This window comes from Salvia splendens, chromosome 3, assembly GCF_004379255.2.
Source record: "Salvia splendens isolate huo1 chromosome 3, SspV2, whole genome shotgun sequence".
NCBI classification, from domain to species: Eukaryota; Viridiplantae; Streptophyta; class Magnoliopsida; order Lamiales; family Lamiaceae; genus Salvia; species Salvia splendens.
The window spans coordinates 36628750-36698275 of NC_056034.1; the positions used below are offsets into that span (position 1 = coordinate 36628750).

Below are 69526 nucleotides of genomic sequence, written 5' to 3' on the forward strand. Positions count from 1 at the left end.
TTTAACATAGGAGCCTTTGTTTTAGTACAGGTTATGTACTTATCAGCTTATCATCTGAAGTTTTAGGACTCTTCACAAATCTCAACCATTTAAAGATTGATTTTGAGTTCCTGAGGTCAAGCATAGCATTTCCTATTGAAAAAAGAGTGTGAAGTCATGTTTGGAAGAATAAAATACACATATGTTTTACTTCTAAATCCCAGTATTATCCCATTTTTAACTAATGAATATAGTAAAATCTCCCAACATTGTTATATTAACTTTCTTTTACATAAAATCTTATTTATATCTACTTTAAAGATATGTTTAGGTCTTTTATTACAATCCCTACAGTAATATCTTATTTCCATGTTAATTCTCCATTTTTCAAGAATTAGGGTACTCAAATGGGATACAAACTGAAACGTCATATTAGTTTATGTGTAGTTAAACCTTTAAAATGCTAGCTTTATGTTTATCATTTATCCTTCTCTTTTTTCATCAGTTTTATTTCTGTTAGCCTTCATATTATCATACAATCTGTTACTGCATTCAATTGTCAGGCCTGAGTCAATGAAGAAATTGAAAAATCTGTAATACTTAAGAGTATGCCATATCAGCAATTAACACATTCAAGTTTCAGTACTCATTTGCTTATTTTCTGAATATCTTTGGATGCTTCTGTCTCTCATTCTCTTTTATTTTGATCTGTTACTCCTTGAATTTCCTGTTGAAAAAAGATTTAAATTCAGTATTTGAAATAATGATATAGCTATTGTTTAAGTGTAAAATAATGACTAGAAATTTGACACAGATATGATTTGTTTCCATTTTTGAAGTTATGTCTAAATTTTTAACATGCACTCAAAAAACAATTCAGTTATGTGTTTTTTTGAAGTTGTCATACATTTTTCTAATAGGTGTTTAAACCTAATTTTGAATCCTTTCGATTTTGTGCTTAGATTTGTTATATTTTCACCAATATTTGAAAATTATATACAAATAGGCAGATGATTTGTGTCTGGGAAAGGATTTTAAATACCTTCTACCGATTTCGACCGTATTTGATTTTCTCTCCCGTCGGTGTTCCACCGTCTGTTGCATGCATTACTATAAATACTATAAGTAGCTCATGCATGCAACGTGAGCACGAGACACACATGCAATATTGTGTAGTTAGTGACGTGGCATTAGTAATGAACTGGCATGGACCAATAGGAAGGAGGCAGTGACGTGTTGCTGACCAATGAGAAGGAGGCACGGGGATGACAGCTCATGCGGAGGAGAAGTGAAGTGAAGATGAGCTAAGAGGCAGAGTATAAATATAGCCGTAGCCGCTCTCTTTTGGTTTGTCGTGAATATTGTGAGTTGTATGTTTGTTAAGCTCCGATCGTGGATCGCGAGCTCCTCTTTGCTTCTATTTCGATTGTAGAACATTATCATTGTTAATGCAATCCATTCTATTGATCATTCAAGTGTTGAGATCTGCGTTTTATCGCTGAGTTCGGCAACGCCGAACTAAGAGAGGAAGACCGAGAAGAGGTCACTGAGCTCGGCAGTGACGAGCTAAGATAGGCCGACCACGAAGAAGTCACTGAGTTCGGCAGTGACGAGCTAAGATAGGTCGATCGCGGCGTAACGGTGACTCGAGGAGCAGAAATGGAGAAGAAGATGATGGAGATGATGGAGCAGAGAATGCATGAGATGCGAGAAGAGCATGAACGCAAAATTCTGGAATTGACGCAATCAATTGCGGCGATTAACTTGCAAAATCAGAAATATAAGGAAATGGAAACTGGCGAGGGTAGTAGGGGAGGAAATCGGTATGAAAATGGAACCGATTGGGGAAGATCAACGCGGTATGAATTTCCTAAGTTTGATGGTGACGGTTTTGAAGGGTGGATGATGCGAGCTGAATACTTCTTCCAAGTAGCCAAAGTGCCAGAGGAAGAGAAGGTTAGAGTAGCTGCGATCCATTTGGAAGGGAAGGCATTGCTGTGGCATCGAGGTTTTGAGAGCTTACATGGAAATATGGCATACGCTGACTGGCCGTGTTATAGCTCCTCCCTAGCTGCTCGCTTTGGTGCTCACGCATATGAGGATCCATTGGCTGATCTCAGGAACCTCAAACAAAAAGGTACGCTACAAGATTACATGGATAAGTTTGATGAATTATATCCTAGAGCTGGAATTAGAGAGGATCAAGCATTGAGCTTCTTTTTATCTGGTCTAATTGATGAATTGCAAATGCCTGTGCGTATGTTTAGACCTAAGGCATTGTCTGAAGCTTACTCTCTAGCTAAATTGCAAGAGCTTACTGTTAGAGCTTTAGGTGTTAAGGCTAAGGTTAATCAAAACCATGTGCAAGCTAACAGTAACTACTACTCCAGTAGCAAGCCTATGTCTGTAACTGCTACTAATAAGGTTGGAACCGTGAGTAATTGGAGTGGAGGTAACAAAGAGAGTAACAAGTTTGGAGGAGTGAGAGCTAGCACAAACTTAACTCCTAAGGAAATGGATGAGAAGAGAGCAAGAAAAGAATGCTTTTGGTGCACTGAGAAGTTTACCCCAAACCACCAGTGCAGCAAAAGGAGATCTTATGTGGTTCAGTTACTGGAAGTAGGAGAAGTAGAGAATGGTGAGGTAGAAGAGAAAACTGATGAAGAAGAAGTAGAGGAGATATCTGAGTTACAGCTCTCATTACATGCGGTCTGGGGAAAGGAAGGGCCTCAAGTAATGAGGATTAAGGGCAGATGTCAGAAGAAGATCATAAGAATCTTGATAGACACTGGCAGCACTCATAATTTTTTAAGTGCTAAAGTAGCACAGAAACTTAATTGCAAGCTGCTTCCTGTTACTTCAAAAGCTGTGGAAGTGGCAAATGGGCAAATCCTACAGTGTAATCAGAAGTGTAGCAGATTGGAGTGGGAGATGCACGGATCTCAGTTTCAAGCAGAAGTTTATCTCATAACCTTAGAAACTTATGATCTCATTTTGGGGGGAGAATGGTTGTCTACCTTGGGTGAGATTCAGTGGAATTTCAATAATCTCAGTATGGTTTTCAAAATTAATGGTGAAGAAGTGAAGCTGCAAGGGGAGAGATGGTCACCAAAAGCTGAACAATTAAATTTCCTACATATACTGAATCCAGGAGAGGAAGATGTGAATGGAAGGAAACTGAATCAGTGGATACCAGAGGTTGAGATTGATGTAAGCTGTTGCTACGAGCTCAGTGTGGAAGAGATTTGGCCAAGCCTACAATTGATTCTTGAAGAGTATACTGAAATATTTGAGGAGCCTAGAACATTGCCTCCTCAGAGAGAGCATGATCACAAAATAATATTGAAAGATGGTGCTGATGCAGTAAACATGAGGCCTTATAAATATGCTGCACATCAAAAGGATGTAATTGAGACTATGATTGATGAAATGTTGAAGGCTGGAGTTATAAGGCATAGTGAGAGCCCTTTTGCAAGCTCTATTGTGTTAGTTAAGAAGAAAGATTCCACATGGAGGATGTGTGTGGATTATAGAGCTCTAAATGCTATAACTGTTAAAGATAAATATCCCATACCAGTGATAGAAGAGCTGTTGGATGAGTTGGGAAGAGCAGCCTGGTTTTCTAAAATAGATCTCAGATCCGGCTATTGGCAAGTGAGAATGAAGCCTGAGGATATCTATAAGACTGCTTTCAGGACTCAATCAGGGCATTATGAGTTTCTAGTCATGCCATTTGGCTTGACAAATGCTCCAGCTACCTTCCAAAACTTGATGAATACCATCTTTAGAGGTTACTTGAGAAGATTCATATTGGTTTTCTTTGATGATATCCTCATTTACAGTAACAGCCAAGAAGATCATGAACATCATCTAAGGTTGGTTATGGAACTGATGAGAAAGAACAGCTTGCTAGCTAAAAGAAGTAAATGCACTTTTGGGTGTAGAAAAGTAGAATATCTGGGCCATGTTATATCTGATAAGGGGGTCTCCACTGATGAAGGAAAGATAGAGGCAGTTAAGCAGTGGCCTCAACCTAAAAATGTCAAGCAGGTGAGAAGCTTCTTGGGGTTAACTGGATATTACAGAAGGTTTGTGCATAATTATGGAGTGATATCTAGGCCACTGATTGATGTGATCAAGGGAAACTTATTCAGATGGACCCCGGAGGCACAAGAAGCCTTTGAGAAACTTAAATCAGCCATGATTACTGCTCCTGTGCTAGCCTTGCCTGATTTTTCTAAAGAGTTTATAGTGGAGACTGATGCATCTGGGATTGGGATTGGAGCTGTGTTGATGCAAGATAAGCATCCTATAGCCTTCATCAGCAAGTCTCTATCTCCTAAATATCAGAATTTATCAGTGTATGAAAAGGAATTGTTAGCCATTTTGATGGCCATCAAGAAATGGTGTCACTACTTACAGAGCAAGAAGTTTGTTATCTTAACTGATCATCAAAGTCTTAAGTACTTGATAGAGCAAAAACTGACTACTCCTACTCAACAAGCTTGGATGACTAAGCTAATGCAATTTGAGTATGAGATCAGATATAGAAAGGGCAGTGAGAATTCAGCAGCTGATGCATTATCCAGGGTACCTGAGGTGATGACCTATGCACTGACTTCCCTTGTAATTCCTCTGGAGTTAATTGCAAAGATTAAGGATTCATGGAAAAAGGATCCTCTGATACAGAAGTTGATAAAAGAGAAACAGCAGAATACAGATCTCCATCCCAAATTCACTTGGATCAATGAAGAGCTAAGAAGAAAAGGGAAGCTGATGGTGGGAAATGACTTGAATTTAAAGGCTCAGATTTTGTCCATCTTCCATGGATCTGCTTTGGCTGGCCATTCTGGAGTATTGGGAACTTTCAAGAGAATATCTGCTATAGTGTATTGGCCAAAATTGAGGAAGGATGTTAAGGAATTTGTCAGAATGTGTATCACTTGCCAGAGATATAAACCAAGTAACACTTCCCCAGCTGGTTTACTACAACCGCTTCCCATACCTGCTGCAATCTTTACAGATATTTCAATGGATTTTATTGAAGCTTTACCAAGTTCTCAAGGCTATGATACTATATTTGTGGTGGTTGATAGGTTGAGTAAATATGCACATTTTATGGCCCTATCTCATCCCTTCACAGCAAAGAAAGTGGCTGAGATATTCATGGATTCAGTTTTTAAGCTCCATGGAATGCCTATGAAGATTGTGAGTGATAGGGGGGCTATTTTTGTGGGGAGTTTCTGGAAGGAATTTATGAGTTTATTGGGTGTTGAGCTGCTCTACTCCACGGCCTATCATCCAGAAACTGATGGACAAACCGAGATAGTAAATAAAAGCTTGCAATGCTATCTGCGGTGTGCCATGGGTGAAAAGCCACATACTTGGTCACAATGGTTGGGGTTAGCCGAATATTGGTACAACACTACCTATCATTCTAGTATTCAAATGACTCCTTTTGAAGCACTGTATGGGTTTGAACCCCCCCTGCATGTACCCTATCTGCCAGGTGACTCAAATGTTGAGGCAGTGGATTTAGCTTTGAGAGACAGAGAAGATATGCTTGCTATACTCAAGAGAAATATTCAGAAAACGGCTGACCGAATGAAGAGGCAAGTGGATCAACATCGAACTGATAAAGAGTTTGAAATAGGAGAATGGGTTTGGTTGAAGCTGAGGGAGTATAAGCAGAAATCTGTCAGAGGAAAGCATCACAAATTCGAGCCTAAGTACTTTGGGCCTTATCAGGTTCTAGATAGAATTGGTGCAGTGGCATACAAGCTCAATTTACCATCTTCGGCCACAATCCACAACGTGTTCCATGTTTCGCTATTAAAGCCGGCTTCTCCACCATCCGGCCCTATCATTGAATTACCGGATGTGTCATATATAAATGATGCCATTCCTCAAGCCATTTTGGATAGGAAAATGGTAAAAAGACAGAATCGTGCAGTAACCAAGTGGCTCATCCATTGGGAAGGGAAGTCACCGGCCGATGCTTCCTGGGAGTTCGCTGATGTAATTCAGGCTCGATTTCCCTGGTTCCTTGAGGACAAGGAACCCTAAGAAGGGGGTATTGTTGCATGCATTACTATAAATACTATAAGTAGCTCATGCATGCAACGTGAGCACGAGACACACATGCAATATTGTGTAGTTAGTGACGTGGCATTAGTAATGAACTGGCATGGACCAATAGGAAGGAGGCAGTGACGTGTTGCTGACCAATGAGAAGGAGGCACGGGGATGACAGCTCATGCGGAGGAGAAGTGAAGTGAAGATGAGCTAAGAGGCAGAGTATAAATATAGCCGTAGCCGCTCTCTTTTGGTTTGTCGTGAATATTGTGAGTTGTATGTTTGTTAAGCTCCGATCGTGGATCGCGAGCTCCTCTTTGCTTCTATTTCGATTGTAGAACATTATCATTGTTAATGCAATCCATTCTATTGATCATTCAAGTGTTGAGATCTGCGTTTTATCGCTGAGTTCGGCAACGCCGAACTAAGAGAGGAAGACCGAGAAGAGGTCACTGAGCTCGGCAGTGACGAGCTAAGATAGGCCGACCACGAAGAAGTCACTGAGTTCGGCAGTGACGAGCTAAGATAGGTCGATCGCGGCGTAAGATCGTAACACCGTCTTCATCGGCATCTGGTCTCTTAGCTTTTTTGCCTCATTCCTGCTAGCAGTTTTACCAATTTGTGAGAATCGTTTAATGTGTTTGATGTGTTTGTTTATGCGTATTGTTTCTCTAATCAAAATACGTTAGAGCATCCACAATGGTTTTATGCTAGTCACAACTCCTCCTGTCACATCATCAGCACTAAAAATTTCTACTGCCACGTCATCAGGACAACCAACTGGACAAGCAATAGGCTAGCAATAAGCTAGCCACAATAAACAAAATTATAAAAAAACAAATAATTAACAATCACACAAAATACGGAATTAAATTTACAACACAGATACGGAAAAATTCAATAATAATAGTAAAATTAAAAAAAGTACATTAATTAAAAAAATTACATTAATATAAAAAAAATTACATTAATATAAAAAAAATTACATTAGTTAAAAAAAATCCCTCTTCCACACACGAGCCCCCGCCTCCGCCTCACTCCTCGTGGTCGTCGCCGTCGTCGCCGCCGTTATCGCCACTATCCGGGACCCCAACCTCTGCGGCATCTGAGCCCGCGTCTGAGCCCCCCAACCGTGCCGCGGCGGCATCCAAATCGACCTGCATACTCTCGAGCATTGAGTGAAGAAACCTCTTCTCCACGGGTCAGTTGCCGCCCTCCATTAAGCTAAGATCTTGTGCATCTGAGTCCGCGTTTGTTGACGCGCGAAGAAGGCGAGCTCGGTTGGCGACGAGCCAACAGGGGGGATGCCGACTGGACCTCCTGGGACCCCTGGGCGACCCCCCCCCCCGCTACCCGTTGCGCCCGCCTTTGCCCAACCGGGCGAGTGCAGCGAGTAAACGATAGAGGGGACGGGAACTCCTGAACATCCTCGGGGAGGTCGTGGGAACCGCCGCTGCTGCCGCTGTAATCACCGGCATAGTTCAGTCGCTGCTTCTTCGGCCGTCCAGCATCGACACCTGCCCGAAACTTCTCGGAGTCCATCAGGACCTCATAGCAGTTCCAGTAGGTGAACTCCTTATAAAGCCCGGGCACGGGGAAGACTTTCTCCGCTATCCTCCTGCAGTCCTCGCCAGTTTGGCCACTGGTCTGCATGCGGAGGGCGTTGGTGTACAAGCCCAAAAATCGGGAGATCGCAGCCCTGATTCGGTCCCACCCCTTCCGGCACTCCTCCCCGCTGTGTGGCCTCCCCTTCAGGCAAAATGCCTTGTAAGGTGCTGATATTTTAGCCCACAAGTTGACGATCCTCTGATTGTTCGAAAGGAGGGGATCATCGCAAACACTCACCCAAGCCTTGGACAGCGCGACGTTCTCCGCATCCGTCCACTTCCTCCGTGTCGGGCTGTCGTCATCATCCGGCTGCGACGACTCGCCGACCACCCTTTTGCCCTTCCCCTTGCCCTTCTTCTTCTTTGGTGCGCCCCGACCCCGCCCTACTCCCCCCGTTTGAATGGGAGTGTTCGCATCCTCGAGATCTATCCCCAACTCCTCTAAGGAGAAAGTCTCACACCCAGCGAACTGCGTCTCCGAAGCAGTCAAAAAATCAAAACTGGGGCGATAGACATTGTCCCCCCCCCCCTCCGGCGTCCCCTGCATCCTGGGCTGCATCCCTAGGGGTGGGTCGATACGGTATATCGTACCGACCGTGCCATACCGCATACCGTACCGGAAAGTACGGTATGACAAAATTCAATACAGATACCGTACCGAATTTTCGGTATACCAAAATTCTGGTATACCGGAAATTCGGTATGATATTTTTTGATACCGTTACCATACCGTTATTACGGTATACCGAAAAATAATCGGTTTCTTGATTTGTTCATTTACTAATTGGTTTCTCGATTGTTCATTATTTTTTGCTATTGGTAATTCGTCCATCACTCTATTCAATTTTATATTTTGGTTAGCATGTTATCAAGTATCATATTATATTTGTTGTTGCCGATGATGTTGATCTTTAAGTATCTTTTAATATATATTTATGGATTATTTTGATTACATATATTCAGAATTTTATCTCATAATCGTGGTTAATGATAAAATGAAGGTACTTATTGATTATTTTTGGCTATTTAGACCAATAGTAGTAATAATTGGTCTTATAAATAAAATCTCCAAATAGATTTACAAGTGTAATGAAATAAAGATTCATTTTTCCCCATAGACTTTAATTTCAATCTATCATTATAAACATGCATACAAATTCTCAAAAATATTAACAAGGCACGGTCTTCCTTTGATTTGAATAAATTTTTAAAATACTACCAAATAATATTTTTTTAATGTGAAAATACTAAAATTCAACATATATCAAAATTTGGCTCATTTGTTGGTTATGATGAGTATATTTTAAAGTTAAGGGTTTAGGATTTAGGTTTCAAGGTTTGGGTTTTTAGTGTATAGGGTCGCTATATTGCAATGAAATGAATCTCGACTAGAAAGTGTCTCACCAGTGCAATATTAAATTATTGCAACGTAAACTTGCTCCTACAGTTATAACTCAACGGTTAATTCATATTTTCACATATTTAAAATGCTTTTTAATTTTAAGTCTGATATTTAAATGTCAAGACAGTTTATTAAAATGTCAACACAAATATGTGTTGAAATTTTAATGTGATCGTATTGACATTTTTTAGAAAAGGTAGCTTTTAAACACACTCTTGTGTCTATTTGGGGTTAATGTGATTGAAAAAGTATAATCCAAAGTAAGAGGATGTCGAATATTCTTGTGTTTATCATTTCACAACTTTTATTTCGCAAAATGAAATAAATATGAAGAAATTAAAATGACCCGTGCATCGCACGGGCGTGACACTAGTTAGTAATTTAAATTGGACATTTATTTCTCTTTAAGAATTAAGAATGACTGATCAGTATCTTATTTATTCATCCTTCAATTTAAGTAGTATATAAAATAAGATAACATACAATGAATTAAACACTAATTAAACGATTTGATTCATTTTCAGCTGCACATATTTTTAATTGACATTTTATGAAGTGGGACGAAGAATAAAACAAAATTTTTAATTACTTTGTATATTTGGAATATGACATTACACAAAGAATCATATACTAAATGGTGTGAGTTAATACAAATTCTTTCAAATGTGCTCTGTTGAAACATATTCCCGATATCGTATTTCCAATCTTCTTTCGGTGTTATGTGCTATTGTGTTTATTATATTTAATAGGATGAGTTGATAAAAAAATAATTCAGGTTAATTTTGAATTTGTTTGAATAAATTTGAATGTTTAATTTTATTGTATTAATTGATGTATTAATTTTTTTAATATAATATATATAAATGTAATATATATATTACAACATATTTAATATTAATATATATATAGGGGAGCGTTATTCTCCTTTTCACATCTTAGATCCTTTTTCCTTCTTAATATTACGCGTTAGATCTAAGGCATCAACGGATCAGATTGATTCTATAAAACTGGTTCCGTGTTGCATTATAGAAGGTGGTTGTATGCATTACAGGGTTATTATTGTCATTTGACAGAAAAGTAACTGCCACATTTTGGTATCTGCGAATAATGCACCACATGGTCACGAGTAATGCATATAATTGACTATATAATGCACAATATGTGAACTGCAATGCATACGAATAAGATGTACCATGTTATGATGTTTGGACACACGTTTCTTGTTTCCCCTAAGGGTTTAATAAGCTTAGGGGCTAGGGTATAGTACGTAGACACGTATGTAATCTTCACATGGTAACGAGTAATGGATATAATTGACTATATAATGCACAATTTGTGAACTGCAATGCATACGAACAAGATGTGTTGTGTTATGATGTTTGACACACGTTTCTTGTTTCCCTTAAGGGTTTAATAAGCTTAGCGGCTAGGGTATAGTACGTACGCATTAATAACAAATTATAAAACGATACGAATAATTCACCAAATTGTCACGAGTAATGGATGTTATTAACTATATAATGCACAATATGTGAACTGCAATGCATACGAATAAGATGTACCATGTTATGATGTTTGACACACGTTTCCTGTTCCCCCTAAGGGTTTAATAAACTTAGGGGCTAGGGTATAGTACGTAGACATTACTAACAAATTGTTGTTATTGGAATATACGTATGTGCATTATTTGGTTTAGGTAGTGCATTATGTAGCTGTTAATTGTCATTATCTCAGTATATTATGCATTATTAGAGGTATTGTGTATATGGGTTAATCAACGGATTGAAGATTACATACGTGCATTTAGTAATGTCTACGTACTATACCCTAGCCCCTAAGCTTATTAAACCCTTAGGGGAAACAAGAAACGTGTGTCAAACATCATAACATGGTACATCTTATTCGTATGCATTGCAGTTCACATATTGTGCATTATATAGTTAATAACATCCATTACTCGTGAAAATTTGGTGAATTATTCGTATCGTTTTATAATTTGTTATTAATGCGTACGTACTATACCCTAGCCCCTAAGCTTATTAAACCCTTAGGGGAAACAAGAAACGTGTGTCAAACATTATAACATGGTACATCTTATTCGTATGCATTACAGTTCACATATTGTGCATTATATAGTTAATAACATCCATTACTCGTGACAATTTGGTGAATTATTCGTATCGTTTTATAATTTGTTATTAATGCGTACGTACTATACCCTAGCCCCTAAGCTTATTAAAGCCTTAGGGGAAACAAGAAACGTGTGTCAAACATCATAACACAGCACATCTTGTTCGTATGCATTGCAGTTCACAAATTGTGCATTATATAGTCAATTATATCCATTACTCGTTACCATGTGAAGATTACATACATGTCTACGTACTATACCCTAGCCCCTAAGCTTATTAAACCCTTAGGGGAAACAAGAAACGTGTGTCAAACATCATAACACAGCACATCTTGTTCGTATGCATTGCAGTTCACATATTGTGCATTATATAGGCAATTATATGCATTACTCGTGACCATGTGGTGCATTATTCGTAGCGGTTTCCAGCCATTATTAGATTACTATTGTACCCTCATAATGCACAAAATAGGACAAATAATACAACACGGGATTAATTACCCAATGTTGATCTTGACCGTCCATTTCTCTAATCTAATGGCTGATATTAAGAAGGAAAAAGGAGGAAATATAGGAAAAGGAAATGAATACATCCCTATATATATATATATATATATATATATATAATAATCTATCGGTATATATATACCACGGTATACCGAATCTTCGGTATATATATAATAATCTATCGGTATACCGGTATACCACGGTATACCGAATCTTCGGTATATACCGAATATTCGGTATACCATGGTATACCGGTATATACCGAAGTTTCGGTATACCGTGGATTCGGTATACCGCGGTATACCGCGATATAGAAAAATTGATACCGTTACCGTACCGAAACACTGCGGTACGGTATCATACTGTACCGGAAACTGCTGTATACCGAAAAATCGGTATTTTCGGTATTTTTCATGTACGGTAAGTCCGGTATTACTGTATTTCGGTATAATTTCCCACCCTTATGCATCCCCGGCTGCCACCCCCGCATCATCTGCATCCCGGCTGCCCACCCTGGCATCATCTGCATCCCGGGTTGCATCCCTGGTACCCCCTGCCCGCCCTGCATCCCCTGCCATCCCGGCATACTACCCCCGGTTGCCATCCCGGGCATCATCTGCTGCCAAGGGTACATGTTGTAGTACCCGGCCATCGGACCCCATCCACCTCCCACGGGTACCATGAGAGTTTGAGACCCGCTCGTCACTGGAAACCCCTCGTTGTTGTTCTCCATTTTGCTTTATTGCTCTTGTACAGAAATTAAGAGAGAGAGAAAATTCGTTAAAACAAGCGGTGTGAATGAAAATGACGTGCAAATCGCGTATATATAGTGTTTCGAACATTTTTTTTAAAAAAGAAAGTGCTGGCCGATGCGCTCGCCGATCGCCCGCCTACAATGGCGGCCAGTCGATCGGCGAGTGCATCGGCCAGTGCCCGAGAATCGGAGTCCGCTCGCCGATTTTTTCGCCGATTTGGCGCTAGCCGACTCCAATGGTTCGGCGAGCGAACCGGCTAGCCGGTCCGCTAGCCGCCATTGGAGATGCTCTTAGGGTCATCAGTATTAGTTAATTTAATTCTTTTATAATTTAATATCCTAATGTAGTGGAAGTAATTATAGCTAAAACGTTTTGGGCTAGTTTTTTTCATTTTGGGCTCTTTTTAATTTAACAATTGGTCCATCTTTTATTCTATTTGGGCTATTTTGTTTGTCATTTTAATATATTCTTATTTGGGCCACTTGGAACACATTGTTTGGGCTATAGTCTTATATCTATTAGTTGCCTTATTTTTTTGCATGGAATGTTTTTATTTAAAATGTGTATATTAAATAAAAATAAATTGAGAAATAAATATTTTAATTTTTTTTATTAGTGTGTGATTTAGTTGAATTATACCCATTTTTAAGTTATTTTTTGTGTAGCTAATGTAGGTGCATCGGTTCAAAGTTCAATATCTACGAATGATATTGTTTCCGATCAAACTAATTTATGCACGGGATCTGATAGTATCATTTCTTCATCTATTGAAAATCAAAATGGAGGTATTTTTTTTTATCAAAATGTGCCTACTACTTTTTGATATTTTGGGAGTAGTATACTTTGTTGTAAAATCTTTTGTATAGTTTTAGTTGCAATTTTTTTGTCCAAATTAGTTCATTATTTTATTTTTGTCAATTATATGTCAATTTATATATCATTTTTCATATTAAAAATAATGTAGAATTAATATTTATGTTTTACATTTTCTACATTATTTTTAATGAAGATAATGTGTTATAAACTAACTTGGTGTTACATTTACTAATTTTAAGTTATATTTCTCTATCTAATGTAGTTCTATCGGTTCAAAGCTCAATAGCTACGAGTGGTATTGTTCTTGGTCGAACTAATACATGCACGGGATCTGATCGTACCAATTTTTCTTCTATTGTAAATCAAAATGGAGGTATGATTTTTTAAACTTTGAATTATTAGGCATGAATGCTTATTATATTTCTATTTTCTTAATATTTTCTTTTCTTTTTTGTTTTGCAGAATATTAGAATATTGGCGATGCTTTATTAAATTGTTCACATATGAACTAATGGTTTGTTGTTGCTCTCCTGAGCCTTCTTTCTTATTTTCACTCTTTGATATTTACTTACACATATTTTCTGTCTATTCATTTTAAAGTAGCATTATAAAATTTTAGTATAATTTTATTTAGAGTAAATCAAAAATAAATTCCCTAAACTTGCATAGCACAACGATATTATATATTCAAGCAATGTTAAAAAATTAACTACACAAACGAGGAGATGGTACTCATCTTGTAATATTGTGACAAAATAATTTTTGTTGTAATTATGTTGTTTGTATAAAATAACAAATAAAATTAAATAGATATGACAAGATTAACAAAAATATAATGCTTTAAACATAGATACTATATCACACATTAAGTATTAAAAATGCTACTCTTAATGCGATACGTGGAAGTTATGACAATATAAGCTTAATATAATATTTGCAATATTAAAAAATAAATATATTGAGGTAGACAAATGATAATATGGTGCCGTGTTAGACTAATTATAAAAATAAACATAATATATTTAGAAGAAATATGTTATATGAAACACCTGATTAATTACGATATAAATATTTTGTAAGTATATTATGATTTGATATTCACTATGTGTTATTTATTATTATTTAAAATTATTTAATATTTTTTATTTGAATTACAAATTATTAATTTAATTATATTTTGTTGTCTTTGATCCTATCAATATTTTTTTTTGTGTAGCCAATGTTGATAGTTATGTTCAAAGTCTCATAATTATAAGTGATGTTGCTCTTGATCAACATAATTCACGTATTGTGAATAACATTAATTTACATTCGTCGACTTTAAATCAAGATGGAGGTATTTTTTATTTATGTATCCAGATTCCTAATATGACATCTCCTCCTGGAAGTCCTACATTAGTTGATGTTCTCTAAAAACTAGAAAGGTGCTCATTATTTGAAAAATATAATGTCATATAATTAATTTGGATTTTTCCTCTTTGATCTTTAGTCGTACTTTTTCCTTTATTTGTATTATATATCTTATTTTAACTAACTCATTCTCTTTTATTCTTATTCACATATCTCCCTTTTGTCATTTGTTTTATTTTATTTTATTTTACTCCACTCATATTATAAATCAAAATTGTATAAAATCATTTGTCGAATGTGAAAATATTTCATTTAGAGTGAGTTTGTGGTGTGTTCTTTTGGTTTAGCTGAGATACATTCTGTTGAGTTTTTGATTAACTTGAAGTGTTCAGGTACACCTAATCATGAATTGTTGTTGAAAGTTGGTACTCATGTAATGCTGCTAAGGAATATAGATCACTAGAATGGATTATGTAATGGCACAAGATTGCTAATTACACGATTAGGTGATTATGTTTTGGAGGCACAAGTGTTGAGTGGCTATAATGTTGGGCATAAAGTTGATCCCTCGAATGTCTTTAATTCCTTCTGATCCAAGATTGCCATTCAAATTTCAACGACGACAATTTCCTTTGCCTGTGTCGTATGCAATGACAATTAACAAAAGTCAAGGTCAATCTTTGGCTCATATTGAGTCATTTTTATGAAAATCAGTCTTCAGTCATGGACAATTGTATGTTGCTATATCTAGAGTTACGAGTCGTGCAGGTCTGAAGATTTTGGTTTGTAAACATGCGGATGATGATAGTAGGGGTGATTCGACTGTTAATGTTGTTTACAAAGAGGTTTTCCAAAACTTATGAACTATTGGTGTTTTGTAGATCATATTTTGGTGAGATGTTTATTTTGTTCCCTTTATTCGGTTGTTAATTTTTTGTCTTTATTTGCACATGTTTATGTTCTTTCTCTTTCTATTATGTATTTATTTTTACTACTATTTTATTCTAACTAACTTATACTCTTTTATCTTTATTTACACATAATTTAAAAATCTTATGTCCCGTGCATAGCACGGGTATTGACACTAGTATAACAAAATGTACTAAATTAAAACACGAATGAAACTTTTTGTATGATTTATATAAACTTCAAACATTTTATACTAATATGAAATAAATGTGAAACATTTTGCATGAACTAGTGTTATCACCCGTGCTATGCACGGGATATAAGATTTTCAAATAATAAAGAAAAATAATAAGGTAAGTAGTTTAAGAAAAAAGATAATAAGAATATAATGATGTTTGGTTAAGAATATGTGTTAATTACAGTAAGTATTCATAACATTATAAAACGCTTAAAAAATTATAAATAATAACAAACAAAGGAATATACTCTTCCCAACCCACTATAAATGAAGCATTTCACGTTCGGCAAATGATATTTTACAACTTTAATTTATGATCTGAGTGGAGTAGAATAAAATAAAATAAATGACAAAGAGGAGACGTGACTAAGGACCAAAAAGTATGAGTTTGTTAGAATAAAATATACACAAATAAAGAAAATGTGCAATTAAAGATCAAAGAGGACAAAACTCATATAATTTGAATAAATAAATAGCTCTAACAGTTTTGATCAACAAAACATATATATACATAAATAGGAACAAAAACTTAGAAAAATAACAATAAATCAGTAGTTCATAATTTTTCAGTTATTGAATACAATTCTAAAAATATATACTTCCTCTGTCTCACTCTTAGTGAAACATTCACCACAAGATTTTATAAACATTTTTATTTTGTGCGTCTCACTCCTAGTGAAGCATTCACCACAAGATTTTATACATTTTTATTTTGTGCGTTGAGTGGAGAAAAAATAAAGTAGAGATATACTAATAAACTGGATATAATAATGTTTCCATTTTAGAAAATGTGCTAAATATGAATGAAAATTTATATTTAATATAAAATTCAGATAATTTTAATACACTATAAAAATATTAAATTTGCATACTCCTTCCGTCCCATAAAAATATATATACTTTTTATTTATTTTTGGCTTATAAAACTATGGATATTTCCATTTACGGAAAGTTATCTCAATTTATTACCCATAAACATCAAGTAATTTACTATACAATTTATACCCCGTTAAAACACTACTAATAATAATGGGATCTCAATCATCTCATAAGACAATAAGAGCACCTGCAACGCGTCGCGCGGGTGTCTCGTATCTCGTCTCTCCGAGACTAGACGGCAGCGCGCTGCGTTGCAGCGTCCCTGTCTCGCCGAGACGCCCGTCCCACCGAGATGGCTGGCGCGCCAGATCGCCACGCGCCCGCGCGACGTGGCGTGCGCTGGCGCTAGGCGTGACGCCCACTCGCCGGCCCGCGAGTGGGCTTCGTCACGCTGACGCAATAAATTATTTTTTTAAATAAAAATTTAATAATAAAAAAATTTAAAAAGGTAATGTTACCGTTTTTGACCGTTTTTTTATTTTTTTACTCTATAAATACTCCTATTCATCCTCATTATACACACAAACACATATTTATTCTTCTCAAATCATCTATATTTCCTCTCCAATTTTCATCACAAAATGTTCGGCGACGGAAACTCCAGCGGGTTTGACATCAACGCGTTTGGCGACTCAGAAGGGGGGGACATGTACAATGTCTTGAGTGGTTCCGGTTCCAGTTTGTCGACGCCGGGCACCCAGGGCTCGTCGATGCCGACGGGGTACTAACCACCCCATTTTGATGTGGATGCATACGCTCGTCCCTCCGTCCCGAGGTATTCACAGGGATTATCCCAAATTAGGGAGGATTATCCGGATGAACCCAATCCGGAAGGAGGACGAGGCGGTGGAAGCTCCAGGGCATTCGACGCCGTGGAAAAAGAGGAGGAGGCGACCGAGGAGGAGTAGGATGTAGGCCATCATCCATACAGCCGCAAGGACACGATGGCTCGTACGATCCAATCGTCGGGAATCAACAAACCCGGAAGTGTTTTTGGGAAAAGGTCACCGACGCCTACAACGAGATTAAACCAAAGGGGTCCCGCCGCTGCACATTGAAGATGCTCCGCAGTCATTTTGGCCGAGTCGACAGAGAAGTAAAATTTTTTTGCGGAATCTACAAGAATGAAGCGGCGAATTACCAAAGCGGAGCCAGTGGAGCCGACATTCTGAGAGCGGCTTTGCGAGTCTTTTTTGACGATAACGACAAAGAATTCAAACATGTCGATGTTTAGGAGGTGGTCAGAGACGAGGAAAGGTGGGCTGGCGGTGTCCAGTCCAGCACAGGCTCGACCTCGAAACACATGAAGCATACGACGGGTGGCCAATACTCGTCTAGTGAGGGCGGTTCAGGCAGCGCCGTACAAGAGTTTGCCTCACAGGAGGTTGAGGGCACGACCACCGATGCAGAGGGGTCCTCCCGTGGGAGCCGTCGGCCGCAAGGGACCAAGGCGGCGAAGGAGGCTAGAGGGAGGAGGTGCCGAGGCGAATCAAGTCAGGAGGGCTCGGGCTCGGACACCCTATTGTCCATGTACTTGACCGCCACGATGGCGGACACTTCCCGCATGACGCCTCCACAATATCAAGCCCATATTGCCGGAATTGAGTATATGGCAAGACAGATTGGTATTCCGCCTCCAGGTAGCTTGAGTGCACCGCCACCGCCTTCGGGGGATGATTCGACGGCGGAGTAGTTTTTTAAATTTCTATAAAATTGTATTTTAAATTATGTAATTTTTATTTTTTTTATGATTTTAATTATGTGTTTTTTTTTTATTTTTTTGAATTTTAAGTTGTATTTTTATTTTATTTAATGAAGTATGTTTTTTATTAATTAAATTTGTTGGAAATAAAAATAAAAAATGAAATTGAATGAATAGTTAAGGGATGAGATGGTTAAGAGACGAATAAGAGATGGGGGGTTGCAGGGGCTGTCTTTTAGTTAAGAGATGGAGTGAAAAGTACCAATGAATAGTTAAGAGATTTTACAGTTAAGAGACGGATAAGAGACAACTGTACGGATGAATTAACGGTGCCAAATACACACTCCGTCGCATTTCCCCCAAATCAAGAGTTGCAGCCCTCGCAGATTTCACGCCGCCCGGAGAAGACAACCGAGGACGCGCGGCCACACTGACGCGGTCGTCTCTCTCATCTTTGTCCAGATTTCACAGCACAACAGACTCAATTTGGTGTTTTATTAATTGTTTCAAAACTTCTCTTACTCGACCATCAGGGCATCCGCAATGGGCGGACGATGGCACGCCCGATGGCGCGCATTGTCCGCGCCATCCATCGTCCGCACCCATTGCGAGTGCGCGCCATAGGGCGCGGACGATAGTCGCGCCCTATAATTCGGTCGCGGAGGATAGCGCGGACGATGACCATCGTCCGCGCCATCGTCCGCCCCATTGTGGAGGTCGCGGACGATCAACCGCGGACGATGGCACGCGGTTTCATTTTTTTATAAATACCGTTCATTTGTAACATTTCATTTCACTCGATTTCATTTTCGAAACTTACGTTTACATAATTACTACGAAATGGATTCAAGCCCCAATAGTCCTACGTTTAGCGCAGGGATGCATCGGCCGGGTACAGAACCCGGTGATTATCATTCGTTCGACACCAACACCCATTACGATCCCGATTTCAGTACGGAATCGTATGGGTTGTCTGACATGGAGCAGTCTCCGCACCGCCCAACCGCAGCGGCCGATCCCGACCCCGCCGCGACCGCTTCCGCCCCAGCCAGAAAGAAGCGGAACCGGCAGCGGGCGCAGAAGTTGCCGCCTCCCGGTGATTGCGATGAGTACGCCCCCGGCCGTACGAACTACAACGACGACGAAACTCTCACTTTGGCCCGGTGTTTGGTAGATATATCGGAAGATCCGATATTCGCGAACAACCAGCGACAGATCGCGTACTGGGAACGCATCGCGGACCTCTACAATTCGGTCAAGCCGCCGACCGCGTACAAGCGCAAGCGTGAGCAACTCCGCAAGCACTGGGATCAAGTCAAGAAGCAAGTGAACTTGTACGCGGCAGAGTTCGAGAAGTTCACGCGGTCACAGGGGAGCGGCGAGAGCTTGAGCGACGTGCGCGCTAAAGTGCTGTTGTCGTACCGGTCGATGTACGGCGACTTCAAGCACGAGGCCATCTGGGCGCTCTTGAGGGACAAGCATAAGTTCCAAGGTGGAATTCTGCACACTGGTGCGCCGAAGAGGACGAAGACCACTGAAGCTGGTGATTACACGAGCAGCGGCAGCGGCAATCACCCGGTTGACCTCAACCGGACGTACGTGGATGAAGGGAGTTCCGGCACACCGGTGTCCGTCCGGCGTCAAGGCTGCGAAGGCCAAGGGGAAGGCGATCGCGACCTCATCGTCGACCGCTGCAACCCAAGCTCCGGTCCCGGTAGAGCTCCCGACCCAGACGGCCACCGCGTTTGAGTCGTTAGCAACAGCGTTGATGGCAAGGACGATGTTGCAGACGCACAGGGCCCTCAAGAAGTGTACCGACCCCGACGAAGCCGAATATCTCTGGGTGTTACTCGATGAGCTGCGTCGGAAGTTGAGAATTGGTCCGACTTAGTTTTTTTTTATTAGTTCAATGATGTAACTTTTTTTTATTAAAACTTCGCCGTTTGTTATTTAGACCGTTTTTTATTTACTCGTTACTTGTTATTTGAAAATAGTTAAATTAATTAAACAAAACAATAAAATGATGATGTGGCGCGCCATAGGGCGCACCTTAGGGCGCCCCACTGCAGGTGGGGAGGTAGGAGGATAAAACTGCTGATGTGGCGCGCCCCATTGCTAATGCTCTCAATTCAGCCAATAGGCATATTTCCCATTCTTGTAAATAGGCACACAGCTGCCCCTCTATATATTTAGGGCATCCACAATAGCTTTCGCCCAGACATAGCCTAGCCATAGCCTAGTCACAAACTTCTCCTGCCACATCATCAGCACTAAAAATCATCTCGCCACATTATCAGGACAAGCAAATAGCCCAGCAATAGCCTAGCCACATCACTCCTAATTATATAAAATAAATAATAATTAACAATCACATAAAATATGGAATTAAATTTACAACACATATATGAGAAAACTCAATAATAATATTAAAATTTTAAAAAGTACATTAATTGAAAAAACACAACTAAGAATGAGTTTGTCCTACATCGAAAGTGGGACATAAAACATTCAAGGATGTCTCTATAAAAGAGAAACAATCAAGAATGAGTTTGTCCCACATTGAAAGTGGAACATAAAACATTCAAGGATGTCTCTATAAAAGAGAAACAACCAAGAATGAGTTTGTCCCACATCGAAAGTGGAACATAAAACCTTCAACAATGTCTCTATAAAAGAGAAACAACCAAGAATGAGTTTGTCCCACATCGAAAGTGGAACTTAAAACCTTCAAGGATGTCTCTATAAAAGAGAAACAACCAAGAATGAGTTTGTCCCACATCGAAAGTGGAACATAAAACCTTCAAGGATGTCTCTATAAAAGAGAAACAACCAAGAATGAGTTTGTCCCACATCGAAAGTGGAACATAAAACCTTCAAGGATGTCTCTATAAAAGAGAAACAACCAAGAATGAGTTTGTCTCACATCGAAAGTGGAACATAAAACATTCAAGGATGTCTCTATAAAAGAGAAACAGCCAAAGATGAGTTTGTCCCACAAAAAACATTAAATAAAAAAATTTTTAAAATCGGCTGGCCGATTGCCCCCCGATCGGGAGCCTACAATGGCGTCCAGCCGATCGGCGAGCGCATCGGCTAGCGCCCGAGAATCGGCGTTGGCACGCCGATTTTTTCGGCGATTTGGTGCTCGCCACTTGCAATGGTTCGGCGAGCGGACCGGCAAGCGCCGGAAATCGGCTAGCCGGCCCGCTCGCGGCCATCGGAGATGCTCTTATAGATTATAGATTATGTCTTTACCCCTTACAAATTGACACGATATTCTATTAAGTATAGTTTTAAACACAAAAGGCTGCTTTATTTAAGCGGAATTCCAATCCACACTGACCGCTAACGTCGGAGCTCCGATAAAATATTAATGGCAGCTATGGAAGCGGCAGCGGTGGCAGCAGGCCAAGACCAGCAACCGCCGGCGAAGGCTGTGGAGCGGCTGAACCCGGCGCTTCAGCAGCAGCTCAATCTCGACTCTGTAAAAACTCGCGCTATCAGCCTGTTCAAAGCCATCTCTCGCATCCTCGAAGAATTAGACGCTATAGCGCGCGCGAATGCCACCCCTAAATGGTATGAGCATGCCATTTCAATTCAACCATTTTCCGCAGTAGTCGAGCAAATTATTTTGCAATTGATCAATTAGGGATTTGTTTGTGCAGGCAAGATGTTTTGGGGCAGTTCTCGATGGTGAATTTGGAGCTATATAATATTGTTGAAGATATTAAGAATGTGTCCAAGGCTTTCGTTGTGTATCCTAAGAATGTTAATGCTGAGAATGCTACTAGTATGTGTTGATATCTCTGGTACACTGCTAAAGTGGATTAACCTTTTTCACTGCTGTTGTTCTATTCAGTTTATGTTTCACTGTGATTAAGCATTCACATTATTTATCATGGGATAGCTATAAGGTCATAGAACGTCGGTTAATGTTGAGAATGCTATTAGTATTTGTTGATTTATCTGGTACACTGGAAAAGTGGATTAATCTTTTACCTTGCAGTCATTTTATTCGGTTTATTTTTTTTGTTGTGATTAAGCATTCACATTATTTATCATGGGGTAGCTCATAGCTATAAGGTGGTTAAGAGTTTGTCGAAATGTTGGCCTATAAGATTGCATCACTTCAAGACATAAAAAGGCTATGAGAAGGAGAAAGTGAAAAGAGGAATGAGAATGCAGAGCTGGGTTCTTTATAAATCCGCTATATTGATTTTATGTTGATTAGTAAGAGAGGTGCAATGTGGGGATTCAATTTCGTGTATTAAGTCTGGGTGTTATTTGGCTGCAGTTTTGCCTGTTATGCTGTCATCTAAGCTTTTGCCCGAAATGGAGACGGAAGACAACACTAAGAGAGAACAGCTGTTACACGGTATGCAGGGCCTGCCAGTGGCGGCACAAATTGAGAAGCTCAAGGTGGGCAGTCATACTAGTGGAATATATGTGTACATCACTGGGTTTTCCTTTTCTAATGATGTATGTGTGATTGATCGCAGACTAGAATTGATATGATAGGAGCAGCCTGTGAAAGTGCTGAGAAGATCATAGCTGATGCACGTAAGTCCTACTTTAGCACTCGACATGGGACAAATCTTCTTCCAACTATTGACAAGGTTCAAGCTACAAAAATACAAGAACAAGAAAATTTGCTTCGTAGTGCTGTCAATCATGGTGAAGGTGCAAATTCTTTAATCAGCAGCTCTCAATATGTTATGAATGTGTGTGCCCCTTGATCAATTTCAGTTGTGTTTGATGCACTTGCAAGAATTGCATACCCACAAGTATGATGCACCTTAAGCTCTATATCATACATACCTCTTGAATTGAATTTCCTCTTTGACATTTTAAATGCAGGATTACAAGTACCTGGAGACCAAAGACAAGTGGCATCGTCACTTCCGATGCACTTGGTAGATGTACTTGCTACTAATGACAGTCTCCAGGATTCATCTGGTGTGCAATTTCTATGTTCTCTTTGCTTCAGGATCATTCTGTCTCTTCTTCTTGTCTTTTGGATTGTTAGTATAGGATTTGATGCATCTGCTGACCATGTTATGTTTGTACACTTTAGGGTTGTACCAGAAGAGTACACCTCCACTCATGTCAACTACTGCCATTAACAATCAGGGCTCTTTGCTGCAGGTCAATATTTCAATCATTTTACATAAGCTTTCTAACTAAGATTATTTTGGGTTTTTATGTTGTTAACAATTCCGTTGTCATGATTATAGTTCGTGCGAAGACATTACTAGCCTTGGGTGGCCTTAACTCTTGTGCCTTACATTTACACATTTCCTAAAATGATACACTCCTGTGGATCTGTGGTTAGTTTGTTATAGAAAAACCTCTGGATTAGAACCTCTTGTAATTCTTGTTGATGATCAACTAATTGCTATAGCTTTCATACTGCTATGGAAAGTGTCTCCCTACTTCTGGTCAGTAATCATAGTAGCTATTATCATAAGACCCTGCTATGATTATGACAACTGAAACTTTTTCTAAAGTCCAGTTTCTACGGCTTTACTTAGGAGGTGATTGGTTGGGGTAATAGTATAGGGGACCGAATGCAGATGAGAAGGGAATCCTTCCCATTTATGTTGCTTGGTCTGGGCTTTGGAATCAAAGTAAGCAATAATAATAACCTCCTTTCCGCCTTCACTCCCCACACTAATCAAACTGTTAACATTACCATTGCCCCTCCTGTTCAAATGTGTTTTCGTTGCCTTTAAGGAGCTGAACAGATGCCCTCTTTTCAAGTTGACTGTGTCATCTATTTAACTCTGTAATGGATGTCATGTAAGGTAGACATGGTGCAGTGTTCGGATAACTAAGAAGATGAGGATCACATGATAACCAGAATATATCTGTATAACTTTTCCATGTAAAACTGCATCTGATCTTCTTCTGGTGGATCCTTTTCTGTGCCTTATTACATTTTGTTCCCAATAGGCTTCTGGTGCACAACTTATTGGAAGACCAGCAGCTTCCCCTTCTGGTCCTACTGGAAGCAATTCCTTTGATAATAATACAACAGCGTCTCCTATGCAATATGCCAATTCACCCAGATCTGGTGCAAATATTATGAACACTCCATCTCCTCAGCAACAACAATCACAACAACAACAACAACAACAACAACAACTGCAACAGAGGCAGAAAATGTTGCAGCAACAATTTCTGAGTCAACAGCAGCTAAGACCTTCATCAATGCCTGTCCTTGGTCAGGTGTGGACCTCTACCCCTCTTTAGAGATTGAAGGGTATCAACTTTTGTTAAACATTACCAGGATCGTGCAACATATATAAATCTTGTTCAACCTAGAAGTTACTATTATTTTCATTACGACTTGCAATCTCTCTATTGTTGCAAAAATCTCTTTTTTTCACTGTAAATTACATGTAGGACTTAAAGGCCTAAGCATATGTTCATAGACCAAGTTATTATGGTTCAAGTTCTGTTTCTTTGTTCCATCACTCCAATCCAACCCCTTTATTACCACCGTGAAGTAAAAATGACGATTATTGACTTGCATAATGTTTTTTGATGGATTATTAAATTGACTAATGTTTCTTACATTCATCTATAGTGGGTTCTCAGTTTCGGATATGTTTACAGATTCCAAGATGATGTTAATATTTTCGCTTTAGCTAATGCATGCCATCATATATTTAATTTGTCATCTTTCAGCACTTGAAATTATTGTGAATCATCTTTTCAGAATCAACTAACGCAACTGCATGAGATGCCAAGCCAGTCACAACAAAAGTTTCAGTCGGTAATCAAGCACTTAACTTGGGTGACAACTTCCATAAGATTGGTGGCAAAATGATGGATTTAGCATGTAACTCTTGACATTATCACCATTTAGTAAAGTTCTTCCATGTTTGCTGACTTAACTTGGGTGACAACTTCCATAAGATTGGTGGCAAAATGATGGATTTAGCATGTAACTCTTGACATTATCACCATTTAGTAAAGTTCTTCCATGTTTGCTGTCATTGATCTGATTGCAAGAAAGCTCACAAAAGGCCATAAAATTCTTATAATCGCCATATGTAATAATTTCCTAATTACCTGGCTAGCAACAATACTGTCTTGCACATCTTTCCTAAGTATTTATGCTTTTATAATAAAATCCATATCCATCTTATATTGATATTGTAAGTATTCACCTCTTAACTCATTTTGGATTTGCTGCATAGCAGATGCATGGTCAGCATCATGTGCAGTTCTCGCAGCCAGTGGGAGCCCAGCAATTGCAGAGTAGACAGCTTACATCAGCTGCAATGCAGCATATTAGCCCAAACCAAATGAACCAAGGGAATCAGCTGAATCGTCAGTTAAATCAGTTCTCTAGCCCAGCAAAAAGTGCCCTCTTTAATGCAGCCCAGGCGACACCTACATCTCAAATGGTAAGATATCTTCTGCCTATTTGTTGTACCATTCTACCTTTTCCTTTTCCAAACTAGTTGCTGATTGTACTAACTTTTTCTTGATTGTTGAGTTTGATACTTTTAACTCATGTTTTCTTCAATAGAGTACTTAATACTCCTCCATCCCACCATAAGTGAGGTGCTTCTTTTAAGCACTCATTTTGGGAAAATAATATTTAAGCAATCTCTCTTGCTTTATCTCTCTCTCTCTCTCTTTCCCAAAACGAGTGCTTAAAAGAAGCTCTGCGCTTATGGTGATTTGGTCTGAGCCCCAAGTAAAATCTTCCACCCAACTGCTGGGAGAAGCTTGAAATTATTTTGGTTTGGTTTACGTCTGAGCCCCAAGTATTTGAAAAAGATTATCTCTTTTTGTTTGGTTTACGTCTTTTTGCATGTAACTCAGTAGTATTGCACTTAAATTCTCTATGATCTTGATTTTTTCTATTCTTGTCTTACCATTGCAAACCTTCAATTCAGATCCCTAACATGTCAGCTATGATGCCATCACAATCAGTTATGCCGAGAATGCAGGTTAGCTTCCTAAATTCTCGAAGACTTGGATTTGATGGTTATACAAAATCTTCCTATGCCAGAAGATCACACCAAATTTAACACATAAAGGCACTGACAACAGCCATCATTTTTAAATGAAGAGCCTTTACTTGATGTGAAATGCAGTATGCTTGCACTTGATGATCTTGATTTGATAATATCAGTTTAGAATTATGAATAATTGTGTAGCATAGGGGATTACTGTTTTACAACCTGTTGCTGATTAGCCTTTACGCTTCCGTGCTTCCAGTATGCAATGTCCGGTGCCAATCGAACTCTACCTCCTCAAAATCTGAGCGACCAGAGTACGGGTCACCTTCTTCTATCCTATCATGTTTCATACCGTCAATACGTATAATGATTTTGTCATTTTGTACATGGACTCTTTCCCAAAAGGAGATGAATTATCACTTAAAATAGATCTCGTGCGTCTTAAACAGCAATCCGAGTCCTTTTCATTAACTGCTGCTAATCTTTCCAAGTTTGTACTACTTTCAGTGTTCAACATGGGGGCAGCCAACACAGGCGGTGGTATGATGCAGATTCAGCAACAGCAGCAACACGGCGCGCAAGGAGCATTCGGCAACATGCAGCAAAGTGGTCAGAATATGCAACCGGGCATGATGACCATGCAAAACACCCAACAGAATCATCCCAACTTTCAGCAGCAGAGACCTCAAAATCAACAATGAAACATTTTACTACTTGCCTCGACTTGTGTCTGTAGAGTTTATATTGCTAGTCTGAGTGCATCTATGTTGCCGTCATAATGCAAAGATTTTTGCAGTGGCGTTGTGCTGCTTGTTGAACCAGACATATTTCAAATACTAATATTGAAGAACATAAATGTTAAAGTTGTTTAAATTGTTGCTCTCATACTGCAAAAACGAATCAGAGTTATAAGGCCCACTTCAAAACTAAATTGTTGGGATTTATTTATACACAAGTGTTCACAGTTTTCTTGAAAGCTTTTTCAATTGATGGGACAAATTTTGGAGGTATAGCTTCTCCAACAAGATTATTCTCAAACTCAAACTCAAACTCAAACTTAGTTCCTGATCCTAGTGGCAGTTGCTCCATATAACTGCCAAAGAAAAGAAAAAGAAAGAAAACAACCAAGTCCATAGTCCATGCAACTTTGCAAAAGAATTTACTACTGTATTATAGATTTTGTAGCGGCATTTCATAGATTGGGGCCTTATAGTAACTTTGGTTCCAAATTTAAAAACCACCACCACCGCCATACCTCCACCGTTGTAGTATTAGAAACATGGACTACAAGCAGAGGCTGATTTCGGCGGCGAAATGCGTCTACGCCGGCGATTTTCGCGCTGCTGGAGAAGCGCCTATTGATTCCTTGGATTATGGGATCCAAGCGGCACTCAAACCGCACCAAGTCGAAGGCGTGTCCTGGCTCATCCGCCGCTACCACCTCGGCGTCAACTCCATACTTGGTACTGTTACCCTTTACCTTTTCGAAAAGTTTTTACTTCCAATTGATTCAATTACCGTGCGCGCGCGTGTGATTTCCCCCCTCTACGTTTGTTTTTGCAGGCGACGAGGTGAGACTTGTAACTTGGCTCAACTGGATTTGAGAGTGTTTCGTTCTTAACGAATTATGTTTGTGTTCTTTTCTTTTAAAGGAGAAACTTGTTTTTTTATGATGCAATGGTAAATGATGGCAGCAGTGCTTGGAGTTGCTGAAATTATCTCTCTTTCGCACAAGAGCTATCTTAGAATTGTAGTTGTGACTTCTGAGTGATTATGAAATCAAATGATCATTTTTTTCCTTCTTTTTTCCACTCGTGATTATTAACTTCTAATGCAATCTGTTGGTTTTGGAAATTTACTCTTTAGTCCCAGTCTGCAACATTCTGTATTGTTATTTATGCTGGAAGAGGGGGCAGTTTGGTCCATCGTCACGGTCATAATGGATAAGATTTGAAGTTAGTTTCCTAAGCGCGTGTATCATTCTTGCTTGTCAGTCTTCTGTTATGTACAAGTTAGCATTTTATAATTCAGAATACCATATATTGGAAAGAAAAATTTTATGTTGTATTCAGTGATTTAAATTCAACGAATTATATGCAATACAGTACAAGATAGAGTATTCCTTTTTCGCTGCATCTTACACCTATGCAGATTGATACCTAACGAAGTACATCTTCTGAGGCAAGTTAAAAGCTGTAGAGTTGGACCATTATAGGAATATGGCACCTCATAGCATGATTATTTTGATACTGTAGTTTTCCTAATGTTAATATATATAGCTGCTAACTCATAGTTTAAAAAGTTCGTCTAGACAATCTTCAATTTAAAGTTGAGCAAACTATAATGATTTTCTTGTGCTAATGATTTATCACTGTAGATGGGACTGGGGAAAACGCTGCAGGCTGTAACACTTTTGAGTTACCTGAAAGTGTTTCTGAAAATTTCTGGGCCATTCCGTGAGTAAATAGATTTTACTTTTTCATAAGTATATATTGGGATTTTCTGTCCTTGAAAATGTTTTAATCATAATTGCTCTAAAGATGTTTAATTTTCCCTGCAGTGGTCTTGTGCCCTCTCAGTGTAACTGATGGTTGGGTCTCAGAAGTGGCGAATTTCGCTCCAAAGTTGAGATTGCTTCGTTATGTTGGGGAAAAAGAATATAGACGCAAATTGCGAAGGGAAATGAGTGAATATGTAAAAGAAAGTCTACTCACATCTCGCGTAAGTAATTCTGTGCTTGTTTCCCGTTCTTTGTGTAAAACTACATGCACTTAGTTACTGCAATTGAGGTAACATATTGCTATATGCTATCAATGTTTGGTGTTTGTTGCAGGTTCCATCATTTCCGTTTGATGTGCTGTTGACAACTTATGACATAGCATTGATTGATCAGGACTTTCTGTCCCAATTCCCTTGGCATTATGCAATAGTTGATGAAGCACAGAGACTTAAAAACCATTCCAGTGTATGTTTAAAATTCTGCTTGATGTGGTTTTCCTCTTAGCCATCAGTTCTTGCAAGTATATCTGTATAATTTGTTTTGTGTATTTATATTGTGAGAGAAGTTTTAATTTCTCCCCATAGTATAAGCAAATAGTCTTTGCAAAATGCATAATAGTCAACTATATATATCTGTCCTATGCTATGTTGATTTATGAAGCTCTCTGGCAACATAGTGATTTTGTTTTATGTTATGCTGTGTTGGTACCCTGAGATAAAGTTATATGTTTTCCCCTTGCAGCACAGCTTCTTGGATACTTGGACTATATGCTATGCTGTATTACAAACATTTTTGAGAATCTGTATCATGAACTATCATTAAAAAATTAGTGGCCTTAATATATGCTATTCTATGTTACAGCTTTGAGCTTAATGTAAACTTTTCTCCACTCTGTCAGCATGTAGTGTCTGGATTCTACATGCATTATCACAGAAGTATTTTCTCGAGAATGAAGTACTTTCTCTAGTATGTAGTTCTAATCTGGTATTGAGCATATATATAATAGCTGGCTCTGACTGCTTTATCTCTTAAGTTATTTCTTTAGCCTTTTTAACTTCTCTTACAACTTTCTTGGACTGTAACAGGTCTTATATACTGTTTTGAGAGAACGATTCGTCATGCCAAGAAAATTGCTTCTCACTGGAACACCAGTTCAAAACAATCTTACTGAACTTTGGGCTCTGATGCACTTCTGTATGCCATTGATCTTTGGAACACTGGAGCAGTTTCATTCTGATTTCAAGGAAGCTGGAGATCCTTCATGTAATTTGTCTGCATATATTTACGTAGCATGTTTGTCTTTTTCAAAATATATAGGTCCTTCCTTTTCTAGTGCTAATGAATGGTAAATTGGATTTTGCTGAAATCTTGCAAAGTCCTCGGCTTTTGAAGAAAAATGTAATGTTCTTTAATGTAGTTTAGGTAACACAGTCGAGCTACTCGCCGGCGCTTCTTATTTTCTTCTTTAGCAGGTCAAGGTGCACAAAAAGTGAAGGAACCGTTTAAGATCTTAAAGTATGTGCTGGGTGCATTTATGCTTCGAAGGACCAAATCTACACTTATGGAGTCTGGCACTCTGCTACTGCCTCCTGTTACTGAAATAACTGTGTTAGTTTCTTTAAAAATTAATTGTATCTTTTATATGCACTGTGTTAATTTCTTTAAAAAGCTATTGTGTCTTTTTTACTCCATATGTGATATACTGTTGCTATCTATTCATTCCCTAAAGTTTGGTGGAGCATGAATCTAAGTTATCTTAATACTCATATTTATTGGCAGGATGGCACCTTTGTCTCCACTGCAGAAAAAGGTTTATATGTCAATAATCAGAAAGGAACTTCCAAAGCTGCTTGCACTTGCTTCTAAAGGAACAAATGCTCCATCTTTGCAAAATATTGTGGGCAATACTTTTTTTTTATTGATCAGTGACTATTTGTTTAAATGTTGTAGATTCATGACATTATTTGTACAAAATGGTGATACAAGCCTGATGCTGTTACTTACCAATTCTCCTTCAGGTAATTCAGCTCCGGAAAGCATGTAGCCATCCATATCTTTTCCCGGGTATTGAGCCTGAACCATATCAGGAGGGTGAGCACCTGGTTCAGGTAATATACCCCATGCAGATTTTAAGGTTATGGATGAAGTTTTAAACCTTGTGCCATTTACAGTTAACAGCCTGACGGCTGACACAATGAATAATTAAAAATAAAATAATACTACTTCTCATCCTTCAGTATTCATGTGCATTCGGCATTCGTACATATTTCTCACTCTTCGATTGGGTTTTTCCTATTTTGTTTGTGAATGATTATTTAATGGAGCTATTTTTACACCTCAATTGATGTTGGATCAGGCTAGTGGCAAACTTCTAATTTTAGATCAGCTACTTAGGAAGTTGCATGATGCTGGGCATCGCGCTCTATTGTTTGCCCAAATGACTCATACTCTTGACATATTGCAGGTGAGTTTTATCTTTTGTTTATGTATGGTTAGGATCTATAGCATCTAATTAACATTACATTAATCATTTATGTCTTTTAATATACAATTATATCTTGTAGGATTTCTTAGAAATGAGAAAATATACCTATGAGCGTCTTGATGGTTCAATTCGAGCAGAAGAGCGATTTGCTGCAATTAGAAATTTCAGCATAAAATCAAGTGCTAATATTAACTCTTGTGAGAGCACACCATATATCTTTTTGATATCCACACGAGCTGGGGGAGTGGGACTAAATCTTGTGGCTGCTGATACAGTAAGCTTGCTTTTAGTTTCTTAATATGTACTTGCTTTATGACCCTAAACTATTATTTTAAGGTGGCTGTCAACTTTGGATGATGAACTGTTAAGTTTTAAAAGATGTTTAGACTTCTTCACCTTTGATATTTATTCCATAATTGGAGAATAGTTCTTTGAAATTGGTGGTGATTTAATTGCTTGGGTAGGCTTGTAGTTGTAGCCTTTGAGTTACTTGATGAGAACAAGAAAACTATTTATTAGCTTTTAATGATGACAGGGGTCTGTTAATTTTCGGACTTTTGTTGTGTTTTATGCATTAAATTTATATTTGCAGTGAGAATCATTTAGGTCTATTACTATTATCCTTAAAAGTCATGGCTCGTACAGATAATCAAACAATTTTGAAATTTAAAACCAGGGCCTCAATGCCCCCTCTGCTAACAACTGCTAGCTACACACCATTAATGGATGGGCCTCACCTCATCAACCCCTTTCCATTAGTTCTAGGCATCGACGACTATCATTGTAATAATTTACGACTATCATTATAATAATTTTAGCACATTTTACTCTATAGTATTGAATGTTAGAACTGTAATATGTAGGAGTACAAATTTAAATAACTTTTTCATATTTATTTATGGAGGCTTAAAAGTAAACATTTTAATGAATCATTGATGAACTACTATAAAAAGTAGAAAATCTTTGTAGAAGAATTTAAAAAGATTAAAAGTTAAAGGGTTGATTGCCTTAAAATCCATAGAAACTTTTATGCCACTGTGCAATTAGACAGGACTTTTTAATAATCTTAATTAGAACCTCAACCTTCAAAGATTTTGCAATTACAACAGCCTATATTTTTGTTGACGTGAAGGGTTGTCATGCATTGATTGGCTTGTGTGCTTGTAAGTTGTAACAGATGAATATTCTGTGTTTTGTAGGTCATATTTTACGAGCAAGATTGGAATCCCCAAGTGGATAAGCAGGCTTTGCAGCGTGCACATAGAATTGGCCAGAGTAATCATGTGCTATCTATTAATTTGGTTACTGGGCGTACAGTTGAGGAGGTAAGGTTATTACTTTTTTCTTGTAATCACATTTCTCAGATGCTGATTAGGAACGATGCAGGTTATTGTGAATAGAGCAAGAAGGAAGCTACAACTCAGTCATAATGTTATAGGAGATGAAATGCTGGATTGTGAGGGAAGTAATGGAGGAACTGAAGCTGGTGATTTGAAATCTGTCATACTTGGTTTGCATATCTTTGATCCCATGGAGATGAATATAGATAAATCAGATAACCAATTAGATAAGAGCGAACTAGCTGTTTTAGCTGATAAGGTCATTGTGTCCCGCCATGAGTTACAATCAGATGTGAGGGATAGGAAGCTAGGGATCAATTCAATGGATCGGGCGAGTGATCAAAATTTAATGAAGCAAGATGCTTCTGAGTCTATTGACTTTAATCCAGACCTTGATGAAGCTTCATACACGGCATGGGTCGAGAAGTTTAAGCAAGCATCTCCAGAACAAGACAGTGACATACTGGAATCAGGAAATAAGAGATGCTTACCTGATGAGAAACATCTTAAAGCGGAAGCTGCTCGAAGGAAGGCAGAGGAGAAAAAAATGTCCAAATGGGAAACACTAGGATATCACTCACTTGCTGTCAGCAATCATGTCAGTCCAGTCAATCAGGATGAGGTGTCAGATGCTGGCTCAGTTCATTTTGTTTATGGAGACTGCACAACTGCTGCAGCAGTTACCCCTTCCGAGTCCACAATTATATTCAGGTATAAATCATTCGTATCATGTAGCCCTTACAAATTTTTGCTCTTGGTGCATGCTTGATGTGAAGTGCTTCACTATCTTATCAATAAATTTACTGTTTGGATTTGTGTGGCTTCACAATCTTTTCTTCTCTTACCCAATAGAGCCTCTCATGTTTACAGCTGTTAAATGCAATTTGATATAACTGTAGTTTGGCTTCACTTATGTTCTATACGTAGAATTCATTAAAAAATTAGAGCTTATTAGATCTAAAGACTATAGTGCATACTTTGACATTTTGAGTCTCAAGAAAATCAAAATACGGTAAAAAGTGAAATTGAACTCTTAAAAAAGATAGAAAGTTCAGCTTTTAAGTATTCTTTTTAGTGTAAATTATAATATAAGAAGTGAATGATGGGTTTTTATCTACCCACACAACCATAAAATTTATTGAAAGCACTTATAATTTTTTCTCAAAAACATATTAACCATTTATATTTCTGGATATGATCATATATCATACATGTTCTTCTAGACAAATTTGTGAGGTCTAAACATATTTGTACTAATCTTTATTCTACAGCACCCTAGATATTGACCTCATATATATTCCATCTTGAGAATCTTAAGTGATCAAAAAGTTGAGGACTGATCACTATGACCAATGAAGAAGATTTTTGAAGAACATAAGCCAAAAAGTTGAGGACTGATCACCCACATTTACTGATTGATCTTCTCTAACCTTTATATATGTATTTATGTATTTATATCTGGTGCTATTTTAGTGTGTAATAGCTTTCCATATACTTGTGATTAAAAAAATTACCGGTTGAAATCTTTATGGCAGTTGTGTTGATGATTCTGGAAATTGGGGGCATGGAGGTCTGTTTGATGCACTGGCTAGGCTGTCAGCATCTATTCCCAATGCATATCAGCGGGCTTCAGAATTTGGAGATCTCCATCTGGGTGATTTACATCTCATAGAAGTTACTGGTGAGCTGAGCCCTCTATTCTAACTGAGTTTCTCTTTAAAAGATCTTTAAAGTGTTGAAGTTCTGTTCAATGACTTAAACTTTTGGTTAAGATAGATTCATTCTGTTTCTCAAAGTTTTTCCTATACTTCACATTACCACTTTTTCATCATCTCGTATTTTTCACATTACAGGGGTTTTTCTATTATTGAGTCAACAGGGGTTAAGTTCTTTCAAGTAGAACCAAATTGTCAATCATCTCTATTCTTAGATTTTGGTTTATAATTTTGGCTTCTCGCTCATTTTCTGCAGAGGACCACGGTGACCAGAGTACTAGTACTGATCCACGTCGATGGGTCGGTTTAGCTGTTGTGCAATCATATAATCTGAGGCGTAAAGTCCCTCGTCGTGATATCTCTACGGCTGATTTGGAAGTTTGCCTTGCAAAAGCATCATTTTCAGCCGCTCAATATTCAGGTAGAATGTTGGTTTCTTTTTGAAAATCATAGTTTGTGGTTTGTGTTCTTTAGTAGAAGTGGACTGTAAAGTGGCCACTGAATTGATGTTTGAGTGTAGGACAGTAGGAGTACCAATCCAAGTCTGATTAGAGAATGATGTTAGAGAATGAGCAAGAATATCAGGAGACTAGACTGATTTTCCCATTTTCTAAACTTTTGATAAGTGATTGTCGAGTTGCATTTATGAGCTACAATTTTCTACCTAAAATTTGGATATGCAGATTATCAATTTGAAAGGTAGATGTCTAAATTTTCTTATGAGGAGTGAGACAAAGAAGCTAAAATATAATCAAACACATAAACCTTTTATCTGTATTTTAGTTGGTATTTAGACAGAAATTGATCTGAGTAATTTTTGGAACTAGTCATAAAAATTACTCCTAAAAGGAGGATGGATTGCATATTGTTAGAATGAGGGAAAGGAATTGAAGAAATCTAAGCAAATCTTGAGGCAAATCCATACTAGAAATAGTTTCAATCACATCTTGTAAAGATAGACATACTTTTTCCTTGAATGGCACCTGTTAAAGGGACGAGTGTAATAGATGAATAAGCAAGCAATACAAACAAAGTCAACCATCGATTTTTCAATTCATGTTTTAACACATTGCAATGTTGCGTGCCATCCAAGTACTCTTGTGTTACTGGTTCCTTCTGGTTCTATAAGAATGTCAGTCAAATGTTGTTAACAGCTCATGATGGTAGTGACTTCTTTTTTAGATTTCTGTAGTGTTACAGATGCTCATGCTCAAGTATTTTGGTTTCATTTCTTTTCTAAGTTCTAATCTAATACGCAGGATCTATAAACGTGTGTTTTTATGTCTTTTTTCCTTTTCTTTCAAAAACTTGGCAGCTTCAATACACATGCCCCGGATTAATTATCAGCATGGTACAGATCGCTCAGAATGGTATACTGTTGAGCGCCTGCTACGAAAATATGCAGCGATGTATGGCATAAATATTTATGTGTAAGTTTCTCATTCTGCAGGTCTGGTGTTTGTTTTCATTTATCTAGTTTTTGTTTTGTTTGGAGCGTTTCATGGATTGCAATGGTGGGTGAAGGGAGGATCAATCAAATTTCCTCTAGTTCACGTTTTCTCATTACTGATATTTAGTCTCCCAATTCAGTAATTTATTTTTTTGACAAATAGTTTCATAGTAAAAGTTATGAATTGAAATTAGATATAAATAATGGAGTGCATCTCAAAATAGATTTATAAGAATACATTCATGCAGTATCACATTGTATTTCCTGCTGCATACATATATATTGACATGACTGGATAATAAATTAGCTTCTCATTTTCAGGATTTGATGATCTTACTCATAAATGATTCTGGTAGTTAGATTCTCATTGAAATAATATATTTCACTGTGCAGATATTATTATCGGCGTTCAGAATGAAGCAGCCTACATAAGAGTGTTGTGATCACCTGTAAAATGTTAAGACTTAAACTGATGCTTAGGCTGTGCTGCTGTATGTTTTGCTTTGATGGACTATGATGCTATAAAACTACGATGGTCTTGTAAAGAATGTAATATTTGTAACATACTATTATACTCCGTCCTAAGTTACTTGAGTCGTATTCCTCTTTGGGTTGTCCCAAGTTACTTGAGTCATTTCTCTTTTTGACTAAAAACAACACGTCTAATCTCACCCACTTTACTCTTTCTTTTACTTTACACCTTTTTCTTTTTCTTACTTTATTCTTTCATCTACTTTATTTAACTCACTAAACACAACTTTCTTAAATCCCGTGACGAAAAGAAACGCCTCAAGTAACGTGGGAAGGAGGGAGTAATAACTAAACATATTCCAAAGTCTTGCAATCCAACATAAGCATGCACATAAACACCGAGATACACAACAAGCAGGCATTCAACACATTGTTCTTCTGCTGGCATACTTTCATGCAATAACACCAAAGTATGCCTTCGATGTGCTCTCAGGCATGAGAGTTGCATCACTGAGGTAGATCCTTATATGTGAAGTAATCAAGGTATGAAAACTATGTTATTTTGTGACTTCGGAAGGCTATCATATGCTTGCTTGAGTGGTTTAACATTGTGTTACTTTCTTGTTAACGTGTGCTTTGATAATAGGGGATAACTATTTTGGGACAAAGGGAGTTCGTAAAAAGAAAACTGTAGATTTGTATTCCCTCTGTTTCACCTCAAGTATCTGATTTCTGCTAAGTGATTGATTTCCGCTCTTAGCTAAAAACAAAACATCTAATCTCATTTGTTTTACCCTCTCTCATACTTTACTCTCTCTTTATCTTTCTTGTTTTATCCTCTTCTCTCATACTTTACTCTTTCTTTATCTTTCTTACTTTATCCTCTCTCATACTTTATCATTCTTCTTAAATCCCGTGCAGAGAAGAAATCAATCACATGTGGTGGGACGGAGGGAGTATATCTTCAAGGCAGGCCGAATCTTAGATCATGTAGTATGAGTGGTATAAACAGTGTCATTCACTCTAGTTGATTGTACTAATGATCTTTTGGCTGCAGTTGAATGGCTTTTCAGATCAGAGAAAGAGGCTTGCAGAAGATAGAGCCCACAATGCTGCTGCTTTAGAAAGCACTTAAAGAAAACTGTTAGATGTGAGAAAAACTTCTCAACAACTAATGGTAATAGTTTAAGAAGCACAGGCCAAAGTTGATTGGAGTCGAGTATTTCGTTCTGACTTCTTGAGGCTGTTTCTTTTTATTAGGTTTTTGAGAAAAAAGGTAGAGGAAGATCTAGATAATCTAAGGAGGAAGTCCCAAATGTCCAAATGCTCAAGCATGAGCTGAAGGAGTACATGGAAATCCTCAAGTGCATAATCTTCCTTGAGCAATCGTTTTTCGTTTTGGAAAAATGAGAGAGAAAGTAAAGTAAGAGAGAATAATATAAATAAGAGTCTTTTCTATATTATTATTTTTCTTACTTTACTTTTTTCTATTTTTATTATTTATTATTATTTTTTCAAAACGAGGGCTGAAAATGAAACACCTCTACTGCAGAGAGACGGAGGGGGAGGTGCATGAGAAAATGAATAAGCTAGCATTATCTCATGTTTGTGTGTATGTAATAGGAAATGACATTATCTAATATTTATGGACAAGTTAGTGGGATGTACAAGGTTTAATTTCCTCTTCTGATCTTTGTCACGCCCGCATTTTCTAAGAATAGAAAATACGGTTGATCGCCACTAGGGGAGGATTAAAGAAGCGGGGAAGAAAGGGGAAAACAACACAACTCAACCATAGCCCGAAACAAATGGGAATAGCTCGAATAAAATCAGAGTATCTCAACAATCAACAACTTAAAAATGAATAATATTTCAGCGATACAAGAACTCAAAAGAAAAACAACTACTTAGCGGAAGCATTTGAGAGAAGGAATATGCCACGTGTGAAGACATGACACATTCTAAACACTTAAATTTCTTCAACGGTCTTGCTCAACACCCACCGCACCCATCACGCTCAACCTGCACATTTTTAAAACATATGCATGGCTGAGTACTTGATGCACTCAGTGGACTCATGCCGAAAACATTTTATAAAAAGATATTTATCATGCCACCATTGAGTGACCTTGGGGTTTTAACTTTAGAAATCGCCCAAGACACTAAAATCATTTCCATCGTAAAATTCGGTTGATCAACCATTTTCTCATAGCTATCTCCCATATCTAATCCATTGATGACAAGGAATGTGGCCACATTCCAAGTCACTAGACCGGCCGACCCAAAAGACGGCTCACGATCTCCATAAGTGTACACTAGCCTGAATAGGGACTCACTCCCTAGACAGACCCGAATTCGATTATCCATTGATGGCAAAAGCCACATCAGATAGGTTCCATAGAATAAAACTGTCACGACCGCCTATACTAGGGGTGTTACAAACGAGGCGATCGTGACCAAGGACAAACATTAAGAATAGCATTTAAGGATTTCAGTTCATAAGAAGGACTCCATTAGCTTAAAAGAATAGTATTTTAGTTCAAAAATATAGCAGCGGAAATAAGGTTTCAAAGAGAGTCAAGGATGACGCTTGTGTATGAAGACACAACGCATCCATATTCCCTATGCCGACTCAACATCCACCGCAACATCCCGCTCAACCTGCACATAGGAAAAACACATGCAGGGCTGAGTACTTGTTGTACTCAATGGGCTCATGCCGAAAACATTTTCATAAAAACAGTTATGTCATCCATACCAGTGATCTCGAGTTTTATGAAGTTAAGAAATATCACGAGAACACAAAAAATATTTCAAAGTCTGGCCAGACAATCAATCTCCCCACTTTCTCATCAATCATTCAATCACATTCTCTTTCCATAGTGCGACGAAAGTGTGGCCACACTATTCGCCCACGAGACCGGCCGACTAGCAAGGACGGCTCACGATCCCACTTGTGTACACAGCCTGATAGGGTTTGCGGCCCTACTCAGACCCGAATTCGTTTCATTCATTCATTACAGCCATATAGCCTAACGGAGCAAGCTCAGACGAACTAGGCATCAGGCAACAATCTCATAAACAAAACATCATGGCATGACATAACACTTTAAACCACCCTTATTTCTCCATAATCATACTTTTGAAAGCGTAAAAGAGTTTAGTAAAAGAAAGCCCACCTCGTTCTCTTAGCAATTCACACCCCAACTTAGCAACTCTCGATCCTCGAGTTCACGAGTACACAACACCCTTGTCAATGACAACACAAGTCAGCCTCACACAACATCATCTTACTATGCATGTCCTATCGCTTCTCTCTCATCGTTTTCCTCAATTTCCCAAACCCAACATACGTCACAAAGGTGTAAGACACGCGTAACACATTTCAACTGATCACAAGTGATTTCAACGTTTAAACACGTTTCTTGGACATACATGCATCATATAACACTTTTAAATCTTGAAACTAGGTGTCATTTTAATAAGGAAGAAAACTGGCAGAATTGCGCGACCGTTTTGTAAAAATCACTATAAAATCACCCGACTTTCGTTGGGGCTAAAACTTTACCAAAATGCAGTAGACTCATCAAATAACTTTCAGTTTAAATTTCATATCAAAATACCCCCTTTTGGTCGGTCAATTCGGAAATGTAACCTACTGGTCGAGAAAACATTTTCTGGCAGAATTGCACAGTCAACTTCAAAAATTCACCAAAAATTCATCCTTCCTCATATGACGCTAAAATTTGGTCACAACACATTAGACACATTCAAGTTCACCCAGTTAAAATTTCACACCGAAATCATATCATTTGGTCAGTCAAAACATTTATGCAACTCTCTGATCGGAACATAAAATTCTAGCAGCACTGCGCAGTTCATTTGAAAAATTCACCGTAAATTCATACGATGTCCAATAAAGCTGAAATTTTCACAAGACTCAGAAGACACTTCAAATTTTCATCTAGTTCAAGAATCACATAAAACGGAGGTCATTTGGTCGGTCAAACAGATTTCGAAACATTCTGGCCGAGAACACACGTTACTGGCAGAATTGCGCAGTCGACTTCAAACATTTTTCAAAAATTCATTTTTCGACAAAAAGGGCTGAAATTTATACGAGACACAGAAATCACCTCGAAATTTACTCAGTAAAATTTTCGTATCAAAATTCGACCGTTTGGTCATTCAAATATACGTTGGAATCCACTGTCCGAACACCATAAATTTCATACTCAAAATTTCGAAATTTGAGTTTCTTCCACTATCATCCAAACAAAATTTTCTCATGCTTATAACACACAATCATGCTTGATAAGACTCTCTTAACATGTTTGCACATAAACTTAGATCATTTACCAAGGATTCAAATCAAACTTCACACAACTTAATCAACAATCGTATAACTATCAAAGTTCTCAAGCAAACTCACTTTCGCACCGATTAACTTTGCGATCTATGATTCCTACACCCTCTATATGCATGTAGGATTCAAGAATAAAGTTTCAATGAAGGAGATGAGAAGAAAATCTTAGTTATACCTTCTTGAATCAAGAAAACGAACGGTAGAAACAAACGTTGACACGATTCGTCCCTCTCCCTTCACCGCTGCCGCCGCTGCCACGAATTCGACTTCGCGGATCCGCCGCCATCGGCTCCTCCTCTCTCTTCTCTCTCTCGGATTCTCGATTGCGAAAGAAATGAAATGAAATGAAAGGAGGTTGTATTTATAGAAAATTTTTTTCATAAAAGACAAAACTTCACGTCTTTTCGTTTCGATGTGACGCGTAATTAATGCGGCGTTGAAAAATGTGCCTGATGCGACGTGGTTCTTATCCACTTGGAAAACGTGCCTGATGTGACGCGGTTCTTATCCAACTTTTCGTCTCGATTTGTTGTCGAAAGTGTAATTGATACGTGGTTTATTCTTTCGTGTAAGTAACGATTTAGCGGGTCGTTACATTCTACCCACCTTAACAGAAATTTCGTCCCGAAATTTGATCGTCGTACATAAACAACTCGGGGTACTTTTCTTTAATTCCATCTTCTAACTCCCACGTGGCTTCCTTGGAACCATGGTGTTTCCAACACTTTCACGAATGCTATCGACTTGTTTCGCAACTCTTGTATCTTCCGATCTAGGATTGCCTCTGGCCTTTCCTCGTAGCTCATGTCGGGGTTTAGGATCACTTCTTCTTGACGAATCACATGCTTGGGGTCAAACACGTACTTACGCAACTGCGACACTTGGAACATGTTGTGCACATTCCCAAAACTGGGAGGTAACGCCAAACGATACGCTACGAGACCTACTTCATCGATAAACTCGTACGGTCCTACCAAGCGCGATTTCAACTTGCCCTTCATTCCAAACCTCACAACTTCTTTCGTCGGGGATACTTTCAAGAACACTTTATCACCAACGTCGAATTTGATTTCCGTTCGACGCACGTCAGCACACGACTTTTGCCTATCTTGAGCTTCCTTGATCCTTGCGCGGATTTGATGCACAATTTCGGTCATTTCCTTTATAGCGTTGGGTCTTAACATCTTCCTCTCGCCAACTTCATCCCAATATAGTGGGGATTGACACTTCCTGCCATATAAAGCTTCATGCGGAGCCATATCGATCGTCGCTTGGTAGTTATTGTTGTAGGCGAATTCAACCAACAGCAGAACAGTTTCCCAACTTTCCCCTCAATTTAAGACAACGGCTCGTAGCATCTCCTCAAGCGTTTGAATCGTCCTCTCTGACTGTCCATCCGATTGCGGGTGATAAGCAGTTCTGAAGTTTTGTTGTGTGCCCAATTCCCGTTGCAAACTCATCCAAAACTTTGATGTGAACTTCGTACCACGGTCGGACACAATGGTCTTTGGCACCCCATGTAAACGCACAATCTCATTCACGTAGAGCTTTGCTAGCTTGTCCGCGCCATAAGTAATTCGAATTGGTAAAAAGTGCGCGCTTTTAGTTAGTCGATCGATGATCACCCAAATCGCAGTGTTGCCCTTCTGTGACTTTGGCAAACCTGTCACGAAATCCATAGCTAGATGCTCCCACTTCCATTCGGAAATCTCGAGCGGTTGCAATTTCCATATGGCCTTTGGTGTAAGGCTTTCACTTGTTGACAAGTTAGACATCGTTCTACGAACGATACTACGTCTCCTTTCATTGCGTTCCACTAAAAATGTTGCTTCAAATCTCGGTACATCTTCGTGCTTCCAGGGTGAGCAGTGTAAAGTGTGTCATATGCTTCACTCAAAATCTCATCTTTCAGTGTCTCGTCTTTCGGCACACATAATCGTCCATCGAACGTCAAAGCATTGTTCGCCTCTTCACGAAAATGGTCATGTTTCTCGGTTCTCACCTTCCAGCGTGTCTCTTTCAAATTTCTTATCACGTCGTTGGGCTTCTATGAGCTTGGTTCTCAAATCTGGCTCAATCACTAGCGTCGCTATTCTTCCTCCTACTGTCTCGGGCGCTTTTACTATTTCCAATCTCATTCTATCGAATTCGCGAATCAACACTTCCTCTTGCGTTAGGAAATAAGCCAATTGCAGTTGGTTCTTCCTACTCAAAGCATCGGCTACTACGTTCGCCTTGCCCGGATGATAGTGATTACCACAGTCATAGTCTTTCACGACTTCTAACCAACGACATTGTCGCATGTTTAGCTCCTTCTGCTCGAAGTACTTGAGACTCTTATGATCCGTATAAATCTCACATCACACTCCATAGAGATGGTGTCTCTAAATCTTTAGTGCGTGCACTACTGCTGCTAGCTCCAAATCATGAGTCGGAAAATTAAGCTCATTCGGTCTCAATTGCCGGGAAGCATACGCTATCACTTTCCCATCTTGCATTAACATGCATCCAAGTCCTACTTTCGACGCGTCGGTATAGACGGCGAAGTCCTTGTCGCTAGGACAGGTGCTGTAGTAAACTTCTCTTTCAACAGTTGGAAATTCGTCTCGCATTCCGGCGTCCAAACCACTTTGATTCCTTTCTTCAATAGTTGCGTCATCGGTCTCGCAATTTTAGAGAATCCCTCTATGAAGCATCGGTAGTATCCCGCCAATCCCAAAAAAACTGCGGATTTCACTCGGCGTTTTCTGCGATTTCCAATTTTGCACAGTCTCAGCCTTTGCGGGGTCTACTTGAATCTCATTTGCCGTCACGATATGACCAAGAAAGTTCACTCGAGTCAACTAAAATTCACACTTACTAAACTTGGCATCAAGCTTCTCCCTTCGTAACGTTTCCAACACAGTTTGCAGATGCCCTCCATGTTCCTCCTCGTTCTTCGAGCATACTAAAACATCGTCGATGAAGACTAACACGAACTTGTCAAGATACTCGTGGAAAACTCGGTTCATCCAGTCCATGAAGACGGCCGGGGCGTTGGTTAGCCTAAATGGCATCACTACGAATTCATAATGGCCATAACGAGTGCGAAAAGCAGTCTTAAGTACATCCTCTCGTCGGACCTTTAGTTGATGATATCCCGACCTCAAGTCCATTTTTGAAAATATGTCCGCTCCTCGAAGTTGGTCAAACAAATCATCAATCCTCGGCAGTGGGTACTTATTCTTCAAGGTCATCTTGTTGAGCTCACGGTAGTCGATGCACATCCTCATCGTTCCATCCTTTTTTTTTCTTTACGAACAACACCGGCGCTCCCCACGGTGTCACACTAGGTCGGATAAAACCCAAGTCTAACAATTCTTGCAACTAAATCTTCTACTCTGCCAACTCTTTAGGGGCCATTCGATATAGCGCCTTCGATACTGGCGCAGATCCTGGTTCCAAATCAATAGTGAACTCTAATTGTCTGTCGGTTGGCGGTCCAGGCAAAGCTTCTGGAAAACACATCAAGAAAATCTCGTACTACTGACACTTCTTCCACTCTCAATTCCTTCCTTTCCTCTCCGTTCAAGTACACAAGATACGTCGGACGCCCTTTCCTTATCATCATGGTTGCTCGCAATGCGGAGATTATAGAGGTTTGTCGATTTAAAGAAATCCCATACAAAATAGTCGGCTCGTCGCCAGGGGTTTGAAAAGAAATTTGCCTTTAGCTGGTGCATCACTTTTACGCATGTCTGAGTATAGAAACTTATTCCCCCGTATGCATTCGAAAAGCTCAACCCCACCCTTTTTTTCCAAGTCTAGTATCAAGAACTCGAAAATTGATCAAACAGTCTTACTTGGATATGAACTGAATTCAAAATTGTAGCAACACTGCTAAAGGTGTCTTAATCAGAAAGGTTGTAGAATTAATCAAGAAAACGAGAACAACACTTCTAGTTCGATCCTTTTAGATCTCATTACCAACTTGCAGAAATTGGTTTGAAAAAATAAGGCAGGGTCTTAGTTTCATTTATCTTGATCATGTTCATTCTGGAAGTTAAGGTTTCAAATAAACTCATAAAGGTTGAGACTTTACTTCTGACGAGAGCTCGAAAGAATATGAGATAGGCCTTGAAAACAGGATGAAACTGAATCAGGTCTCAAATTCCATAGTAGGCTGCCAAATAAGATATTTCAATTGTCAAATCAAATTTGCAAAATGTTGGCATCAATGAATGATGGTTCAAACATGTCATGACATGAGATGGTCAATCGTGTAAGGATTTAGAAGCATAGACAATGTCATGAGGTAGCACTGATCATGGTTCGACGACATCATGTTACTGAATAATGATGTCACATCAATCGATTCACAGAGTTGCAACCAACGTGAAGTGAACTTTTTTAGGAAGATCGACTAAATCAACCACGTTAAGGAAAAAGAGACACAATAGCCTTAACTTGGTGTTGCAGAAAGAAAATCATTGAGCATGAAACAATATGTGTAGTGAAACTGAGCTAAAAATTTCACTTCTGCAAGGAAGAACTTGCCGCATGCATAGTTACGAAATAAAAAGGTGTACAAAAGTTCCAAGAAGAATATTCCATCATTTGAAGAAACATGTTTGGGAATGGGATCGTACTGAAGGTCATAACTGCAAACAACTTTAGAAATGAAGTTCAAAGGCGGAAGTTCATAAATTCAAAATATTGTCCTTACAAAAGATGAATCAAAGAAGACTACTAATCAAGATGTCCAAAAATGACGAAGGCAACCACAAATTTTCAAGAACTGAAAGTGAGTCATGACTCGATATAGGAAAAGAAATAACGTGCAATAATTGCGAATTGTGAGTCAACCAAGGTCGTAATTAGACAAAGGCTCACCGTTAATTGAAAGATTCCAAAAAGAATTTCTTATAATCCAAGTAAGTACTGTTGATTAAAATCATTCATTCTAGCTACGAGGGTCACGCTCTCACGTTCATCTTTCTGAGGCCGAACATGGTAACATCGTTCTACGAAACTGTTGATTCCAAGTTAAGATTCATCGTGTCGTTACAACTAATAACAGTATTCGAAAGTCATATCTTCATATATTCCTTGCACGTGATAATCGTCATTTTCTTAAAGCGTTGTAGTTATACTCGCGCTCTCAACATGATATAACGGCCGTTTTCGCCGCATCGCCACTTTTGACCGAAGATCGGATTTATCTACTAGATCGCAGGTATGATCTCTACATCCGTTGTAGGATTACATCATTTCGCGTCTCTTCTTGCCTCGAACATTTCTCGTTTGGAACATCTTTTCAATTTGCACTTCTTCTTTTCTTAAACTCTTTATCATATGCTACGTCTTTTCGCATTCTCCTTGTTCTCGTCATTCTGGAAAAAAAAATTTTGAATTTGTAATCATTCGATAAAGTTTGAGTTCACACCACATATTTCCATTTGTCTTATCACTCGGAAAAGTGATCTTGCAGTTGTCAACAACTAACTTCGATATCATTCAATCTAACATACTTCTTAGGCACTCTATGTTCGCATACAAGGTTCATAGCGTCATATTTCACTCCCACCAACAATTTCATAATATACCTCATACTTCAACGTCAATAGACCATTAATTAATACGCGTTTCACACATTAAGCTTGCTCCATTAGTTTGCGTCATTCCAAGAAATAGAAAAAAAATTTCATGGTCTACCGGTCTCCATCCTCTATCTCGATACTCTAGTCTCATATCTCGATAATTTGGAAATTTCGCCCTACTTTTCATTCTCGTTCGTTTTCATTGCTCGGGAAAGCAATAGGTGAGTTTTCAAATTAGAACTACGGTCCACGTGGTCAACTAGGTTTACATCTTCGGCACTCTAAGTTCACAACACATTTCATCATCTCGTAGATAGCAAAATATCACAAAAAGTACTATAACACACGACATTTTCACATCTCAAAGCAAAACACTTTCACACTTCTCATTATCATTCAAAACTTTTGAAATAAAATTTTCTTCAGACTCTCACACTTTCCTCAAAATTTTCACATCTCACTTTCAACTTTAGAGTAAAAGTTTTGACTCAAAACTCAAAACATACTTGAACATCCACTTTCATCACTCGTATAAAACACTCCATAGAATAACGCTTCATACTTCGCACCTCATAACATATATAACATCACACTTCCATGGCTAAATTTTCCAATCGAAAATGATTTTTTTTTTTACAAATCATAAACACAACATTTTCCATTGATCAATTAATTTTTCCCAAAAGAAAGAACTAACATGTTTTCATTTAAAGTTTTTTTTTTTTTTCAACAACCTTCCACAACATAAACATTTCTCCTCAATCAAACTCCACTAGAACAACGAGTCATTAATATTACGAAACATCATAACACATTTGTATTCCAAACAAAACACTCATACACTTCACATATATGTTTGAAACAACATTCTTAAATTACTCATTTATTTTCAAAAAAAAATTAACATTCTCAAAACAACTCATCAACTTTCGTCCTTCATGTAAAACACTCCATCATCCTATGTTCACATGCTCACGTCGTAGTACTTTCACACATATAAAACATACTTAGTCATCATACTAGTCTTGCTCATGCTCCATATAATCACATCATAACAATCTCATGATCAACATACCACACGTGCTTAGATCATCTTGTCAATCATGCGCATACTTCACATAATCATACTATCACAACATCGAGTTCACATATATAACACGTGCTTAAATTTTCAATGTCAATCTTACTCATATTCCACATAATCATATCATCAAAATTCAGCTTCACGTATAACATTCATTCACATGCGTACACTTGCCAAAACATCCTCATCATATCATCATCAATTTCATACATCGATCTCACATTCTTTCAACAACTTAAAACATACCTCACTTTCTTTGGTTGAGCGTGATGCTTTGGATGTTGAGCCTTCGTGACACTTCCAGTTTAAGGTTTACCATTCTAGACTTAAGGTGAAAGAAGACTCTCGGACCAGAGCGAAAGAACAAAGCTCTGATACCACTCTGTCACGACCGCCTATACTAGGGGTGTTACAAACGAGGCGATCGTGACCAAGGACAAACATTAAGAATAGCATTTAAGGATTTCAGTTCATAAGAAGGACTCCATTAGCTTAAAAGAATAGTATTTTAGTTCAAAAATATAGCAGCGGAAATAAGGTTTCAAAGAGAGTCAAGGATGACGCTTGTGTATGAAGACACAACGCATCCATATTCCCTATGCCGACTCAACATCCACCGCAACATCCCGCTCAACCTGCACATAGGAAAAACACATGCAGGGCTGAGTACTTGTTGTACTCAATGGGCTCATGCCGAAAACATTTTCATAAAAACAGTTATGTCATCCATACCAGTGATCTCGAGTTTTATGAAGTTAAGAAATATCACGAGAACACAAAAAATATTTCAAAGTCTGGCCAGACAATCAATCTCCCCACTTTCTCATCAATCATTCAATCACATTCTCTTTCCATAGTGCGACGAAAGTGTGGCCACACTATTCGCCCACGAGACCGGCCGACTAGCAAGGACGGCTCACGATCCCACTTGTGTACACAGCCTGATAGGGTTTGCGGCCCTACTCAGACCCGAATTCGTTTCATTCATTCATTACAGCCATATAGCCTAACGGAGCAAGCTCAGACGAACTAGGCATCAGGCAACAATCTCATAAACAAAACATCATGGCATGACATAACACTTTAAACCACCCTTATTTCTCCATAATCATACTTTTGAAAGCGTAAAAGAGTTTAGTAAAAGAAAGCCCACCTCGTTCTCTTAGCAATTCACACCCCAACTTAGCAACTCTCGATCCTCGAGTTCACGAGTACACAACACCCTTGTCAATGACAACACAAGTCAGCCTCACACAACATCATCTTACTATGCATGTCCTATCGCTTCTCTCTCATCGTTTTCCTCAATTTCCCAAACCCAACATACGTCACAAAGGTGTAAGACACACGTAACACATTTCAACTGATCACAAGTGATTTCAACGTTTAAACACGTTTCTTGGACATACATGCATCATATAACACTTTTAAATCTTGAAACTAGGTGTCATTTTAATAAGGAAGAAAACTGGCAGAATTGCGCGACCGTTTTGTAAAAATCACTATAAAATCACCCGACTTTCGTTGGGGCTAAAACTTTACCAAAATGCAGTAGACTCATCAAATAACTTTCAGTTTAAATTTCATATCAAAATACCCCCTTTTGGTCGGTCAATTCGGAAACGTAACCTACTGGTCGAGAAAACATTTTCTGGCAGAATTGCACAGTCAACTTCAAAAATTCACCAAAAATTCATCCTTCCTCATATGACGCTAAAATTTGGTCACAACACATTAGACACATTCAAGTTCACCCAGTTAAAATTTCACACCGAAATCATATCATTTGGTCAGTCAAAACATTTATGCAACTCTCTGATCGGAACATAAAATTCTAGCAGCACTGCGCAGTTCATTTGAAAAATTCACCGTAAATTCATACGATGTCCAATAAAGCTGAAATTTTCACAAGACTCAGAAGACACTTCAAATTTTCATCTAGTTCAAGAATCACATAAAACGGAGGTCATTTGGTCGGTCAAACAGATTTCGAAACATTCTGGCCGAGAACACACGTTACTGGCAGAATTGCGCAGTCGACTTCAAACATTTTTCAAAAATTCATTTTTCGACAAAAAGGGCTGAAATTTATACGAGACACAGAAATCACCTCGAAATTTACTCAGTAAAATTTTCGTATCAAAATTCGACCGTTTGGTCATTCAAATACACGTTGGAATCCACTGTCCGAACACCATAAATTTCATACTCAAAATTTCGAAATTTGAGTTTCTTCCACTATCATCCAAACAAAATTTTCTCATGCTTATAACACACAATCATGCTTGATAAGACTCTCTTAACATGTTTGCACATAAACTTAGATCATTTACCAAGGATTCAAATCAAACTTCACACAACTTAATCAACAATCGTATAACTATCAAAGTTCTCAAGCAAACTCACTTTCGCACCGATTAACTTTGCGATCTATGATTCCTACACCCTCTATATGCATGTAGGATTCAAGAATAAAGTTTCAATGAAGGAGATGAGAAGAAAATCTTAGTTATACCTTCTTGAATCAAGAAAACGAACGGTAGAAACAAACGTTGACACGATTCGTCCCTCTCCCTTCACCGCTGCCGCCGCTGCCACGAATTCGACTTCGCGGATCCGCCGCCATCGGCTCCTCCTCTCTCTTCTCTCTCTCGGATTCTCGATTGCGAAAGAAATGAAATGAAATGAAAGGAGGTTGTATTTATAGAAAATTTTTTTCATAAAAGACAAAACTTCACGTCTTTTCGTTTCGATGTGACGCGTAATTAATGCGGCGTTGAAAAATGTGCCTGATGCGACGTGGTTCTTATCCACTTGGAAAACGTGCCTGATGTGACGCGGTTCTTATCCAACTTTTCGTCTCGATTTGTTGTCGAAAGTGTAATTGATACGTGGTTTATTCTTTCGTGTAAGTAACGATTTAGCGGGTCGTTACAAAAACAAAACACGACATGACAAATATTCATATCATTTTCACATAAAAATATACTTAGGGCATAGCCCTTATTTAAAAAGAAAGCCCACCTCGTTCGTTTAAAGTCTTTACTTGTGCTCCATTCTATTCTCGAAAAACGTGTGTCAAGTCCCCCATCCATCTCCTCACGTGAAATCCAAGGATTTTGAAGTTTCCAAATTCTTTTCCTTCTTCTTCTTCTTCCCTCTTCCACCTCTCTTTCCGTTTCCCTCTCTTCTATCTTAACATTTAGAGGAACAAATCTCCAAATTTGAACAACAACTTTCTTTTCTCCATCGCTTCTTCTCTCCGGTAAAACTCGGCATTGCCGCTGCCACTGTTCTTCGCCACGCGAGTTGCTGTCCGCCGACGCGAGCTGCTGCATCAAGCACTGCCGTCACCACCCTATCTTTCCCTCATCTCCTTCTACCTCACTGCAGCACCGCCCCTCCGTCGTCGCCGCCTCTGCCTCCGCCGTCGCTCAGTCTGCCGAAACTGCATCGCCTTTAGTTTTTGCGGTCTTACCCACCGCCGTTCGGATCTAAATCGCGGCGAGTCTCCGTCAATGCCTTCCTCGCGCAGCTGCTGTCCCTCTTTTGTGACGCTGCTGCTGTCTGCTGCTCGTGTAGTGGCATCAGCCGCCGTCTCCTCTTCTCTCCATCGCTGCTCTAGATCGAGACATCCGTTGTCCGCCGTGCAGCCATCATCGCGACCGTGAACTCTCCATCTTTTCCGTTTCAATTGCACAACGTCGTCATGCTTTCTCCTGATCTAAAGGCGTGTCTTTCTCGTTTGCAGTTCCATTATCGGTTTCCTCCTTCGATGAAGCTTTATCTTCGGATTTCGATTATGATAGTTTCGATTCAGGCATTTTTCTTGTATTTGGGGTTTGGATTATTGGTTGATGGCGATTTTGGATTGTTGGATTTTGAAGAAAGTGGGTGATAGATTGTGAAAATGTGGGATATACCCATCTATAACAAGGTCTTGATTGTTGCTATATTTTTGGAAGAGTGGATCTTGATTGTTGGTGGAAACACTATCTGCAGCGGTTTCATGTATATCCGTCTCTTAAGATACTACTATTAAATCTCCCTTCCGTAACTGATTTGTAGAAATAATAAAATTGACTTGGGTTCAAAATTAAGTGGGCTTACTCAAAAAAAAAAATCGGACTTGTAAAAGAATAATTGTAATAGGTCCAAATATAAAATTCTTCTCTCGACTAACGAAACAAAAAGACAAAAAATTTCAGGTGCACAAACGATGTCACTACAAGAACAAATAAAAAAAAGGTAGAAAAAGTCGGGGTGTTACACTTTCTTACGTTTCTACTTGTGGAAAATGAAGGCAAAAAGGTCTTCTGCTACACTCTTTCGTTACTAAAAAAGACATGATTACAATTTTTATAAAGAGTGAACTATCTCAAAAGTCCTTAACTTTTTCGTTGGTGACACTGCAGGTCCCTAACAAAAAAAATATCGTCAGACGACCCTAACCTTAAACATAATCACATTATCTTGTTTTTTCTGACTAAAATGCCCTTAAGCCCTAAAAGGGCATTCTGGTCATCTCAGTAAGAATGCTGACAGTGGTGGCCTGCATGTTGCACAATATCTACTGTTCACACATGTTCCAAATTAATTCTGTTAGTTGCATGTTGGCATTAAAGAGAACAAATAATTATAAAAATTATATTGTATTAGAATTAATTTCGTGATATCTTGTGCACTTATTTTATTGTTTTATTGTTCAAAGTATGTTTTTGTTAAATTTGTAGCACACTATTATTTAATTATTTGGTCATCTTTTACATATATTATTATTATTTAACAACAACTAAAACTTAAAGTTAAAGTAAAATAAATTCAATTAAAATTTCACATATTAAATATAGGACTATTAATTAGTTAACCTAAATTAAAGTAATCCCTTGGTATACTGAAACAACGGCACCCTATCTTCTTCCCCAATTCTCATTACTCTTATTCCGCCCCTAAACTCTTTCTCGTGAAGCTCTCTTCTTTAATTTAACTTTCTTCTCAATTTCATTCTTCGTCATCACTTACACATGAGTAATACTTTCTCTGTATTTCTTTCCTCTCCTTTTTGTTTCCTCTCCTCATTTCTCTTAAGTGGAGAGGAAGTTGCTTTTCGTGGGGTCAGGAGGCGGAATTACCCTCGGTTGGTGGCAGATGATGGAGCTTCACGGCGGTACTCACGGACCTGTGGTGGGGTCGGCCGACCCCACGCTACCCCACCTGGGTCCGTCTTTAGACATGGCGGCGCCTCCGATCGCAGTCGCCCGATCTCCTCCGCAACGATAGGGATGATTGAGAAGCACACTCAAAAAACGAGAGAAAATGGAAACAAAACCCCCTTTAAATTGAGAGAAATGAATTGAAGTGAGAGAAATAAATTGACCCTTGAAATATACAACATGCGAAATATCAAGTATGATTTGACAAAAGTCTGCGTAAGGTCTGCAGGTGAGTGTAGGTGTGCGTAGAGTAGGTGTGCAGGTTGGTAGTCATTTGACTAAAATACCCTTCAAGGCATTTGGGTATTTTGGTCCGAAATTGGCTAAAAAAACAAGATATGTGATTATGTTTAAGGTTAGGGTCGTCTAGCGATATTTTTTTTGTTAGGGACCTGCAGTGTTACAAACGGAAAAGTTAGGGACTTTTGAGGTAGCTCACTCTTAGATAAAAAAAAGTTTTGAAACTACATCATGTCTGTAAAATTTAATTCATTTATCCCAATAAGGTCAAAGTAATTGGATAGAGTTTTTAGTGAATCAACACATAATTTCAACATGAATATGATTGAGTTTTTTCTTTAAAAAAATTAATAATGGATCCCTATTTACTCTTGTAATGACTTGAATCCATAATCTAATAATTGGAAGAAAAACGTCTTATCAATTGAACTGTCATGAAACTACTTATTTTATCCAAAAATTCAATGGGTGAGCCAGTTGTGAAACATGTGAATATATGTTATTTAATTTTCAATTTTAAAAGTTGTAGACCAAAGTCAATATTAGGTTGTACTCCCTCCGCCCCAGATAATTCGTCCCACTAGCACGGGTTTTAAGAAATGTAATGAAAAGTGAGTTGAAAAAGTTAGTGGAATGTGAGTCCTACTTTTATATATTAGTTTTATAATAAAATGTGAGTAGCAATGAGTTAGTGGAATATGAGGTCCACTACCAAAAATGGTAAAAAGTGAAATGAGACAAATTATGCGGGACAGACTGAAATGAAAAAATGGGACAAATTATCTGGGACGGAGGGAGTATTATTTAAATAAAATTACTGCTTCGTCCTTCCTTAAGTGTCTACATTTGACTCAGCATGAGTGTTAAGAAATGTAAAAAAATGAGTCTCATTTTTTTATACTTCCTCCGTCCAGCAATAGCAGTCCCGTTTTTTCTATTTTGGGATGTCCGGGAATAGGAGTCCTGGTTCTACTTACCATATTTGGATCTCCCCTTCTCACTAATTTACTCAATTGCCATAAAAAAACACCCCCCACCCAAATTTAATTTCACTCTCTCATTCTCTCGGTCTCACGCTCTCACTCTCATTCTCTCTCACTCTCGGTCTCACTCTCACTCTCTCGCCCTCCTCTTCCTGGAAACCCTAATTCACGCCGTCTCATCTTTCTCCTCCCAATCGTCGCCTCCTCCTCTTCCCCACTCTACCATAAATGGATGATGTACCCTCTGAAACCCTATCCCCCATCTATGGGTTAGATTCGGCCGGAAACTGTATTCAACTTTTCCACGCTTGCCTCGTCTGAATCCGACGCCGGAGTGGACCTTCGACACGTCGGAGGGGTCGATCCCGACTCCTATTGCAACCCACATTTCTCCTATCCTCACATACTCGTGGGAGGCGGGTGATTCAATGTCCACCGTAGTTCCTGAAACTCCGATGGTCGAAGCCCCTTCCTGGACCAATTCCCAGCCCTCTATGTTCCTTGAAACCCCAGATCTAGAAGCTATGCCGTGGATGGTGACTGATTCCACCATAGTTCCTGACACGCCAGAGACCATGCTCGATTATGAGCTTATTGTCCCTGATACGACGGGTTATGAAAGTCCTGACTCCACTGTGGTCCGTGAAACTCCGATGGTGAAGAGGCGGAGGCGTCCTGTTGAGGAAGATGAGTGGTTCAAGGAGATCCTCATGATTCTCTTGCCCGGCATGAAAGATCTCCTCTATTATTGTGAGTTGTGTAAGAATCATCCCCTATCTAGGGTTTGGAGATTCTGGGTTGGTCTCTATTTAAGGATTTCCATAGGGTTATTTTATTATGTTGATTTAGCCACCCCTATTTTGGGTTAGGAGGTTTAATCTTGCCTTATATGATGAAATTTGTGATGTTTGACCGATTATGTTGATGGAATTTGTTGTTGGTTACTGGAATTTGTGCTTTCTAATGTACTGTGGTGATCGTGTTTTGATTAAGCCACCCCCAATTTGGGTTAGGAGGTTTAATCTACTGCTATATGATGAAATTTGTGATGTTTGACCGATTAATCTACTGCTATATGAGGACATTTGTAATGTTTTGCTGATTAATCTACTGCTATATGGTGTATTGTTGATATACTTGCTGGAATTTGGTGTTGGTTGTTACTGTGCTGATGGGGTTTGTTTGTGGTGCTTATTTTATGTGTAATAGCCACCCCTTGATCTGGTTTGGAGGCTTTTCACACTGCCATATGCTGAAATTTTTCTGAGATGCTTTTATGATGGTGTATTGTTGATATACATACTGGAATTTGTTATTGGTTGTTACTGTGCCGATGGAATTTGTTTGTGCTGCTTATATTATGTGTAAAAGCCACCCCCTTTATTTGGTTTGGAGGCTTGTGTCCATGACCTATGATGAAATTTTTCTGAGGGTCTTATATCATTATCCTGAATATGTGCATTACATTAGGTTTGCACTATGTCTATACACCAAAAAAACAAAAACATCAGACCCTAACCCAAAAAATAATAGGGGCTGACCAACACACCTAAAAAATCAGACTACCCTATTCCATAAGCACTATGGCCTGACCAACACACCAAAAAGATCAGACCACCCTATTCCATAAACATCACTTTGGCTGACCTAGAAGCCAAATGCATTTGACAGAGGGCCAATATCATACATTGACCCATCATTGTTCTCTGGCATTTGTAAGTATTGTAGAACATCTCTCACAACATTCTCCTCCACTTCCAGCACATTTTGGAGTCTCATAGTTCTTTCTAGTTTATCCTTGTTGATGTGTTGAACTTTGTAGCCATTTCCACCTCTGCACTGTAGGATTTCAGTGAGGAAAGCCTGCAAGCTTAGCAAAACTCTGTTGAGAGTTTGTGGTGACAACTCTTCAAATGAGCTACACACATTCCCCACAAGTTCGTCCACAGTTTTGCATGGTTTCTCATGCTGCAGTGACTGAATTGCTCTAAAAAAGCCCAGGTCCAAGATGTTAGTGTCAGAGGAATTAGGTGGTTGACAAATCAGTTGGATTTTAATTCCATCTGAATTGGCAACAACCTGAAAATCTGGATCCATGGCAGTTATGTGTGGGGTTGCATTATCTTGCCGAATGTAGATGTCTTTACTTGCCCAAACAGGTCACTTGGCTTTAATTGCAGGTATAATCTGGCATAAAGAAGAATAACATAGCTATATGATGATCTTTATTGAGTTTTTAAGATCTGATAAAATGAAAAAAGTTGCATACCTTGTGGATAAGGCAGTCCCTCATCACTGCCTTTGTGACTGAATTGATTGCCTTGGTTTCCATGGTCCCTCTAGGCCTGTTCTTTAACTTCCTCTGTGCTGGCAGTACTTCACTGAAGGGAAATATTCCCACCTTACCATCATAAGTTGCCTACCCATCCATACTAAACTCTGATATACTGACAGCACACATAAACATCACTTTGGTGATGTATCTCTTGGATTTGCATTACCTATATGGCTCATCCTCATCCGGCAAGAGGTAGTACCTGTCTGATGCCTTGGTCATATAGAACCATTTTTCGTCTATATGCACTACATTGTGCATGCTTTGATATTGAATTCTACCTTGAGTAATTTGTGGCTGAAGTTGACTAAGACTCCATCTAACTCTTGCTAGCTTATATATTGGCGAGGGCAGGTTTGATTGCATTTGTATGTGGCCGTAGTTTACCTTGCTTCACCCACTGACCTAATGTGCTCTTGCTCACATTCAATTTTACTGCCATTTTTCTCAGTGAAGATCTTTCAAGAGTAGATAAGTTTCTAACATTTTCTTCATCAAGTTCTAATCTGTCAACATGATGGCAGCCTCTAATCTTTCCTTCCATGATTGCATGTTCTCCCCTTTGCATCTGCTCCTTGGCTGCCTTCCATAGCCTGTGCACTGTCTTCCTACTGATGCTAAATGTGTCTGATGCCTCCGTTACATCCCCTCTTGCAAGCACTCCATCATGGTTGTGCTTGAGTAGAAACTGCACCACATTGTTCTTGACGCTGCTGCTCAAGTGTAGGGTTTGCCTCTGCCCATTATCCATTCCTATGATGAATTTTTTCCGAGAGAATTAAATCTACATAAGTGTTGGGAGTTTTTTTGGGAGATTTTCATATTTGGGGTTGGTAGGAGGTGTCTTAAATGAGTGTAGGTGATGTATTTTTAGCAGATTTGGAGTTGTACTTTTTGGAGTTCAAATTTCCCTCAAACTCTTTGTAGAGGAAAATTTGAATTTTTCAGTGCCCTTTTATATTTTGAGTAGATTTGAACTTAATGTGATGAATTAGTAATTGAAGGCATTCTATTTATGTTGAGTGTTCTTTTTAAATTCAATTTTTACTTTGTCCATGAATATATTGGAAACAAGAAATTAAAAATGTCATTCTTATTAATGACATTGAAACGTCCAGCAATGAATCAACAAAATTTTTTTGGCAGCTTTTTCTCTATGCAATGAAATGTCCAGCATGGAAGTAAAAATATTAACACAATTGAGGTGGGTCTCAAATTCCTTTATCACACACCATTTATTACACACTCCAAAACTTTCTTAAAATCCGTGCCCTTTAGAAATGAGACTGCTATTGCTGGACGGAGGGAGTACTAATTAAAATGTGAGTGGAATGAGTTAGAAATGTGGACTGCTATTGATGAGTTTCTTTTTTATTTTAAATATTCTTCTTTTTTTATTACAGATTCACCAAAACGTCTATTTATATATAGTGTTAACACCCTCAAATGTGAGACATATTTTTTTATAACATGTAATCATTATTATTCGAGCGAAAGACAAACCCAATGTTATTTGGGGACGTATTTCGTTGACGATATAAAAGAACGGAAACGAATTAGGAAAAAATACAAAGACATACCGTTAGGTGCTATATATACTCCCTATGTCCATGAATAAGAGTTCCGATTCACTTTTATCATAAATGGTAATGGAGTCTCACCTTCCATTAACTCATTTCACTCACATTTCATTTAAAACTAATATATACAAGTGAGATCTCTATTCCACTAACTTTTTTCCACCCACTTTTCTTAATATTTCTTAAAATCTATGCCGCCAAGAAATGAGACTTCTAATGGCGGACGGAAGGAATATACATAAATTTGGTGCATTCGGTCACCAACTATATATCTATGACCCCTTTCTTGTGAACAGTTATATTTATGATTTGAGAAATGTTAAGTTGCCACCAATAATTTCATTTTTTATATCGGTGTTTCATTATAGAAATTTTCGGTTATTGTATTTGCTAATCACAAAATTATTTTCGATTGTGGTAGGCTGGATTAATTTAAAGTACACTTTCTCGATGATTTGAAATGCGGATACCTGGTTTTTGGAAATTCAACGAAAAAAAGCATTTTTTTTTGGTATTCCTTCCATCACACTTTGTAGCGGAGCATATAATTTTTTTAAAATATTGTACAATTTAGTTGAGTTATTTTTATAAGACAAGAAGAATAATATTAAATAATTTTTAATTTATTCATTTTTATAGTTTAGTTCTTTTTTTATTTCTTTCATTATTTTCTCTTCTATTTTATTTTATCTTCTTTTATTTTATTTAACACAATTTATTAATCTTCATCCTTAAAAGAAATAATTTTACTAAATTGGAACGGAGTATTATTTTTCTTATAAAGTTACTATTTATTTCTTAATGAGAATAGTGATTTATTCTATTTACTACTTGAGGGTAGAGATGCCCACGGTTCGTAAATCGGCGGTTCCGGTTTTTAGAAAGGCGGAACTGGAACCAAACCGTGAGGCTATTTCACGGTTCCGGTTCGAAAACCGGCGGTTCCGGTTCTGGTTCCGAACCGCCGGTTTTTGGACGGTTTTCACGGTTCCGGTTCGAAAACCGGCGGTTTTCGGGGTTCAGTTTTTTTTTAATTTTGTTTTATTTTTTTTTGCTATGTAATTTGAAATTTGGACTTATACAATAAATTGGAACAAGACAATGGATAATTTAAATTAAAATAAGACGAATAAGGTGAAAATCATATCAATTTTATTGAATTTGAGTTGTAACGGACAACGATACATTACAATTTACAATACATATACAACATACAACAATGTAATATAATTTACAAGTGTCGTCGGAACATAAATAAAAAAACATGAAATGAGGGGAAAAAGGAAAAAATTGAAAAGGGCTTGAGCTCAGCTTAAACTTTCAAAGTTAAACTTTTCAAATTTAAGTTGAGTTGCCTACGTATCCACAATTTTATCGAGGAATCAAAGCTCACGTAGTTCTCTTACATTGCTTACCTTTTTGGTCGGCCGTGCTTGCCATTCACCCCCCCCCCCCCCCCCCCCCGTCATTGATATTGTTGAGCGCCCTCGCTTCCGACCTCGTCATCGCCATCGGTGGAAAAGTCTTCACTATCACTCTCTACACGGAAGTTGAAATCCGGCTCTTGTGCTCTCATGCCCGCCTTTGCCCAATCATCAAGTAACATAGTGGCTTCCATGTTTTTGGCGGAGAGATTGCTCCTTTTGTCGTCTAGGACACAACCGCCGACACTAAAAACTTGCTCAACGGCGACGATGGAAACGGGAACGGCGAAATCTCCTTAGCCATTATCGAGAGTATCGGAAACTCTTTGTCATGTGTTCCCCACCAATTAAGGACGTCAATTTGTTGAGTAGGAGGACCTGCATCTTGAAAAATAGAGCGCGATTCCAAATATATATCTAACTCACTAGTAGCTCTAGTCCTATTGGTTGTAGCATCGTATAGATCTTGCAATTGTGATACTACGTCTGGATCAATCATGACATTGCTATAGTTCCCGCCACCAAAATCAAATGTAGAAGGACTAAGAGGAGCACGTACCTGGTGAGTGGTGTTATACCGCATTTCATATTCCGCGTAGAGAGCACGAAGTGCACTATCTAACCTTAGTTTGATTTCATCAACATTCGGAAGACTTAGTTCGAAGCATTCTCCTCTTGTCAAGCCCATTTCGCGAAGTTGAGAAAAATCCAAATCGTGCAAACAACCATAGTACATGTCTAAAATTTTATGAACACCATGCAACTTCCACTTTGGATCCAAGTATTTTTGCAATCAAAAACACATTTGGAATACGCGCAAAATATTTTAACCATTTTTCAACCATATAAAACAAAATAGCCTTCAACTCTATGAATTGAGTATTTTTCTCACATGTCTTAAAACCAATTGCCACATACATACAATGCTCCAAAACGAGCACAAAAGTAGGATAATAAACACCGGATAACTCAACAGTGGCATTTTTGAAAGCTTGGAATAATCGAAACAAATCCATGTTGTGGTCCCAACAAGAGGGTATCAAAAGCAAATTAGAAGGAACATGCGAGCAAGTTCTAAATAAATCACATAAATATTCAATGTGGTTCAAGGTCGACTCCAAAATATCGTACGTCGAGTTCCTACGAGTTGAAATATCCAAACGAAAATTGGTGTACCTGCATTGCATGCTATGACAATATTTCTTCCAAGCTTTACCAATAGGAGCTTTGTTATGAATCAACTTAACATCAGTTCTAATAGGATCAACATACTTTTGCCACAAATCGATCGCATCTTGAACACACAAATTCAAAATATGGGCAATACATCGCACAGGAAAATATTTGCCATCAATAACAGGAGAACATGCACTGATGAGTTCATCTATACTAGTAGTGTTAGCACTTGCATTATCAAAACCAACTGAAAATTTTTTATTGATCAATTGAAATTCATTCAAAACTTGAATGATCAATTGAGCAATTGCTTGTGCAGTGTGTGGTGCGGGAAATTCCCTAAATGCAATCAACCGCTTGTTTAAAGTCCAACTGTGATCAACGAAATGCACAGTGATGCCCATATATGATTTTTTTGCAAAAACAATCAGTCCACACATCAGAGCAAATCGAAACTTAATGCCCAAGTTAACAATAAACGTACCTAATTGCGCCTCTTTTCCATGCATTGTCTAACAACAGCTTGAGTCATAGAAGTTCGACTCAATTTTCTTGCAGCGGCATTATAAACTTGTCGCATACTCGACTCAAACGCATTGTTATCAAAAGCATTGAACGGAAAATTTTTCATCACGGTAAATCTAGACATCACATTAAGAGCATTTTTGTGAGCATATTTTAAAAGAGTATTGCTACACATACCTGATGTTTGGGATGAACCCATCCCACTCCCGGTCCCGACTCCATGTTGAAAGTTGAGTTGAGTTTGGGTTGGAGCGATATCAAACTCGACCGGATGCGCTTTCTCCATGTGACGGGTAAATGAACCTCTTCCGCCTCATCCTCCTCCTCCTCCTCGTCATCATCATCGTCGTCGTCATCAAGATTCACAGGGGTTGGAATTTGTTGAGAATAGGCACCGCCGCCAACACCACCATATCCACGTCCGCCTTGGGATTGAGAGCGAGATATAGCAATAGCATTGGCCATATCTTGCTCTTCTCGAATCTACAAAATAATATTTGTATTGTAAATATCAAATAGAATTATGAACAATAATGTAATGTAATTCATAATTAATAATATTAGTAGATAATAATTATTAACCTGCCACACATCCATGTTCCTTTGAGAAATCTCATCAACAATGGATTTTCGACTTGGCCTCTTGGACTTTCCCTTCCCTTATCAACACGACGTTTTCGGGATGAAGACATCTTGATAGTAACAAATTATATAGTAGAAATATGGAATAATATATATTTTTTTTGTTTTAGCAATTGAGAAATACAACTTATAGAAATAGAACTACGGAACAAGTATAAGTGTATACGTATAACAATGCGTAATATAAGAGTACCACTTGAATAATTCAAATGTAAGCACAATAGCACAAATGAGAAATGAGAGACAAAGAGAGAGAATTGAGAGATAGAAGAGAGAAACTCTTGTTAACACAAGAATGGGGTAAATGTAAGTGAGGACAGAATGGGGTATTTTTAGATAAAAATGGGGAAAATGGATTAATTTGAATTCAAAATTAGAATTAAAAAAAATTTGAAAATCCGACGAAACCGGAGGTTTTGGTGTAAAACCGCTAGTTTTACAAAACCGGTGGTTTGGTCAACAAAAACCGGCTGACGACCTGCAACGTGTCAGCCTCGTGTTCCGCACCGGAACCGGAAAACCGCTGGTTCGGGCCAAAAAACCATTGGTTCCGGTCAACAACACCGCCTGAAAAAGCTGCCACCGCCTGACGTATCGGATGCCTCGCCGGAACCGTGAAACCGCCAGTTAACCGGCGGTTCGGAACCGTCCGGAACCGGCGGTTCGGTGATGGTTTCGGTTCGAAAAATCTTGAACTGGAACCAGACCGCGATTCCAAATATGACGGTTCCGGTTCGAAAAAATTATCGCGGTTCCGGTTCGGCGGTTAACTGCCGGAACCGGAAACCGTGGGCATGTCTACTTGAGGGGCTATATATATTTCTACGTGAAAATAATCCTTAATTATTTCTGACATCAATTGTTACCCTCATATATATTTATATTTCTATTTCTATTGACTCATTCAAAGTGGCTAATGGTGACATCGAAAATACTACACAATTGTTAGCAGTAGTTTGGATCTTACCAAAATCTTGGCTTTGATTCCAGTCGCTATTCTGTGCGCCTAATTTTCCCTTGTCCAGACATAAAATTATTACGTCGGTCCCCTCCGTTTGCCCCTGAGTCACCCTGTAGACCGAAAAATAGCCATGTCCACCCTAAATCAAGCTAGTAATATATAATCCGCCCCCTCCATTTCCAAATCCCGGATCCGTCATTGTCTGCTACTAATCATGGGAATGACCATTTTATTCCATTTCATTCGTCAACCATGTTATTTTAGATTTTGACAAATTTGCACTCCCTTAGTATGCTATTATACATTTCATTTTTTTCTTTTTTTCATTTGTTTGCCAATGAATATCTCATTTCATTTTTACTATTTTTAGCAAGTTTACCAGATTTTATCAATTCATTTCATTTCTATTTTATTATAAAATCAATATATAAAAGTAAGATTTACATTCTAGAAACATTTTCCTCCCATTTTCTTTTACAAAGTCACAATTCGTTAAAATTCGACTTGGTAAAAAAAAGGATATATATTGCCGGACGGAGGGAGTATTATATATTATATAATGTTATACATATTTTGATTTCAAATTTTCCCAAATCTATAATTTTTACTCCCTCCACCCTCATTAATTAATTGACACCAATTTCTTTTTCGCTCATCCCCAATTAATTGACACCCTTACTTAATTGTATTAATGGATCTCACATTCCCCTAACTCATTCCACTCATATTTTATTATAAAATTAATAGTAGTATATAAAAGTATGACCCACTTCTACTAACCTTTCTCTGCCAACTTTTCACTATATTTCTTAAATCTCGTGCCAAATCAAATGGTGTCAATTAACGAGGGATAGAAAGAGTATTTCATAACCAAGGTAGTAATTTGGAATTTCACAAAATTGTAAAATTCAGAAATTCGCAATCACGTATTGCACACACATAATACATACTTACAACTCTGGTTATCCACACACATCTAATACGCACACTACACGCAATACATATACTGAAAATACATGTACAATATACACATTCTGCACACACACATTTTAGCCCCTTTCCCAAAATTAGATCATGTCTAAATATGAAAAGTTTTTAACAAATTACACGTCACTAATAATGTGGACCTCACAATCTATTAACATTACTTCCACTACCTTTTCCCCTCTCTATCTTACTTTTTCTCATTTCTCTTTTACTTTACCAATTGTATATTAAAATCTGTGTTATTTACAAGTTTTTCAATTTTTTAGGATGGAGGAAGTATTAAGATAAGTACTTTGTACTGGTTAAACCAAGTATGAGATCTCCATTATTGTTTATTTCAAAATCTATATGAGTAACGTTGAGCATAAGATGTTGGTTAAACATTACTTTGATTTATTAATATGTGTGTGTTTTTAATAACCCAATAATCATAATATCTTGGGTAGGTAGTGGGGATCAGCATACGAGATGAGTTAATATTGTTACTTTATAAAATGATGTCTATTATAAACTAAGCAAATAATTGTTACTGTATTTCATTTCTCTCCTTTCTATTTCTACCTTCATTCTATTTTTTACCACATTCCATAAAAAGAATTGACCTCATAATACCATGGTTCACTTTAACAAAATAGTCACATTATTTTTGATGTAACGACAATCGTATTTCTTTCCCTATGTAATAACAAGAAAATGTTATCGTGCTATATATGTATGTCATAATACAATCATTAACGGCTGGTTTCACCTCATTAATATTATCCGTCATATCTTAATCGTAACTATTGTTAATAAATTTTAACTAGCATGATGTAAATATACTAGTAATTGAAAATTAACAGACTGTAATCATGGATTGATGAACTTTAATAGTAATAATATATGTAAACTATGTGTATGAATGTATTCAATTTTTACATAACATTATAAAGACGATTACTACTGTTTAACAATTAACACGATCGCCTATCGGTACATTGAGTATTTAGGGTTTTACATGTAAATCAAGAGTAAATTCATGAGTTCGACTACCTACACAACGACTTTGATAAATGAGAAGAATTCTCAAGTACTTGTCCATTTTAAGCTAGCGCCTCTATTATGTACGTCATAAATAATCTTTATTCTAGTTTCAATGTTTTTTTTCCTATGTAGAATCCAAAGTTTGTTATATTTATTACAAAATACTACTAATAATTTGAATAATGAATTGAATTTCGGGAAAATATTTGAAATAGGTGTTGGTTGGAAATGAGAAAGGTAACAAAAATGATAATACTAGTAATAGGAAGATTCATATTATTACTAAATAAATCAGCTAGTCACACCGCTGAAATAACATTTATTTAAAAGCAAAAAAACATGAAAGTAAATAAGCAAGTCGAATCTGAGTAGTGATCCGGGCATAAGTTGACATGAAAATACAACGATTATTCAGCTAGAGCATCTTCTTCCTCGAAACTTCTATCTAGCCCTGTAATTAAATTGTACGCAGCCATTAATTAATGAATTGAATTAAATGAATGAAACCAGTCCAAATTAAATGAAACACACATACCTTATGAGAAATTTCCGATACCTTGTACGAGTCTGCAGATATGGAATGCAACCATAATCCAGGAAACACAGCCTGCAATTTCAACATAAAATTAAATTGTACTAATAAGAAGATAAGGTTAATATTAATTAAATTAAATTAAATTCCTCACATCCAATTGTTTCTGAACGTTCTTCTGGTGCTTCTTGGGGCGGAGCGACGGCTTTGCTCCGGTGAGAGCGAAGATGTCTTCCTCGATCTCCTCTTTCGTTAGAGCAATCGCAACGCTAAGTGTCTCCTTTTTGTTCCCCGCAGATTTCGTTGTTTTTGCATTGTTGGTGGTCTTGCTCTTGCCGACTCTGGGCCTCAAATTCCATACTTTAACCTCTTCTTCATCTCCGCCGCCATTCTCGTTGCTCTCCTTCTTAGGGCTTTCTTCCTCTTCTTTGACCTCCGATTCTGCACACACATTATTATTAGCTTTTATCTCTACTAGAATTAAAGCAAATCAATTTTAAAAAAATAAAAATAAAAATCAGTACTGTTTAGGGTTTCCATGGCTTGTTTGCCCTTGCCATCAATTGGGAATGCTGCATCACCTTCTTCTTCCTTGATAGATTTCGAGAAATCATGTTTGTATGCCTTGGCCTCTTCTGCATAGCTTGCAGGAGAAGGGGTTAATGCAGCTCTCTTGTATACATTTCTCCAATCATCTGTTTTGACAGCCTGAGAATCTTCAGAAGCGGACGCAGATTTCTTCACATGAGGATTGCAGAAAGGATAGGGCAACGCCAGCTCATCAACTTCCTTCTTCACGCCTTCAACGGACGACAAAGGCTGGGGCGAATCGCTGGCTGGAGACGGGGACTTCATGATGGATGCAACTGCACATATGCAATGTATGTTTTCAGATAGAGAAAAGCATTAGAAAGTTAACATAAAAAAAGTAACTAGTTTGAGTGAGCATACAAAATCGGAAATAGTTAAGAGTTATATTTGGAAGAGAGAAGGGTGGGTTACCAATATTTATGTGTGAATGTCAAGTGTGAAGTGTGTGTGTATATATATACAAACATACTCAGCCGCAAGGGTTTCATATGAGTTGATGGTTTTATTTTTTGTAGGTTGAAGAGATCTCCGCTGATTTACATCACATGAAATAGTAATTCAATAATATTTTTCGGATTTTGATTTATTACTGAATTACTTTACTTCTTATCTTTTTCCTTATTGAAATAATTTCAATGTATATATTTCTCTAATATTATTTGGGACAGGGTACATGATTGTATAAAACAATGTTCTTAATTAGTTAGTTATAGTACATCTCAGTTCTTAATGACGGCCATAGTGTTAGTATTTGTCGCGACGTATGTGTCAATAATATTGATTTTTGTCGTTTGCGTGTCTATGTAGGTATTAGTTGAAATAGTTGTTGCCTGAAGATGTCGCTAACATCTCTTTCGTAAAAGTTGACTCGTTTACTTTCCTAAAGTCAAATGATTGAGTTATTCATGTCAAGTCGCGCAAACGACAAAAATTAAAATGATTAATGTATAGGCCGAGACAAATATATATTTTAATAAACTTAATTAATGTAATTCAACTATAGTAATTTAAATTCACTTGATTGTAATGTGTTTGAATTTCACCAATGTCATTTGAATTAAATTTGTTGTACCTCCTCATCAAATAAAATAAAATATAAAATACAAAAATGATTTAATTAAAAAATAAATAATAGTAGCAGTATTATTGAAGGTGATTATCCATATTGTTCTTCGACTTCGACATATAAGCCATATCTAGAATATATATTGCACTAGTAAACTTATGTTTGAGTTGTGTGAACATAACTATTTTTTCAAGTGAGAAATTTAAATTGGTCAAATACTAAAAGCTGTTATAGATTACAGATACATACTAGAATTTTTTTTTTGTATAAACTATTAATATCAGAACATGTCTATGACACTTTCGGCTATAGGGACAAAATGTAGAGGAAAATCAAAGTAAAATGACAAAAAATGAAGAAAGAAAAAAATAAAAAGGTAATAATCCCAATTAGGGGCTGTAGATAAGTTGGTAGTTATCTATACATACCAGCGGCAAAATGATGCGTTGTCATACTAAATTCGTTTTCTATTCATCTTTAATATATATTCCCTTTAGTCCCTACTATTAAATAGTTCTTAGCATTTTTTTATTTAGATAAATAAATATTTATTTCACTTTTATTAGTTTTTAGTAAGTGATATCACATTCCATTATTATTATAAAAATAAAGTTCACATTACACTAAATTTTTCCACTCGAGTTTTGTTAAACTTCTTAAAATCCGGTCAAATATGAGATATCTATTATTTTTAAAATTTGGTTGAATGTCTCCATGCATGTAATTAAATCATTTGCAATTTTATTCAAATACGTATTTTTTTGTTATGTTAATACCGTAAATCCTTTTTAATATAGATTTCAACGGACATTCCTTGTTCACATTTGGTAGGTTGCTTTAATTTAATGCCAGATTATCTTGACGAGCATTTGAAATTATGAGCATTTTCCATGGCTATGAATAAACTCATTTCGGGTTATTTTTCTTTACCAGAATCACTATGTAATTAATTATTATTGTCAAAGAGTAGCATAGCACTTTATTCATAGTCATGTTATAATTCTGTGTCTTCTCATAAATCCGAATTTCACATCTTTATCATATATCTAGCATCTTATATTGTTTCATTCTCCGCAATATTACAGCTGAAATATTGTTTTACAGTATTATGTCGATATTTCTTTTTTTTGAAGTGGTATTATCTTCATATCTTAAAGCTATAATTACATTATTATAGCTCAAATATTGTTTTACATATTATGTCGATATCTCTTTTTTGAAGTGGTATTATCTTCATATCTCAAAACTATTAAATCAAAATAATGTCTATTTTTTTTGTTTTGTTACGTCCTCATATGATATTTCAGTTTTAATAAGTCATAATTTTATGACGTGAAAATTATTCTAGTAACAAAAGATGTGTTATGTCTACATTAATATATGATGGAAAAGTAACCCTTCCATTAAATGAGCACAAAATGAAATTGAAATTATACACCTATTAAAACGAAAAGATTATATAGAGATCAAATTAAATACTACAATAAAAGAACAATGAAATGTCACATGACGATAATGTATTTTGAAAATAAGATACCGTCAGGTCGTTCTACAAATTTTTGGTGTATGTTTATATATACAAATTTTTTATGTATTTCAAAAATAAGATACTCCTTCCATTCCATAACAATAGAAATTTTTGGGAGAACACATATTTGAATGCACAATTGGTAATGTAAGAGAGAGAGGTACGTAGAAATGAAAAGTAATTGAAGTATTATTAGTAGAGATTAAGCCATCACATTAGAAAGAAAGAGGTTACTAAACATAGAATGTGCTATTTTTATGAAACGGATAGAAATGAAAATAATTTCTATTTTATGGGACGTATGGAATACCATTTTGTTTCATTAGGTACTTCTTCAAATTTTTGGTTCATTAAGCCCTTGTACTAATGCTGTTTGTTTTATTAGGTCCTTTTACAATTTTTTATATCATTAGATATGATGCATTTTGATTTTAGAAGTGTTCGTACTTTTATTTTTAATTTGATTACATCTTTATTTAATGGACTTCATAACTTAATTAACTTCTCCTGTGTTAATTAAATTCAATTGTTCTATTATACTCACATTTTTTTAAAATTGATTCGGTTACAATATCAACTCAATAATAATTGGAAAGTGATAAATTTTTAAGTTGGTAACATGCAATATCGATACACTTTTTTCATTTCTTCAATGATTTTTAAGTCGATATTGCAACTGAATTAATTCAAAAAATAAATATGAAAAATGAAAAATAATTAAATTTAATCAACACAATTTATTTCTAAAGTCCGTTATATAAAGAACCCATTAAATTAAAAATAAGTATAAAAACTCTTTTAAGTAAAAATGCATAGTATAAGAACCTAATAAAATAAAATAAAATTGTAAAAGGTGGACCTAGTGAAACAAACTAAATTAGTACAAGGATTTTATGAATTAGTACAAATTTGTAGAAAGACAATAAATAAAATTATATTAAAATAAAGATCTCTAGATATGTTTTGTCAATATTAATCCACTACAGTTATAAGACACCATTATGCATATACAAACATACATAGTTTTACATCATTCTCCCTTGGTTCGATAATAATAGTCTTAGTAGTACTTTTTCTATTATTCGAGTGACATGCGAATAGCGCTTTTATATAATAATTTTATAGTAATAAAATGTGAATTTATTTTTATTTATAATAAAAATAAAATGAGACTTATTATAAACGAACTCAAATTACAAAATAAGATTCCTATTTGCGATTACTAAGAACCAATATAAGTCACTGGATTACAAAACTGATGAGCAGGATTGTGTTTCACGATTGTCATCCGTATAAGGTTTAAAAGGTACTAATGAAAAATATTAGTAATAGTTAATTATAGTAATCACTTTTTATTTTTTTGATAAATATCTCAAAACTTTCTCCTAAAGTAGATGTCCT

At 37.6% G+C, this 69526-nt stretch overlaps 2 protein-coding genes across 8 annotated transcripts; both read left to right on the top strand.

The window, feature by feature from the left end:
- Window positions 1-21631: 21631 nt before the first annotated feature.
- LOC121795855 (mediator of RNA polymerase II transcription subunit 8-like) lies at window positions 21632-27202 on the top strand. 4 transcript variants are annotated; one of them, XM_042194491.1, is made up of 12 exons: window positions 21632-21926; window positions 22016-22140; window positions 22645-22769; window positions 22850-23030; window positions 23208-23306; window positions 23425-23495; window positions 24303-24578; window positions 25072-25128; window positions 25559-25765; window positions 26264-26317; window positions 26589-26649; window positions 26837-27202. In XM_042194491.1, exons 1-12 carry the CDS (start codon window positions 21724-21726, stop codon window positions 27028-27030), a joined length of 1653 nt encoding a protein of 550 aa, XP_042050425.1. In that variant the 5' UTR covers window positions 21632-21723; the 3' UTR covers window positions 27031-27202. The 4 variants fall into 4 exon arrangements, with proteins under 4 accessions (XP_042050425.1, XP_042050426.1, XP_042050427.1 ...); XM_042194492.1 differs by having other exon boundaries at window positions 26589-26643; XM_042194493.1 differs by lacking the exon at window positions 25072-25128.
- Window positions 27203-27337: 135 nt separating this feature from the next.
- Window positions 27338-36473, top strand: LOC121795854 (probable helicase CHR10). Of its 4 annotated transcripts, none has more exons than XM_042194489.1 (17): window positions 27338-27792; window positions 27893-27900; window positions 28707-28785; window positions 28890-29050; window positions 29163-29294; window positions 29915-30092; window positions 30299-30437; window positions 30609-30726; window positions 30848-30937; window positions 31186-31293; window positions 31394-31588; window positions 32514-32639; window positions 32701-33365; window positions 34190-34335; window positions 34626-34790; window positions 35727-35799; window positions 36213-36473. In XM_042194489.1, exons 1-17 carry the CDS (start codon window positions 27609-27611, stop codon window positions 36235-36237), a joined length of 2592 nt encoding a protein of 863 aa, XP_042050423.1. In that variant the 5' UTR covers window positions 27338-27608; the 3' UTR covers window positions 36238-36473. The 4 variants fall into 4 exon arrangements, with proteins under 4 accessions (XP_042050423.1, XP_042050420.1, XP_042050422.1 ...); XM_042194486.1 differs by having other exon boundaries at window positions 27341-27792; window positions 35685-35799; XM_042194488.1 differs by having other exon boundaries at window positions 27343-27792; window positions 30302-30437; window positions 35685-35799.
- The last annotated feature ends 33053 nt before the right edge of the window (window positions 36474-69526 follow it).

What these genes read in the sequence shown, in the direction of transcription:
- LOC121795854 (XM_042194486.1), top strand. Translation starts at nt 27,609, where the DNA reads ATGGACTACAAGCAGAGGCTGATTTCGGCGGCGAAATGCGTCTACGCC. An exon ending in GAAAATTTCTGGGCCATTCC is followed by an intron (nt 28,786 to 28,889) that starts GTGAGTAAATAG and finishes TTTTCCCTGCAG; the next exon opens with TGGTCTTGTGCCCTCTCAGT. An exon ending in TTCAGCCGCTCAATATTCAG is followed by an intron (nt 34,791 to 35,684) that starts GTAGAATGTTGG and finishes AAAACTTGGCAG; the next exon opens with CTTCAATACACATGCCCCGG.
- LOC121795855 (XM_042194491.1), top strand. Translation starts at nt 21,724, where the DNA reads ATGGCAGCTATGGAAGCGGCAGCGGTGGCAGCAGGCCAAGACCAGCAA. An exon ending in TAATGCTGAGAATGCTACTA is followed by an intron (nt 22,141 to 22,644) that starts GTATGTGTTGAT and finishes ATTTGGCTGCAG; the next exon opens with TTTTGCCTGTTATGCTGTCA. An exon ending in CAGTCTCCAGGATTCATCTG is followed by an intron (nt 23,307 to 23,424) that starts GTGTGCAATTTC and finishes TGTACACTTTAG; the next exon opens with GGTTGTACCAGAAGAGTACA.